At 47.3% G+C, this 71,577-nt stretch overlaps 1 protein-coding gene across 5 annotated transcripts; it reads left to right on the plus strand.

The window, feature by feature from the left end:
- Positions 1–18,355: 18,355 nt before the first annotated feature.
- On the plus strand, positions 18,356–46,808 carry KCNA2 (potassium voltage-gated channel subfamily A member 2). Of its 5 annotated transcripts, none has more exons than XM_082435082.1 (4): positions 18,356–18,441; positions 20,236–20,296; positions 20,727–22,249; positions 27,832–32,149. In XM_082435082.1, the coding sequence occupies exons 3-4, from the start codon at positions 20,890–20,892 to the stop codon at positions 28,002–28,004; spliced, it is 1,533 nt and encodes a 510-aa protein (XP_082291208.1). In that variant the 5' UTR covers positions 18,356–18,441; positions 20,236–20,296; positions 20,727–20,889; the 3' UTR covers positions 28,005–32,149. The 5 variants fall into 5 exon arrangements, 4 of the variants coding, with proteins under 4 accessions (XP_082291208.1, XP_082291207.1, XP_082291210.1 ...); XR_014256194.1 differs by lacking the exon at positions 18,356–18,441 and adding an exon at positions 41,761–46,808 and having other exon boundaries at positions 19,130–20,296; positions 27,832–32,388; XM_082435081.1 differs by lacking the exon at positions 18,356–18,441 and adding an exon at positions 19,130–19,453 and having other exon boundaries at positions 19,958–20,296.
- Positions 46,809–71,577: the final 24,769 nt, after the last annotated feature.

Here is a 71,577-nt window from a genome sequence, read left to right on the forward strand (position 1 = left end):
ACACTGTTCTAATTATTGAGGTTTTACACTGTGGCATGATAATTAGTGGGGCTTTTCTCCTTTCATTAAAACAATGTGTTTAGATTATTCCAAGTAGATTGAAGGGAAAACTGACTGAAGATAGGCAGCCCCATTAGAATGCTTCTGCAGTGGTCCAAGGGCTGAGTGGACCAGAATGGTCAAAGAAACAGAAGCACCACCACTCTAAAGGAAGAATTATCAGGGCTTGGAAATGAAGTCTTAACAATGAGAGAGGAATGAGAAGTCAAAACGACGCCAAGATTTCTGGATTGGTAGCCCCAGCCCTTTTGGCTGCCTTGCTTCTGGAAGGCTCTGGAGCCTAGAAAGAGCCTTCCTTACCAGATCTTTCTCCAATCTCAACACCCCCTTCCAAGACTTGCCACATTGTAGGGTTTTATAAATCAGTCCCAAATTCACTTTTGCTTAAACGTTTACATTTTCCATTATAAACGTAAAACGATTACTGAAAATGTAGGAAAGAAAGAAAAAATTCACTCATAGTAGAATCTCCCACACAACCTTTTTTGATATGTTGGTGTATTTTTCCAGTCTTTTTTCTGGGCCAATGTAGTAGTAGTTGTTCTTGTGTAGTTTTAACAGCTTTATTGAGATATAATTAACACACTATAAAATACACTCATTTTAAGGCTAAAATTCAATGATATTGTTGTAAATTTAGAGAGTTACACAACCAGCACAACAAAAAGTTCACTTCTGCCTTTTGGCAGTCAATCCCCACACCCACCCCAAGCCCCAGCAAACATTCATCTGTTTTATTTCTCTATAGAAATAACATTTTCTGGAAATTTAACATGAGGGGAGTCATACAATATGTGTTTTTTGTGTTTAGCTTCTTTCACTTAGCATGTTTTGAAGTTCATCCATCTAGAAGCATTCACCAGTACTTCAGTCATTTTTGACTGCTAAACAGCATTCTACTGTATGGATATACTACATTTTGTTTACTTATTCATCAGTTCGTGGACATTTGGATTGTTTCTACTTTGTGGCTATTATGAGTAGTGCCGCTACAAACATTCTCTTATAAGTCTTTGGATGGACATATGTTTTCATTTCTCTTGAATGGATACCTAGGATTGAATTTCTAGTATGATAATAGGTGTATGCTTAATTTTTAGAAGAAACTGCAAACTATTTACCAAAGTGGATTTACCATTTGTCACTCCCACCAACAATGTATGTGATTTCAGTTTCTCCACATCATCATCAAAAATTGGTATTGTCAGTCTTTTTTATTATAGTTATAGTGTGTAGTGGTTTCTCAATGTGATTTTAATTTGCATTTCCTGATGACTAATGATGTCAAGCATCTTTTCATGTGCTTATTAGCCCTTTGTATTTATTCTTTGGTGAAATGTTCCTTCAAATCTCTTGCCTATTTTTTGAGTTGTTTTTCTCCTCTTTATTGACTTGTAGAAATTCTTTATACATTCTGGATGGTGCCTTCAAAGAGCAAATGTTTTTAATTTTGGTGAAGAAAATTAGACTTTATCAAATTTTTCTTTTATAGGTCATGCTTTCTTAGTCACATCCAATAAATCTCCCAATAACACAAGGTCACAAAAATTTTCTATATGTCTTCTAGCAGTCATTTAGTTTTAGCTCTTTCACTTAGGTCTATGATCCATTTTGAAGTTGATTTCTGTTTATGGTATTGGGAAGGGCCTAAGTTCATGTGTTTGCATTCAGCTATTCAATTATTCCAGTCTCACTTGTTAAAAAGACTATCCTTTCCACATTGAATTGCCTTTGCAGCTTTATCAAAAATGTCCATATATGCGTATGTCAATTTCTGGGCTTTCTTTTCTGCTCAGTGAATCTAATTGTCCATCTTGACATCAATACCACACTATCTTTATTACTGTAGCTTTATAATAAATCTTGAAATCACATAGTGTTAGCCCTCTAATTTTGTTCTTTCTGAAAGTTATTTTGGTTAGTCTAAGGTCCTTTGCATCCCATTTGTCAATTTCTATTAAAAATTATGCTGGGATTTTAATTAGGATTGCATTGAACGTATTGATTATTTTGGGAAGAACTGACATCTTAATATTGCGTCTTCCAACTTTGGAATGTAATATATCCCTCTGTTTATTTAGGTCTTTCATTTATGTCAGCAATGTTTTGCAGTTTTCAGTGTAAAAGTTTTTCACATCTTTTATCAGATTTGTCCCTATGTATTTCATATTTTAATGCTATTGTAAATGATGTTTCTAACTTCAGTTTCTAATTGCTTGTTGCTAGTATTTAGAACTAATATGGTTGATTTTTGTACTTTGATCTTGTAACCTGACAAGTGGATAAACTCATCTATAAATTCTAGTAGCTTTTTAAAATAGATTCCATTGGATTTCTACATAGATAATCATGTCATCTGTGAATAAAGATAATTTTATTTCTTCCTTTCCAATCTGGATGTCTTTTTTTTTCTTTTTTATCTTATTGCACTGGCTACAATCTCCAGTAGACTCTTGAATAGAAATGGTTAGAGTGGACATACTTGTTTTCCTGATGTTAGGGGGAAAGCATTCTGTTGTTCACCATTAAGTATGATGCTAGGTAAAGGTTTTTTTATAGATGCATTTTACCAGGTTGAAAAAACTCCCTTCTATTCCTAGTTTGCTGAGATTCTATCAGGAGTGAATATTGGGTTTTGTCAAATGCGTCTGTTAAGATAATCATATGGTTTTTCTTTTTTATTTCTTTAATATGTTGAATTACGTTGATTTTTGAAAGTTAAACCAAACTTACATTCCTAGGATACACCCCACTTGGTCATGATGTATTATCCTTTTTTTATTATTTTGGATTTGATTTGATAAATTTTTGTTCAAGTTTTCCATTTATGTTCATGAAGCATATTGCTCTGTAGTTTTCTTTCCTTGTGATGTCTTTGTCTGGTTTTAGTATTAGGGTAATGATAGAATTATTTTCTTTGATTTTCTGAAAGTGTGTGTGTAGAATGATTTCTTCCTTAAATATTTGGTAGCATTCATCTGAGCCTGAAATTTTCTTTGGTGGCAGGTTTTCAACTATAAATTTATGTTTTTAATAAGCATTGGGGTATTTGGCTATCTATTCCTTTTGTGTGAGCTTTGGTAGTTTGTGTCTCTTAGGAAATTTTGCTAAGTTGTTGAATTTATTGGCATAAAGGTGTTCACTAGATTTTTTCCCTTATTATTCGTTTCATGTCTGCAGAATCAGTAGTAATATCACCTCTTTCATTTATGGTTTTATTTCTCTTTTCATCTAGTTAAATTGACTACATCAATTTTATTGATTTTCTCAAAAAATTGGTTTTGGCTTCATTGATTTCTATCCATTGTTTTCTGTTTTCTATTTTATTGATTTCCATCCTGATCTTCATTTCCTTCCTTATGCTTACTTTGGGTTTCATTTGCTCTCCTTTTTCTAGTTTCTTAAGGTAGAAACTGGAATTATTGATTTGAGATCTTCCTTTGTAATATTGGCATACAATGCTATAAATTTCTCCTAAGTACTGCTTTAATGGCATTCCAATAATTTTGATGCATTAGATTTTTCTTTTTTTAATTCGAGCAGCATGAAACTTCAAGCAAGCAGGGCGGTGGGCTTTCCCATTTGTTTTATACCAAGTTTGCTACTTTCACTGAAAACTGCTGAACATGGGACTTTCACCCTCTTCCCTGAATCAACAGCCTCCTCCAGCAGTGAAGCTGCTGGATTTCACATCCAGCCACACTCTGCCAGCTCTACTCTCCCGAGCTCAGAGGGAGGGGGGCAGCCTGGAGCAAGAACACCCCAGACTCCCGTTGTTCTTCACAGAAGTTCAACAGTTTTTTTATGAATACATATTTCTTAATGTGTCATTTGTATTTGGTCCACTTTCAGAGCCAGCCCTGAAATGATTATTTTTGACAATCTTGTCCAGTTTAACATTATTTTTGGATGTGAGGATTTGCCAATCTCTTCACTCTGCCATGGCTGGAAATCCTACCAGCTGTTGTTGCTTTTCATGGAGTTATAGCCATGCTGTGCATACCATTTTATGTTCCAGAGGTAGCTGTATTTTGTTGGGCTAAAGAGTTATGTTACCTGCAAGGGCTATGGTTAAAATTAGTCCACTAATCCATTTTTTTACGGAAACTTGTGAAAAATTAGCAGATGAACCTTTATTCACCCAACAGAAAACAGCAATCTAAGGAGTGGGACTTTGCAAGACAGAAGAAGTCAGATGCCAAAGCCAGTGTTGACACTCAGGAATCTCCAGAGACTGATGTCTGTGGGGGTAATACTGAGGCACTCTAGTTACTTTAGGATTTCAAAAAGCCCCAGGAAAAGTCACACCTTTACTTGTAACAAGGTTGCCCAGGCAAAAGAGAATGTCAAGTGGCTTTACTTTGGGCTGAATTCTCACACTTCAGCTAGGCGGTCCACAGCCTCTCATGTTGGCCAGAAGTTATGTTGGCCGTTGTAAATGTTCACATTGTTAACAGTGAATAGCCACACTCATCGTTACATAATGAAAGCAGTTTGTTTTGCAGGCAAAGTGATCCCACACGTGGGGCACCTGGGGGTGGGTGAGGAGGATATTTTAAAAGGAGCTTTCAGTGGGAATGGCCAAAAAGCAGGAGCCATGTGGAAGACAGGAGGACCTGGGAGTCCGACTACATCCACTTCAGATGCTGCCCTGCCCTGAATTCTTGAACTCACCTCCCTGCCACATACCCAGCTCAGGACATCTGTTGGCTAGAGCAGCAATTCACCGCCTCACTCCCTGCCCTGCCCAGTCCCACCTTCTGGCTCTCTGCTAAGTGAGGGCCCCATTCTGAACAGCACAGCATTCAGCCCCTGAGAAGGGGCGCAGGAAAGACAGGCGAGGCCATGGGCAGCCGTGCCTGGGAATCAGAGGGTGGGTACCATCGGGAAGACGCTCCACCAAGCCCAGTGGGCCAAACCACAACATGAGGACCTGGGATGGGGCGGAGGCGGGAATGAGCAGCGGGTTCTCAGCATGCTGGATGTGCCCTGGAAACCGTGAGGTGACCTCTAAGACGCTGTCCAGCACGGAGCCTGCAGGGCTGACCTGCCCACGCAGGATTCGCCCAGGGGGGAAGAGGGAGGGTCTGGAGAAGGGTGTGTGAGGACAGGGATTGAGTCTGGATGCTAGAGATTTCAGACTTAGTACGGGGGCTGAGAAATCGGAAAGGAGCCTCTTGGCCCTGGGTACTCCCTTTGTTGGTGCCTAATCTCTCTCTCTCTCCACACCCCCACCCTCATTAGACCAGATTCTGCTTTCAGGAGGCTCGCATAATCGCAGTTCACAGCAGCGTTTGCTATGGGAGATGTTACATGCAGCAGTGGCCTTCTAGAAGGGGATTAGACCCAAGTCATCCTGGACAGGTTGGGAACACTTTTCCTGGAGGGGGTGGATGATTAAAGGGGTTTGTCAGGTAGAGGGGTTTGTATTACCTAATTAAAGCTCCAGTTTCGGGGTTCTGTATTTGGGGAGGTGGGGAGGAAGAGCCTGTTGTCAGCAACCTGATCTCAGGTGACTTGGAGGTGCTGGGGTTTGGAGCTTGACAAACAGTGGCGGGAAAAACCCATTTTTAAGCCTCAAAATCTCACCTGCCCTTTTTTAGAAAGCCCTCAGGACCTGGGTTAGAGAATATGCAGGGAGCCAGAGGGAGTTTCAGAAACCCTGGCCTGTGGATATCCAGTTCCTATCTCTACATCTCTCCGGTGCTGGTGAGGGGAGGGTTGCTGTAGCCGCAGCCTGTGCCGCAGTGCGCAGATGCTGCCTTGTGTGGCGCCCTCTGGTGGCCACGAGCTGTGTGTGCATCTGGTTCTTTCCACAGAGGTGATTTCCACCTTCTCTGTGCAGGTCCAGAGGGACCCCTGGGAATGGGAGCATATTTCAAAACCAAGACAAGAGAGCTTAGGCCAGGCTGTTACTATGTACTTCCTATACCCACGCACAGGGTAAATACAGGTATTATCATTCATTCGTGTATTCATTCATTTATTCCCCCAATATGTGTTAGGCATCTCCTAGGAAGGCATGTGTAAGCAGATATGCCATAAAGAGAGCAAGTCATGAGTATGTTTGGGAGACAAGTCTTCCAAGCCCTGCTGCGGGGATGTACTTGCTGGGTTTGAGGATGAGCAAGGAGGCAGCTGGTCCAGCCAAATGAACGTAGGAGGGTGGTTGGAAATGAGGTCAGAAAGGTATCCAGGGCACAGATGGTTCAGAGCTTTTCAGGCCACAGAACGGCTGTGGGTTTAGTTCGAAGGGTGGTGAACACCATTGGATTTTGAACAAAGGCATGACACAACCTGATTTCTGTTTCTAAAACATCACTCTGGCTTCTGCATGAGGCAAGGTTAGGAGCGGGGAGAACTGTTGCGAGCCCAGGTGAGAGACGAGTGTCTGGCACCTGGATTGTTCTTGGAGGAGACAAGACAAAAGATTCAGAATACACTGAAGGCAGAGACAATAAATAGGAGTTGCTGATGGGTTAGTCAAAGGCTGTCTCCAGGGACTGGGGCCTGAGCAATTGGGTGAGGAGTGGCGCTACCTAAAGACATGGTGGAGGGTCAGGCTTGGGAGTTAGGTGACAAAAAGGAGAATTCCATTGGAAGTGCCAAGTTGGCGCTGCCTATTAGAAGTCTAAGTAACGATGTAAGGTACACCTGGGCATCCTTTTCCTTCTCTCCTTATGTTTCTTTCGTAACCCTCCTGGGTCTCTTTCTCATCAGAGGGCCATGCCTCCTCCCTCTTACCTCCCAAAAGGAAAGCCCTCCCAGGGCAATAATTCCAAACAGAAAGAATAGAGGGTGTCAGTGATCTTCCAGGGCAGAGCCTCAACTGAACGGCAAAGCCAGGGAGGAGGTTGGGATTCTGGGTTCCTCAGACTGTCCAAAGAAGGGTTAGAAGAGGAGAAAAAACCTTTCATCACAAGCTAACAGGTTGCTCTCCATGTGGCTGGACCCATCCTACTGTGGAGTGTGGGATCCTGTGATCCCAGCAGGGAGCGGCGGGACCCTGCCTCCCAGGGTGGAGTCCTGAGTCCTCCCTGTGCCTCCTTTCCTACAGCCACCCAGCGTGGGGAGCTGGGCTCCCATGGCATCTTCGCACCCATCACCCGCCTTCTGCAAGTCTGTGGCCCCCCTGTGGGCAGTAAGCACCAAGAGCGTGCGGCCATCACTTCTCCCCCCCCCACCCCGGTACTGCCTCCCCTATCCTCTGCCAGCCCAGGTCTTTCCTCCTTGAAAACCCTGCTCAGAACTCTCCCCATCGGGATACTGGTCCCATCGCTATATTACAATCCACACTTCCAAACAGATGAACGGGAAGAAAGATAAGGCTACTTTGAATAAAACTCTAGTCAGACTTTACCAGGTTTTTTTTTAAGTAACATTTTTAGCTCTACAGATGCCACTAATAAATTATTTCTTCCTGCCTGAAATAGAAGTCCTGACCCTGATGTGGTACAAATATTGACCCTGAACGGAGGCCTAGTGCTATCAGACTCTGCCATGTCCTGTGCTTGTGTGGCAAGGATGAGGCCACGGGACTCAGATGGGGTGTGAAGTCCTGTCAATGGAGGGCGTTATATGTGTGTTTGTGCGGCCCTGGCCCAGATGTAGCTGTGTGGGCCACGGCACTTGCACCCTCCTCCTGACCCTCCGACCACAGCTCTGCTGACTCCTTCCCCGCCTCTCCCTTCCTTTCCCCATAGTGTGGGTGCTCTAGAGACTTCTCTTTTCATTCCGTCTATGCTGCCATCCAGGAGGATCACATTCTTCCCTATGGCTTCAAATACCCCTCCACGATGATGACTCTCAACTCTGCATGCCCAGTCCCCGGCCCCTCTCCTGAGCATCAGGCCAGCATTGCCATCCGCCCAGCTGACAACGGACAGGCGTGTCACAGCAGCCCCACAAACGTCCACATCTGCCAGAACGGCCCACCCTGGGAGCTCCATCCCCCAGCACACAGGTGAGCTCCCACACACAGGCGCCACGCACACAGCACCCTCTGAGTCCCCTGCTCGGCCCAAGGCACCAGCACGCTTCCCCTCCCTCTCCCATCCCACTGACCACTGAATCCTATTGGCTCCCTGCGATGGCTCCCTGTCGGTGCTTCCTCTTTGCTGCCATCCTCACTGCTTCATCCCTTCATCCCTTGTCATCTCTCACCTGGAGAAGCAACCTTCTCCTTTCTGGTTTCCTGCCTCTGTTCTCAGATCATCCATTCCATGTTTTCACTACAAAGTACATTACATTCCTAAGTTATCTTCCTAAAACCGAGGTTGGCTCCTGTCACACACCGACACAAAACCCTCAGGGGTTCCCTTTTGCCTACAGGACAAAATAAATCAACTCCTCAGCATGACATTCTAGGCCTTTCCCAGTCTTTCTCAATGATCCATCCTATCTTGCCATGTCTCTCCATGCTGCCTGACCTGGAATTCCTGGGACAGGTGAGATTTCTTCTGTGCTCTGTCCCTCTTGTCCCCTGACCCTGGAATTCACTCATTCACGTAGGCACTTATTTCACAATTATGTATTGAGCACCCACAGTGTTCCAGGCACTGGGAATAAGGAAATACAGAAAAATCCTCAAAATCCCTCCTCATCGAATTTACGTTCTAGTAGTAGGGGAATAAGACAATGAACAAATAAGTACATAGCAAATTGACAGGTTGAGATAAACGCTATGAAGAGAAATACAGCGTGATTAGGTGCAAAGCGGTGGAGGTTGCTGCTTGAGATGGGCTGTCCTGGAGAGCTTTTCTGCAGCGAGTGGACGGATGTACGAAGTAGGGGGTGAGGTACACAGATTTCCCAGGCAGAAAGCCCCAACCCTTGCCTCAACACCTCTTTCAGGCTTTTGGGCATTCTCCTTAAAGACACCTCTCAAACCCCCCATCTTTTCTGAAGGCTTTCCTTTTCTTATGTCCTTTTGTACCTTATTCCTGAATTTAAGCTAGTTCATTCTGCCTTGGGTTACAGTCAATTGCTGACCACTCTGCTGCCCTCTCCAGCTCTAGAGAAGGATCTACTTATTCAACTAATATTTGTTGAGTGGCTCTTAAGTGCCAAGCTCCAGGTGCCCCCATGGTGCTTGGCTCGTGCCCAGTTTAGGGTTGGGCTGGTGAGTCAGACAGACCGCAGTTCAGCTCCTGACTCTTGCACCTGGTCACTGGCTACATGCTCATTGGCGAGTCACTCAACCTCACTAAGCTTCAGTCTCTGTATTTGTAGAACAGGAATGAAAATAGTACGCACCCCTGTTAGGTCTTATCTGTATCACAGAAGCCTGGAGAGAAGAGTTTCCATTGACCCCTCATTCCCAGGTTCTATTGTGTTTTTCTTAGGAACCATGCCACCTTCTTTATCATTTAACTCTGGGTTCCCACTTTTCTGAGAGGAAGAACTTCTGCTTAGTTCCCGGAAGTTCATGGACCTCAGACAGGGTGCAGCTGGAAGAGGAGGGAAGGGTATGCAGTCCATTGTGAAGTGACTTCCAGCCCCTCCACTGCTGTCCCAGAGACCCCACTGTGCTGACCTGGCAACAACCATGACCTTGGTTCTGACCAGAGGAATGCAGGGGGAGGGCCAGCTGGCAGCTGCCTCCACAGCCCCTCTTCACCCCAGAAAGGGAAGCCCGGGGGAGGGACTGCAGACACCCCTGCCTCTTCAAGTGCACGGCCAAGCTGGCTTGGGGATCTACGGCTTAATGCAGCAGATTCTAAGGGCCAGAGATCAGAGAAGAAAGCCAGTCCCTTGAGGTGTGCAGGACTCTTATAGGACATCTCTGCCTAGACCCAGAGACCCGTGGACAGCCCAGCACCACACCCTCAAGGCAGAAAGAAGCTCAGAGTTTTCTCTTTCTGAGTGGCTAGGTCCTCTCCCTCTTCCCCCATCTGGTTTTGGCTTCCCTGGGCACCTCTCCGCACCTCACCCATATCGCCACTGGGTGGCACTGTTGGATGATCCTGGAATTTCAGGAGCAAAGCAGGCAGGCCAAGATTGGGCTGCGAGTGTGGAGGGGTAGGAGTACAGGGTTCTGACGCCCTGTCCCCTCATCTAGTTATTCCTTGCGCCCCCTAGGCCCTTGTTCATTCATAGACTGCCTTCCGTTCACTTTCCCAGGTGCATCTTGTCTCTGCAACACCAGGAAAGTTGCCAAGATGGCTCAATCCTCTATCTTCCCTCTCTTTCCCCTTCTTCAAAGACAGGTCAGAAAGTATGAATCATCCAGAACCCCAGATGTGAGTTCCCTGGACAAGGCCCTGCTGCCTCTCCAGACCAGAACTCATTCCATTCAACAAACGCGGATTTGCTAGCCGATATTTTCCTATCCAATCTTTCACCCACCTAATTCTATTTCCTCAGCATTCCGGGGAAGGCCATCCCTAAGTGGTGTGTAGCAGGCAATCAGGCCCCTACCCTGTTCTTAAAGGTCTCCTTTGGGTCCCTTAGTCAGTCAAATATCCCACAGAGTCCATCATTTTCCCCCATATCTAACTGAACCCTCTCACTGCAGTTTTAACCCACTTTCTCTCCGTAGGTGCTCAGAATTGAAGACTCCCTGAGTTCCCCTTGTCATGACCCATCTTGGACTCAGAGAATATTATTAAGATGCTCTGAGCGTCAGGTTTACACTGTTTTGAATTACTTCAGGATTCGTTTCAAAGTGATTTGGCAGCTCCAAAATTCCTTCCACCCTTTTTAAACAGGCGGCGAGATCTGATGGGGGAACTGCTGACTTGGGGATCAATGAGGCCTGGGCCCGAATCCCAGCTCTGCCACTTACTAGAGCCATGTGACCTTGAGCAGGTCCACACAACCTCTCTGAGCCTCTATGTTCTCTCAGTAGAATAGCTATAATCAGCTCACTTAGAATACTAGTGGAGCATAAATGAGACATGTCTATTTGTCTGTATGGGGCTCCCATTCCTTAGCTGGGGCAAAGTCGAAGAACAAGTCATAGAACAAGAAGAGGCCATGTACCTCAGGTAGTCCAGCTTTCCCATTTTACAGAGGAAGCAGCTGAGGCCCAGCCAGCGAGGGGAAATGACTTCCTCAAGGTCACATGCCCCAAGGTGGCAGAGCTGGGGCTGGAACTGCCAAGCCCACTGTCTTTCCATGGTATCAAGTTGCTTCTGGTTTGTCTGCTTTATTCCCCTTCTCTATGGACTAAAGGCAGTAAAGAGGAGAGAAGAAGGATGTAGCGTTTATAGTAACAATCAGGCCCCGGGCTGTGGACACTAAGGAGACAGTGTGTGCTAGGCTGCCCTCGTGGGGCAAGAGCAGTGACGGTTCCCCCATCTCTGGGCTGTTTGGGCCACACCTGGGCCAAAGCTCTCTCCGGTGGGGACCTCTCATGAGGCATACTGAATGAGTAATTCTCAGAGAATGGCAGGGTGATGCAAAGCCTTAAGCCATGGCATTTTAGGAAGAGGTGAGGGCCCAGGGATGATGACTTCAAAGAACAGAGGCCTTGGGGCTCCTGGTCACTCTCTTCAACTTTGTGACGTGCAGATATGTGCTGGGGAGGGGGGTGCAGAACCGTACTTTATGGCCACGAGTGGAATGAAGACCCCTGAGTGAAGGCTTCAGGAAGGAAGATTCCAGGTCAGCGAAAGGCAATCAAAAAGTTAGCTCTGTCTAAAATTGGAATGGCCCACGGTGAGAGGGAGTAAGCACCGTCCCTGAAAGCGTGCGTGCAGAAGCGGGAGGAAAGTGAGTCGAAGAGTCCTCAGGAATCCTTGAAAAGTTTAAAGCGCAGAGTGACAGGTGGGAAAGATCAAGTCCAGCCCATAGGATGCCTGGATACTCGAGCTATGAAAACAGCACAGCAGAATAGTTAAGACCATGAATTCTGGAGCCTGAATTCAAATCCTGGCTCTTGCCTGGACCAGCAGTGTGACCTTGAGCAAGTTGCCTAACCTCTCTGTGAAATAAGGAGCCACATCCCTCCAGGCAATCATCCTCCCCACTCTGCCATCCTCTGGGCAATGATCTGCCCCCTGGCAGTGGCTGGTGTAAGGCCGGCCCTCCTTCTTGACCCCTCTAGGCCTAAGGCAAGAGTCAGGAACAGCCCCTGCCTGGTCCTGTGGTGACTCAGGGTTCTTCAGAAGCAGGGGCCTTCCAGAGATGCCAAGTCTGGGGGCTGAAAGGCAGGGCGAGAAGGTTAAGCTGTGGGGCGCCACGGAGTCCACGCACCTGCCGGTGTTCACTAGTTCACACACACGGCTGGGCCAGATGTTCTGTGCTCGGCCTGGACCAAACACAGGGATGCAGGCAGAAGACACGCGCCCCTGCCTTCAGGATGCCCCCTGCCCAGGGGAAGACAACATAGGGACAGAGACAGACCCAGGAACTCAACGTGATAACCTGTGTCCCAGACAGCATTCAGGCATTGCCTTAGAGGGTGGGGACCAGGGAAAAGGTCCAGAAAGGCTTGGTGGAGGATGTGACATGAGTTGAATGTTAGAAGAATAGTCATTGGGGTGATGTGGGGGCAGGGTGTTCTGTGTTGGGAGCCTGGAACCATCTGGAAGCTCATATTTCTTTAGCCCTTCCTGCAGGTGAGGTACTGAGATAAACACCCTGTGCACATTCTCTCATTTGATCCTTGGAGCGAAAATTAGGCATTATTATTCCCATTTTACAGACTGGAACTGAGAGAGGAAAAATACCCCACCTGAGGTCACATGAGTGGCAAACAGCAGAGCCAGGACTCAATCCCAGGCCTATCGGACTTTAGGTCTTTAGTTAATCTGTGTGTTTTAAGCCAATTTGAGCCTTCAAGATAATTTAATTTGATGCCAATATAGACTTCTGGGATGGGGGACAAAGGGAGGGCAGGGGAACATCAGATCATGAAGGGCTTTGCTTGCCTTTTAGGTCATGCAGTTTAGGGAGCCAAAGAGGAGTTAAGAAGTAAGTGACATGATTGGATTTGCGCTTTAGGAGGATAAGCATGACAACCGTGGGGGGCGAAGAGAAGCGGAAGGTAGTCTAAAGGCAGGGCACCAGGAAAGGCTGCAGTGGCCCAGACCATGCCTGCAGGTGGCTTAAACCAGGGTAGCAGGAGAGGGAGAGGGAGTCAGAGAAAAGTGAACAGATGCCAAGGCCAAGTGATTCATTGGCTGTGGGTGATGTCAGGGTGGGGGGAAGCAAACAGAGCTGATAAGGACCGCCAGGTTTCTAGTTTGGGCAACAGGGTGAAAGGTGTCCGCTCCCAGCAAGGAGAATGAGAGGGAGAAGCAGGTCTGTGAAGCGAGGTTGATGAGCCTGCAGCCGTGGAACAGGCCTGGGCTGAAGTCAGAGCACCGCGGGAGCCAGTCATGAGCAGCCCCAGGGAGCAACCTTGCTCCGGACCTTGATCTGACCCGGGCCAGCTGGCTCACGGGATTGAGCCGGTTTCCTCTGTGAGCCACTGGGACTCGGTACAGATGGCAGCCATATGCGGTGCCGGCTGGAGAATGTGAACTGTCCCTCTTACAGACGGGGTGTCAGGGCATTCAGAGTTGCCTCTCCCGACATCCAGGCCACGCTGGGCAACCTGAGTGAGCCACCTGGCCACAGAAAGAGTCCTGCATCAGAAGAGCCCAGAGACGCTGTGGTTGAGGCGGGGGACACTGCCAGCACGCCCAGAAGCCGAACTTCCTCCACGGGCAGCTAAAGTTATAGGTGGTCCAGGGGATGTGGCCTAGGACACAGAAGGCGTCTGCTCTCACAGTTCATCATAAACTTCTCCCACTTCCGTTCCTAATAGAGAAGACCATGGTGACCGTGCTGAGAGGATGGTCTGCTGGCGGCTAATGCTTAGTGTTTGCTAGGGCACAGACACTGTTCTAATTGCTTTACATTCCAATCACTCAAAAGAAATATGAGGTGAGGAACCAAGTCACAGAGCCAAAAGGTGCCAGGCCTGGGGTCAGGCCCTGGACCTGCCAGCACCGACAGCTGTGCTTCAACCACTATGCTATTCTGCCTTTGGGTGTTAACAGCAGGGGCCTGATTGTGAGACAACCAGCATAGTGCCTGACACAGGGGAGTGGCTCCAAAAGGTGAGGGAAGGCCCACCCCCTTCAACCATTCCTTAATGTACTCTTCTATTTGGCCAAGATTTGCAGGACGGTGGGATGAGTGCATAGCAGCTAATTCAGGACAGGAACCAAGGCCCAGGCCTCCATACAGGAGTTCCTTGGAGGCAGCAGGAGTTAATCTCAGAAGGCTTCCTGCAGGAGGCAGCCCTTGACCACCTTAGGAGACGTGTAGGAGGCAGTTCTCAGATAAGTAGGGGGCTGCAATGATGCTCACTGTGCTTCCGGGGGAAGTCCTCAGAGGTCAGGCATGACGCACACTGGCAGGGCACAGTCACGACAGCAGTGACGACAATCACAAGAACAGTGGACTCTTCCACGTGGATCAGGCTTTTGGCTTTTCCAAGTGTGTCCACACATATTCTTCTCTTTGATCCTAACAAATGAGATTGTAACACACACTAACAGTGAATGTTAGTTTCCTTCCTTCCTTCCTCCCTCTTTCTCTTTATCCTTCCTATTTTACAAGTAAACTGTGGCACAGAAAGGTCAAGTGAGTGGCCTTGGGTCACACAGCTCTGCATGCTAAGACTACAGCCCTGGTCCGATGCTCTGTGCTGTATAGCCCTTGGCCAAGGTGAGGGATGCTGAGCCCTGGGTCTTGCAGATGAGAGAAGAATCACTAGAGCTGCTCCAGCACAGGGCATAGGGCAGAGCCTTCAGGTCCTGAATCATATGCACCACAGCCCCGACTCCCTCGGTGTGAAGAGTTCATCACCATCAACACCAACCCGCCTCTAAAACAGACCTCCTGTTGGGTTGGGCAACCTCCACAGGACATGCTGATATGCCCTGAGGCTCTGCAAGTTCTGCTGGATTGAATCCACGTTCCTGAGACCAGGAAGTGAGCCCAGAGCCCTGCCACTCTGCTAACAGTGGAAGCAAGCAGCAGAATGGAATGGTGATTTGTGGAATCAGACAGTCCAGTTCCATCCTAGCCTCACCACTTACCGGCTAAATTACCCTGGACAGCGACTTGCCTTCTCCGAGCTTCAGTATCTGCATTTGTAAAATGGAGATAATGGCACCTTTCCCACTGGCTGGTGGCAAGGATTAAATCAAATGGTCCGTGGAGAGCTGTCAGCCCAGTGCCTGGGCTCACATTCCATGCTTCCCTGCCCTGCTTCTGGTGGGCTAGCGGGGGCTGTGCTGCCACGGTGGGTGGGTGGGTTCGTGGGCTAATCCTCCCAACAGCCTGTGAAGTATCCCAGTTTTACAGCAAGCATCAGCAGAGGTGGCAGTCATGCAAGGAGGGAGAGCTGGTCCTCTGGGAGTGACCCCTCTAGAGGCCCCTATGTTCATAAATTGTGGTGGAAAAAGCTAAGCCCCTCCCTCCTGTCCCTGTGGTGCTTGGGTGGGGATGGGGGTCGGTGTGGGCATTGACGCACCGTCAAAAACTCCTCCCTTCAATGGCTGTAGTCTTGGAGGGCAGGAACCGACACCTTCCCTGTGCTGGGCGGGGGCCGGTCACTCGCTGTGATGGTCGCCAGTCTTTCCCTCTGCTGAAAGCAGGACCTGGCTCCCAAGCAGAAAACTGGACTGAAGGGGCAGGGAGTGGTCTTTGGGGTTTGACCTGCCCCAGGGAGGGCATCAAGGGGCACTCCAGCTGATCTTTCGTGGCCAAAATGGGAAATGGTGACCTTAAACACCTAGGTTAAGCTAGCTGGCTGTCCACTCCATAATTCATTTAATCCTTACCCCCCACCCCCGCGAAGTCATTTTGCTGTCCTATAGACAGATCGGAAACTGAGGCTCAGAGTTGAAATAACTTGCTCAAGGTCACACAGCTAGCAAGTGTCAGGGGTAAGAATTGGGCCCCGTTCTTTTTCTTACACAGCATTACCAAACCAAGTGACACCTTTCAGAGCGGAAGCCACAGAGGTAGAGCCCTGAACAACTGTCATGCTTCTTTTTTTAATTTCCTTCTTTGGTTAATTTCTTTCCTTCTCTGGTTAATTTCTTTCCTTCTCTGGTTAATTTCTTTTTGGCTGTTGTTCACACTTAGATCAGACTTTAAAGGGGAGAGGTAGGATGCCATAACCCTGAGGCCAATCAGTTGGAAGGAGGGTCAGAGGAAAATCCCAGAGAAGGAAAGGAAATTTAAAGGCTGCTCATTCTACCTGAGCAGGGACTGTGAAGGTTACAGGTGTGTCAAGACCTCATTCAAGTCCCAGAGCCACCACTCGGTGGCCTTGGGCAGGTTGCTTCATCTCTCTGCCTCAGCTTCCTTTTCTCTGCGATGGCGCTGATGTAGAAATCACCTCCTCGAGCTGTGAGGATTACACGTCCCACTGGGCTAGAGGTGTTTGGCACAGTGACACATGTTAAGCATATGTCACCAATGAGCACATTAATTCTCCCTTGAGAACTTTTCTCTGTCCACGGCTTTCTTTTCAACAGAGGAGGGCCAAGAAAATATATGGACATGATGAAATGGATAAGACTGTTGTGCTTTAATTGACAGAAAGACCCTATGTGGCAAGAAGGAGGAAGAGAGTCCTGGGGGCTGGTCGGGGGAAGCCTCTAGAAGGAGTGTGAAGCAGAGTTCTGGAGGATAGTTTGGTGAAGGAGGGGTGGGCAGACTGAGAAGCAGAGAGAACCTGGTGACTGGGCACTTAGAGAAAGAGCCAAAAGCTAAGCAGGAAGCTGGGAGTTAGGAGGGGAGTTTCCTAGGGAAGCAGAGTGGAGAAACCATCATTTGTGGAGTGTCTGCTGGGGGCTAAACTCTTTGCATAAACAGTTTAACCCTCACAACATCCTGTGAAGTATCCTCATTTTGCAGATGAGGAAACTGAGGTCCAGAGACATGAATGAACTTGCCTAGGATCTGGCAGAGGTTTAAGTCCCAGCCTGGCTGGTTCCAAAATACCCAGGTCACACTCAGGTTGGGACACTGCCCGTCCAGCTTCTATGAGGCCCTAAACCAAACCAGTCCTGCCTGGTAGTCATCTGTCGTTCCCAGAGCTCACTGAGGTCACTGTCCCCCTGCAGCTCTGGTTAGGCCCCCAGTCTTAAACCATACCTTGAATACTACCTTGATGAAACACTTGAATCCCACAGACCCGGACCCTGTGGGCTCTCAGAGCTTCCATCAGGAGCTACAGGCCTAAAGAGGAGGGTTCTCTGAGCAAGGAGGGCCCAGCAGCAGCCTCCCTGGGGCTAGAGGTCCTCTGCGCGCAGGGCTCCGTGTCTGCTGCAGTTTGGGCTCAAGGAACCGCTGTTTGGAACAGCAATTCAGACAGGAGACCAGAACTGGCAGGGGCTTGGGGCTGTCACGGGGCTGCCAAGAGCACCCTGGGCCCTCTCAGATCCACCATCTGCGCAGAGGGCAGACGGGGCTTCCCACACATTCTTCCAAAAGCAAAGGGCATCTTCCATCACCCACCCCGGTGTGCTGTGAGCTGCATTCCCAATTCCAGAGCCCCGTGGGCCAGCTGGCTTTGTGAGGTCTGTGAGGGGCCCATTGTGTGAGGAGCTGGCGCTTCCCTGGGGCAGCTGCACGTCCCCCAGCCTTCCCTGCCCCGGCTCTGCGGGAGGGAGTCCAGAGAGCCAGCGCTGCAGTTCTGCCGGTTCCTGCGGCTCGTCCCGGTGGGGGCGAACACAGCAGCGAGTTTCTGCCACACTGCGGCCCGCACCTGCTGCATTCCCCTCTGCGAAGCCAAAGCTTTGGCTGGGTAAGAGGCGGGTGGGAGGCAGAGCTGGAGGAGGGGGCGAGGCGGCGCTAGAGGGCAAGGAGGGGGTCTGCAGATTCTGTCTGGCAGCATCATAAGAATAGCAACACATTTCCCACGGGGCTGGATCCCTTCTCGGGCCTGGGAGAGCTGCTACTGATTGTTTCCTCCTTGGCTACTTCTTACTGTTGGCAGGAGTCTCTCATGACCGCTCCTCAACTTCTGCCCCCGGTGCCCCGGCCCTGGCAGCACCCAGCTCAGCCCTCCACGAGGTTCTGGTTAGTAAGCTGAGCTCTGCCAAGGGATGGGGTGCTTTCCTCCCGGGGAGGGGGCCGAGGCCCGGGGCCCCCACTGAGAGGACAGCCCGGTGGCGGCGGCGGGCGGCGCGCCTCGCCGGCTCGGGCCCCCGCCGGCGCCTTTAATTCGAGTTCGCTGGCGGCCAGGTGCGGCGCTGCGTGGCGCGGTGCGGCTGCGGGCGGCGGCCGGGCTCTCCTTACGCGCCGCCGGCGGGACTGCAGAGCCGGCTCCCGGCTGGCCGCCCGCATCCCGCCGCCGCCGCCGCGGTTCCGCCGGCGCTTGCGGTCACCCAGACACATGGAGGCTCCGGGTGCCCATCGGGAAGGGTAAATGGGTGTCGGGGCGCTCGGCTGCGCGTGCTGCCTCCCCCTGCCTGGGCTGCGGCGCCCAGAGGGGCTGCGGGGCACCGGGCGGCGCAGCCTGCAGCGCGGCGGGCTCGGGCTGAGTCCGGGGCGGGCGAGTCTGTGCCGACCATGGCTGCCGGCCCGGGCCGGGGCGGGCGAGTGGGTCTGGTGTCCAGCGGAAGGAGAGAACACGGAACGGGCTCGGGGACCCTCCGGGCAATGCGGGGCGCGGGGCGGGGGGCGCAGAGAGGAGCTGGTGGGTGATGGGAAGTGCAGTGACAGCATAACCATGTCTGGTAAATAGAGCCGGTTGGTAGGACCCATATCACTTGCGACGGCCGGGCAGCGTTCCCCCCTCCGGCTCGGAATGAAAACGGCTTTTCGGCAGAGAAGGGCTTTTCCGCCTCCCTGGGGCCGTGGGCTGCCGGGGTGACCCCGCTCTTAGGAGGAAGCCAAGATCTGGGGCAGCAGCCTACTCCCCACCCCCAGAGTTTAGGTTCCAGTGTTTTCCGAAGGAGATCGAGCCTAGGAGCTCCCTCGGATCCTATAGGGGCAAAAGAGCTGGGCTGCGCTCGGGCCCGCCGCTCGAGCCCCCTCCGGATCGGGCAGGAGGGGGTTAAGGTGGCGCTGACTGCCGCTGCCAGCTGGTGGGTCTGATCCACTCGCGCGGAGCCGAGCGCGGAGCGCGCCTGGCGGAATCCCGGCCGGAGCCCGGGGCGATGGGGAGCGGCCCCGGACCCCTCCCCGCCCTGGGGCCGGTAGGATTGGGCCGGCAGGGGGCCAGCCCGGAAGCCGGCTTCCTCCAGGCTCCCCCTTCTCGCTGCTGCCAAGCCGCCTCGAAGCCAGGCTGACTGAGCCTTGGTTCTGCGCTCACTGCCGAGGAGAAGACGTGAGGGATTTTCTTTTGGGGAGAAATCGGTGGTCGAGCGCCTGCCCAGTTCAAATGCCACCGCGCCCGGAGGGAGGCCTGCAGTTTAGGGATCCTTGAGGGAGAGTAAGTCCTGGGACCAAGCCAGCCAGCTTTTGGAGATCGACCTTTCTGTGTGAGGAGTCTCCCTAAATGAGCTCTGAAGGAGTGTGTGTGTTGGGGGGCCAGAGTGGGGAGGAGCCCTATCTTCTCCCAGGACTGCAGAGGTCAGAGCTGGAAGTCAGGCTGCAGCGTAGGAAGCCCTCCCCTTGGGAGATGCTGTGTCCTGACCTGGGGGTGGGAGGCTTTGTGCAGAGTCCCTCCTGATGGCTGCAGAGGACCAATGGGGCATCTGGCTCAGCCCGGGGAGGCCCCTGGAGGAGACAGGCCCAGCCAAGTCTGAAGGCTTGTTCCCTGGGAGAACATGCTTCCAACTGATGTAAGCCTGCCCAGAGGAGGCTGGGAGGCTGAGGGATAGTTCTCAGGTGTGACACCAGAATGCAAGGTGGGCATGGAAGAGAAGCTGCCAGCGCCCTCCTAAATCTTGGCACCAGCTGCCCAAAAGCCCTGATTCCACCTTGTTTTTTCCAGGCAACGTCACGCCTCCTGAGGACAGCCAGGGGGACTCTGGCTTTTGCTGAGCATTGCATCTTGCCTCCTTCCTTTCAAAGGCTCCAGACCCAATCTCGGCTGTCCTCGAGTCCTGCGTGCCCTTGACCAGGCATCCCACTGCCCCTCCAGCCCAGCCCAGCCCTGGAGCTCACCTCCAGGACCTGGAGCTTACCCTCCTGCCCAGAATGACTCACCATTATTTCTAGCTCAAGTGAGAAGACGTGATGGGGAATCAGGCTGCCTGTTTGTGTATCTAGGATTCCTGCAGCATCGGATCAGTTCTGCAAGGAAGAGAGCTGCAGATTCCTGCCTTGCCAGGTAAATCAATCTATTGTTTAATAACAGCCATGTGTAGAGTCATTGGGGTGTGGGCAATGAGAGAGACCCAGGCCCAAGGTCCACCACTGCAAATACCTCCCAGGGTGCAGGTATCTGCAAGACATTAGTTCACTGCCTGGCAGAAGGTTCCCTTCCAGCCTCTGTGCTCCATGAAGCCTGTGCAGTGCAGAGGGACCTGTACCAGCCACCTACCCCCAGTGCAGGGCATTCCAGAGCTTTCTTGAGAGACCACCACCTGCTCCCCTCTCGTCCCCAGCCAGGCTACGAGGTGAACATAAATCTTACTTTTTTGTGGTGGTGGTCATATTTTTGAGCTTCTTGGCTGAGAGATGAGAGAGAAAAAGCAGCAACCCAGGTCGAGTTGCCAATGCTGAGTGGTCTTATGTCCTTAACCGCCTCTGTCTTTCAGCCAAGCGGGGCTATCTCTCTGGCTCTGAGAGAGACCTGGGGGCTCCCCTGCAGGAGCGCAGGCCAATGCTGCTGTGTTTCCTGGGGCCGTAAGCAGCACCCTGAGCTCCCTGCCGCCAGGCAGCTAGAAGGCGTAGCGAGAGGCGCTTCTCTTGGTTCCAATTATGACAGTAGCCACCGGAGACCCAGTGGATGAGGCCGCTGCCCTCCCTGGGCACCCGCAGGACACCTATGACCCAGAAGCAGACCACGAATGCTGTGAGAGGGTGGTGATCAACATCTCAGGGCTGCGGTTTGAGACCCAGCTAAAGACCTTAGCCCAGTTTCCAGAGACCCTCTTAGGGGACCCAAAGAAGCGGATGAGATACTTTGACCCTCTCCGGAATGAGTACTTTTTCGATCGGAACCGCCCAAGCTTTGATGCCATTTTGTACTACTACCAGTCTGGGGGCCGGTTGAGACGACCCGTGAATGTGCCCTTAGATATATTCTCTGAAGAAATTCGGTTTTATGAGCTGGGAGAAGAAGCAATGGAGATGTTTCGGGAAGATGAAGGCTACATCAAAGAGGAAGAGCGTCCTCTACCCGAAAATGAATTTCAGAGACAGGTGTGGCTTCTCTTTGAATACCCAGAGAGCTCAGGCCCTGCCAGGATTATAGCTATTGTATCTGTCATGGTGATCTTGATCTCCATCGTCAGCTTCTGCCTGGAGACGTTGCCCATATTCCGGGATGAGAATGAAGACATGCATGGCAGTGGAGTGACCTTCCATACCTATTCCAATAGCACCATCGGGTACCAGCAGTCCACTTCCTTCACCGACCCTTTCTTCATTGTAGAGACCCTCTGCATCATCTGGTTCTCCTTTGAGTTCTTGGTGAGGTTCTTTGCCTGTCCCAGCAAAGCCGGCTTCTTCACCAACATCATGAACATCATTGATATTGTAGCCATCATCCCCTACTTCATCACCCTGGGAACAGAGCTGGCTGAGAAGCCAGAAGATGCTCAGCAGGGCCAGCAGGCCATGTCACTGGCCATCCTTCGAGTCATCCGGTTGGTAAGAGTCTTTAGGATTTTCAAGTTGTCCAGACACTCCAAAGGTCTTCAGATTCTAGGTCAGACCCTCAAAGCCAGCATGAGAGAATTGGGCCTCCTGATATTCTTCCTCTTCATCGGGGTCATCCTTTTCTCTAGTGCTGTCTATTTCGCAGAGGCCGATGAGCGAGAGTCCCAATTCCCGAGCATCCCGGATGCCTTCTGGTGGGCAGTCGTCTCCATGACAACTGTAGGCTATGGAGACATGGTTCCAACTACTATTGGGGGAAAGATCGTGGGTTCTCTATGTGCAATTGCAGGTGTGTTAACCATTGCCTTACCTGTCCCCGTCATAGTGTCCAATTTCAACTACTTCTACCACCGGGAGACAGAGGGAGAGGAACAGGCCCAGTACTTGCAAGTGACGAGCTGTCCAAAGATCCCATCCTCCCCTGACCTAAAGAAAAGTAGAAGTGCCTCTACCATTAGTAAGTCTGACTACATGGAGATCCAGGAGGGGGTAAACAACAGTAACGAGGACTTTAGAGAGGAAAACTTGAAAACAGCCAACTGCACTTTGGCTAATACAAACTATGTGAATATTACCAAAATGTTAACTGATGTCTGATTGAACCCTATTAACATACTCACAGCTCAATGGAACTAATGCAGATATTGCATAATAGCCTGCATTGTAGTCAGTGTGTTCTACAGTGTGTATCTGGTTCTGCATGGAAAGCAATAGTCGTGCAAGTGACTTTTGATCTTTTGATTTTTGATTTAGAACACAGAATATGTATCCATGGCTTTCATGCAAATCTTCATCACCGGCTTAGGGGTTTCCAAAGATGGGAGTCACCTATGGAAGCCAGGATTTCAGAAGGACACATTGAGGCCGCCTCATAGCAAATACAGAACCCACCACATCAGTGTCACCTTTTCTTCCTAATGAAATGCACACGGCATCTCGGAGATGCAATTCCCCCCACCACCCCACTTGAGCCTACCTCCCCCTTCACAGAGGAAAACCACGGTAGCTTAGCTTTAAAGTTCTGCTAATTATTCGAAAGGTCTTTCCCATTTTTGCATTGAAAAGAACACACAGTGCTGTGTGTTGGAATTACTTTCTGTGTCACAGGCTGGGGGTTTGTGAATTGCAGTTGCCAAGCAGACGCTCCGGAGGCTTGTGTTTCATAACGGAAAATACTGCATTTGGTTTTTTCTCTGCAGTGTCGATGTGAGGGAAGCCCAGGGGAGGGACAGTTAGGATGACCGAATGTGAGTTGTCAAGTTTCACATTTGCTCCCTTAGCCCTACGGGGAGAAGCTAACAAACCAAGGGACCTCTCAGCTTCAGATTTCACCATTTTTGCAGGCTTCAGGGTCATAACAACATGTCTGATTTCTTCGTTACACTGGAGGTTGCAGGCATCTGCTTTCCTAGTGCTGGGGCCCAGCTACACTGACACTGCAGTGAAATTTACCAGTGATGCGATAGAGCTGCATGGGTGTTTGTTGCATGAATCTCAATATTTAAAACACAGGAGATAACCTATTTTCTTAGTAGCCTACACAGTATTCATATTTAGAGTATTAATAGCCTAGGAATGGCATTGAACGAGGGTTGTTTTTTTTTTTTCCCATCAGAAGACAAAAGCCCTCAATCAGGAGAAAAAAAATAGACTGTTTGGGGTGGGGAACCAAAACTTCTGGCCCTCCAGCCCACGCCATCCCTGTTCTTCCAAATGGGGGCCCACAGCTCTGCAAAGCCGGGAAAGTGAGCAGGGAAAGCAGTGTCTAAACACCTCACGTGACTGCACCTTAGGAATTAACCTAGTCATGGGCATGACTGTATAGCTGACTGGGGCATCTCGTCCTGAGGAAAGGCGGATCTGTGGATCCAGTGTATATAAATATGTATCGAGTATCTCTTTCACGAATTCCTCTACCTAGCTAGCTATAGAAAAAATTGCATTTGAACCTTGTATAAGCTTATGCAATATTTTTGACACAGGGCAATATATGCATGTGTTTGACTATGTGCACTAGAGTGTATATATATATATACACACATATATATATATTTATATATACATATATATACATACATACGTGTGTATATGTATATATGCACACATACATATATAGTCATTCTCTGGAGTTCAGGTTCAGGAGCAAATCCACTGCTTGGTGGGTTGGTTGTCTCAGAGGCCTAACGGGTTAATTTGTCTCATTGGTCATCCCACTGGGCCTAGGTTTGCTGCCATTGCCTCAGACACTCCAGTCTTCATGGATTCTTAGATGTTCGAATTGTCTTTCTGCCCTCCATGTGCTGCAGCTTCAGTTTCTCATGGCTGAAGCTTGTCTTACTGAGTGCACAAGGGCCCTAGGGCCCTCACAGCTCCAGCTGTCCTGGGCCAGACCCAACCCAGGCCTCCTCTCTACAGCCCATCATCTTCATCATCTCCGTTCTCGTCTTTCCCCACCCTGTCCGGTTTTTATTTAAGACGTAGAATGTATTTACCAATATAGAACATACACAAGAGACCTACATATACCGTGAACGAAGACACAACCTGCAACTCTGATGCAAAATACACAAAAACAACATGGTCATTTGCCTCTGCATCAGTCACTTTCATGAATCTTTCCCCAAAGAGCCAGAATGGATCACCTGCTTTGAAACCAAGGACACTAAGGAGGAGGGCTCCTGGGGACCCAATTCCACAGGTCTGGGCTGAAAGGAAACCTCCTCTATGTGGAAATTTCTGAAGTTCAGGACCAAGGGATGGAATCCCTAGTTGATCCACAGGCATCATGTTCTCTCAAGCTCTCTCCGCATTAAACTGGCAACCAGGGCTGCTTAAGAAACCAAAGGCTGGGTAAAGAATCATTCCCCACCCCCAGAATAGGCTGAGAGTGAAGGAGCACTGTATAGCCTAAAGGTAGAGTTCAGCTGGCCCTGGAATAGATGGAGGTGGGGAAGCTTTTGCCTCACAAACTGGGCTTCTTTGCCTTCAACATAATGGCTTAAATTTCCCAAACACAGCGAGTTGTGTGGTCAGGCTGCCCAGCCATGACTCCAGCCCCGGCCTCACTGTTGGCTCTTCAGCACCTACAGTTACCCTGGGGGGGTGGGGCACCAGCCCAGGGTGCTCACTAGTTCCTGGTCACCCACATCCCCAGGGGTCTGCAGGGCATCCCAGGCCCAGCGCAAAGCCTCTGTGCTTCTCTTCCTCTCCTATGTGGGAGGTGGTGCTGCATTTCCAAGACATAGGGTGGAGGGACGCAGACCTTGGGAAAATAGATGGTAGAACAACCCATACCTAAGGCCTAGGTTGTGGGGTAGATATTTTATCCCAGTGTCCTTGACCTGGGACTATAAAATGTTCACCCACACCAGCACACAGACATGCACACCCATCACAAAAGAGATCGACATTGTTGCCATACACAAATACAAAACATGCACCACACGTGCAAAATACACAGAGACCAAATTAATGAAAAGGACACTCAAAAGATATACGGTTATACCTATATCCAAAACACGCACACTCAGCACAGACATGGAATGCAGTTACCAATACAGAACATATACAAATACCTACATACACCACGTACAAACCTGCAACTCAGATGCAAAAATACACAAAAAATACATGGACACATGGGTATACATACAGAATACACAAAAGATACTTTACTATTATTTCTGCACACAAAATACAAACTCGGTTTATACACACAATACATTTATTCATATTAGGCACACAAAATACAGCACACACACCCAAGAACACACACCCACACCACACATGAAATGTGTACATATACTCAGATCCATTGTTCTGCCCCCATAGCTATAAATTAATAGGCATAAACAAAAGATCAGATTTAATCATCTTTCCCTAGCCTGCGTCTCTCCCCCTCAATATCCTTCGGGAAATCTCTTCCTCTAGTCTTTTCCCCCGCCTCACTCCTAGATTTCAGAAAAATAACCCCAAGGTTTAAAGCAAAATATGGGCCACCATTGTCAAGCAGATCTCTGATTAAGACTGGGAATCTCATAGGGTTTCTACCTGTTCACCTTCCTCCCACCAGAAACCCTGGTGCCAAGTATGGAAGGACCTGGGACAGCTGACCGTCCATTAATATACAACCTCCAGGCCCTGTCCTTTCTTTCAAAGCAAGTCCACACAGACAACCCAATAGCCCAGTCTCCCCTGCTCCCAACCCCTGGGATCTCTGGATTCAACCCCGTCCTCTTGAAAGCAGTGGTGGCTCAAGAAAACTGCAGGGTCGTAGGCCCAGAACCAGAGTAAGGATGCTCCCAACATTCCCTCAGCCCACAGACCTTATCGCCCCTCCATCCCCTGTGGCTTTGTCGGGGGCTCAGTCACAAAGTCGAGGCCATATATAGACTTGTCTCTTAAAATGAGTCACCTTTACTTGCTTGTGGCATCTCACTTGCTCTTGGGCATAAGCCCGATGGAGTCAACTCCTGAGTCCCCTCTATGGGTGTGCAATGCCAGGCAGGCTTCTTCCCCTGCCCCAGCTCCACCTGGATGCCTTGCCTCCCATCCAATGGCTGTACCTTGAGGAAACACACACCAATTCAGCTTAAGTAAAACCTGATTAAGGACTTAAACCTAATGTTACACAAGCAAACAGCATGTTTTTTTCAGAAGGCCTGATTTGTATCCTATATTCTAAGGCCAGATTGAAATGCTTTGTAAGATTACACGCTGTTTTGGGTTACGCACAGAGCTGGCTCTTCCCACGAGTAGGACTAGCTGAGAGCTGGGTGCGTTTTGGTAAAGGCTTCACCTCAGATGGAAGTTGGGGGGTTGAAGTCAGGCATCAGATCAGGTCTCTACTCCTGCGGCCATCCAGGATGTGCCCCACGCTTCCCTCCTAAAGATGGTCAAGCTCCCAGTCTCCATGGAGGAAGCAACAGACACAGGGAATGGGCGTGTGGGTCCAAATCTGCACATTCAGTGCAACATGCTGGGCCTTTCAAGTGTTTTCAAGTCAGGATACCAATTTTCCCTTTCGCTTCAGCAGGTGCCTCCATGGGCTCAAACTTTCAAGGAAGTTGGAGTTCTCAGGAGTCTACAGAGAAAGAAGTCCAGGAGAGGTGGAGAGGTTGTCAGGAAGAAAGAGTACCTGAGCTAGTCATATTTCAGAATTAACTTTTCAGGAGCTGAAATGTACCTAAGGTCATAATGAAGGCACTGTGCTTCCCGAAGCTTCTGTGGTGTTTGACACACTCTTCCTTCCTCTCTGCTTCCCTCTGTTCCTCTCAACTGGGCCTCCAAGGATGGAGTAGGCATGAAACCAGGAGGTTATCCCTGAAAGGGGGCCCCAAGGGAGTGTGCCTCCAGACTCCATTGGTCTGGTGTGGAAAGGGCTCCCAGGAAAGCTTTGTTGGCCTGAGCCCCCAGCCTGGGGGCTCATGTGGCCACCCCGTGTGGAGAGGGCTGCAGGATTAGCTTGTCCTGTCTGCTCTCCCTGGACCTCTCACTCCACTGTAGTGAGGTCTTTGGCCAACTTCCTTAATCATGGTCAACCATAAAATATCAGTGCCACGCCATGTTGAGAGAGAGCAGGCTGGGGGTTCAGTGCTGCCAACAGTAGCAGAGAAGAGAGGTGGAGGCTGACTTTCCCCAAAGGAAACTATGGAACAGTTTGCAAATGGCATATGAGGGTAGCACCAGACCCCCCCATGGCAGGTGGGAGGGGTACACTGCTTTGAATTGTTTACCCAGGGGTGGGGATGGTGAACCCTGCTCCAGCTCTGGCTCTCCTGGGGCCCATTGTCATAGCAGCCTCCATCTGGGTGATGGCTGCCTGGTCTGAGAGGGCTGCTCTATACACAGGGTGTAATTTCCAGGGTTCTCCTTGGTTACACAATGGAGGCTTGCCCAGCCTTGGCGAAGTGTCCATTGCCAGGTTTGAACCCATGACCTCAACCTCATTAACATCATTAGCCACCTGAGCCAACTAGCAGAGCACTGGATGTTGGGAGGTGTCCAAATGGCTAATGTGACCATCGTCTTGATCCTCAGACTTGGCCCTTGTTGAGACCAGCCCTGTTCTCTCATCAAAGCAGCAAGCAGGGACAGGTGGAGGTAAGGGATCCCTGACAAGCTGGGATGGGTCTCTTCCTCAAACAAACCTAGTTCACTTTTCCCTTCTTTCTGCTTCCTTTCCCACCAAAGTTCAGCTCCATCTCTCATAGTTGATTTTTTAAAGAGGAAAAGTGCAATAAACTAAATAGTGACTGTTTTCTTTAGCAATAGTTATTTCAAAATCTTGTTCTCAGGACTGAAAAGTGATAGTACCTGGATTCTCAGATAATGCCCTTGGCCTCTGGGCATTAGTTCACCGTCTCTGTAGTTCCCTCTTCTTCCCACATGGTCACATGACTCCTGCCCTCTGAGGCTCTGACCTTCCTTTGGAATGTAATCATACACCGGTTCAACATCTGCACAGGGAAGGTCCGGGAGAAGGCTTTCTTTGTCACTCTGACTCTTCGCCGTGTGCACCTCTCTCTGTCTCCGTGTGCATCTCCGTCCCTGTCTCCCTGCCACCTGCCCCTTCTGCCTGCTCTCACATGGCATTCTCACAACCTCTAGGCACTGAAACCTTGAGTTTGAGTGACTTCACACCAGCCCATCTCTTGGACTTACGGTCAGACTGGCAGGGTGTAAAGGAAGCCTGCAGGAAAGCGCTTACCAATAGATAAGAATAAAGCATCCTGAGCCATTACAGAAGATCATTTCCATGCACTAAAAGCCATTACTTGATCCATTTGTTTTCCTCCCTCCCCTCCCCTGGGAGATGGATGCTGGAGGAATGTGGCCTGGAGGTTTGCACCTGGGATGGGTAGCCTGGGCAGATTTGGGGAATTGCCCTCTGGCTGTCCTTCAAAACAAGCTGACTTGCTTAACCAAAGGGATGCCATGAGAGCTGTGGAGGGAAGCAAGCATTTGTGGGCAGAGGTCTACAGGGAGAGCGTTTGTCGGTGGTTAGGGCATGACAGTAGTGAAGCAAAGACCCCACCACCCAAGATAGTGTACTGTTGCACAAATATTTGCACACGTAACTGGGGACTTTAGAAGAGTCTCCTTTCCTGAAAAAAATCTGTGCGGTTGTATTTTCAGACTGGACAATCAGGGAAGGCTGGCAACGCCAGGGTCCCATCCCATTCCTTTTCAATCTACCTTGCTCTATACGTGCGTATACGGCAAAACCTCAGTTAACTGATGGGGAAATGCTCAGGGAAGGGAGCCGTCTGGATGGCTTTACAATTATGGTTTTTTGGTGGGAATGGGAAAACGTGTTTTGGTTCAACCTTTGTTATGAAAAAAAACCTTTCCTAAGTAGGTTAGTATAAACTTTCCTGCCTTAGTAAGTAAAATGTTTGAAGATGACAGAAGACCTTGCATTGCTCAGGGTCAACATTCTCAACCTCAGTGCTCGTTGTACAGAGTGTGGATGGAGAAGACCAAAGAAATAGGCTGAATGTCTGCTGGCTGCAAGACATCCCTGGAAGTTGGCTATTTGGGCTCATCAGATAATGCCCTTGCTATCATTTGCCTCTTTCTACTGAAATTATAGTAAGAAAACATAATTCTCATTAGTCGAGGTTTTGGTTAATTGGTCCTGAGCTATCACAGGTTTTCCATATATACATATATCTGTGTATATATATATGTATAGTATATGTATATATGTATACCGTTGTTTCAAAAGTTATACACTGACCGATCCCCTTAGCGTCACTAATGTGGAATACATTTGGCAACCCAAGAAATAAACTGCATTTATTTGAATTTTTTAAATGACCTTCCTTTGCATTCTCACCATATCTCCAGTTCAGCTCTTTTTCTCCTGCTTGGGGACCTCTCTAGAAGGTAGTTCTTTCATAACAAAAGATCAGGCTCCAGCATCTTTCCCTTCCCTCCCATGTGGCTGCCTGACTCAGGGATAAAAGGGAAGTCTGATCTAAAGGCCAGGTGCTTTATTCTTTGTTCTGTCTGCCCTGATTGGCTGTAACCTCATCACTGAGGACCAGAAAAGTTATTCCAAACTTTGTAGCTCTGGGGGAGGGGAAAGCTCGAAGACCTGGCAAAGGACGGATCTGTTTCCCTCTCTCTTTGTCATTGGTGGTAACCTAGGCTTGAATTTCATGAGATCTGAAAGTAACATTTTTAATGAGGAGCTAAAGGACATCGCTGCCCCGTGGAAGGCGAGATGTGTAGCAACCAGTGGAACTAACAAACCCATCCTCTTGTTGATTCTGGCCAAATCTAGGTTGCGGTGTAGGCAGTAGAGCACCCATAATTCAGCTGCCTCTTTGGAGGAACAGCTGGGGCTGAGCTGAACCGTGCTGTCATTCTCCATCTCCCTGGCAGTGTGTTAGACCCATGGGAGATACTTCCAGCCTCACCTCCTGCATTTGACTGTGTGCGCTCTACCTAGACAGCGGTGAGAGGGGCTCCTGGTATCTGACGCAAGTGAGGTGGTGCAGGGGGGCTTGCCCTTTCCCAACATTCCCAGCAGCCCTCCGGTCTGGCCAAGTTGGCAGCAATCAGATAATAGAAGCCCATAAACCAGACTTAGCATGGCCAGCTGGTAAACTGGAGCAACTGAGGCAGCCTGTCCTGATAGCCCCTTCTTACACCTCCTGAACCTCAGCAAGGAAACGAATATAACTTTCTGTGCTCCCCTGCACTCCTAAAATAGTCAGATATGTTCCAGATGAGTTTGCAGTTGAGAACTGCCTGCATCATTCCAGGGACAGATGCACAGGGCAGGTGTAATTACATAATAATGTGGACAGCTGCTGCAACATCTAGGTAATTGAGGGCGGTGTAAATGCAGCAGTGCGCTAGGACCTTTGGTAGCTACTCAGAGGACTCAGTCCTGGGTCTCTTCTCTGTCTTCATGAGAGGGCTGTAAGCCCTGTTTCTCCTTGAAAATGATTCCTCAGACACTCACTTTGTTTGTATGAGCACATAAACACTCTGGGCTGCTAGAGAGAGCAAGAGAAGGAGCTGGGAGGAAGAGGATATTCAGGGGCTCACTTTGCTACCAATTTCCATGTCAGCTGCTGACACGCCTGCCTTTTCAGCTTGTGAAGTACAGGGCGAGGACTGTGACCTGCCAGGTAGGGCTGGAACGGAGCAAGCTGCCACAGGCTAAGAAGTGAGAGAGAAAAGCACGGAGAGTAGCCTGGCTGGCTTTGGAGAGGGTGAGTGTCAACTCCGGAGGGTCTGAACATGCTCCGTGCTTGCCCCAGTTCTGCCTTCACGTGGGATCCAGCGACCCAGTTTCCCTTTGTTGTCGTGCTTGGATGATTCCTTCATTTGAAGGGCCCCAGGAAGCTGGAAAGTCCCATGATCGAGCTCCAGACTGCTGAGCAAGCAGTGCCCGGGCCAAATTGGCCTCTGACTGGGTTTCTGCATCCCTGCATCCCTTGCTCCACTAAGGGTAATCTTGGAACAGTCAGGATTAATGGTGCCAGCAATCAAGGAGAATTCTCTAGTTTTCATCAGGGACACAGCTGTAAAGCTCATGAGTGCACGATGCTTTTTCCTTTTCTAGACCTGTGTGCTTATGTGCTTATATAGGCCGTCTCTGGAGATTTATATATTACGTGCACATGTATATAAAATGTGGAAATGGCCGCTCACTTAGCCTCACACAGCACAGATTCTAATTAGGGTTTGCACTGGCTTCCTTGCTGCTCAGGCATGGCTCCACAGCTGCCCTCCGTGTCCTAGCTCTAATAATTTCTGAAAACTCAAAAAGGAGAGGCAGATAAATAAGCCTCCCTGGGATCAATAGGAGAAGGAACTCCAAGGCTGATGGTAAAGCTCTGTAAGGATGATGCCAAAAGGGAACCGGGGTCTCCATGGTGATAAGAGGCCAGGGACCAATGGGAGCTGGAGGCGGAGCAGGACTTGTGGGGAAGACTCATGGGAGTTGGGAGTCATTTAACTATTTGTTTGCTTCATGAAAATTTAGACACCAGCTATAACCACATTGCACAGGATGTATAGGTATTATCATTCTTGCTGACATGTTCTGGAAGCTTTCAGCCCCACCAACACTGCCCCGCCCAGGACTTCTGCAGCTGAGAGTTCCTGTGTCAGTAGGGTCTGATATTTGTACATAGGTTATACATATATGTGTACATACGTGCCTCAATGAACATTGCCTGTCCACCTGATCATAGGTGTACATAGACTTCATGGAGCTCCACAGTCTTTTGTAAATATCAACACAAGTAAATAAGTATATAAATATATATTACTGAGGATTTATTTTAACATCATTCTGTGTGAAATGAAAAAGCAAATAAAATTTTTGACAGACCCTGATCGTTTCCACCTTCTTTCTTGCCCGACTAGATTACCGTCTCTCCAACATGCGCGTGCACTTGCCTCACTCTCAGTCCAGTCTCTGCAGCCATGAGGGCCCATCCGGAGAGCGGAGCAGGACAGGAGAGGGCTCTCCTGGATGCATCAGGGACCACCCACACCGTGTGCCCACCTGCTCATCCTGAGAGCTCAGCGCACATGAAGCAGAGGATGTGGATGGGAGGGTAGGGGCAGGTTTGAGATTCCTCCCCCATTGTACGTGTGCTTCTTGTGTCTTTTGTGGAGCTGGGGATGTGTGGGGCAGGGGGACCCGGTTTGAAAACCAAAAGCGGTCAGACCCCTGGGAGTCCCTGAACTCCAGCCACACCCACACCCTTTGCAGGCCTTTTCCTCAAACCCAACCCGATTTCTGCCGAGCCAGTGCCTCCCAAGGAGGAGGGGACTGGCTCTCCAGCCATACAGTGGCGCCTCCTTGGAGAAGATTCTGATATTCACACACCCACACATTGCTGAGGCATTTCCTCTGAGGGCTATCCTGGTGCATAGCTGGACTCCCCAGCATTCAGATGGCTCAAAAGTGGCCACGGTGTGGGTGGGACAAGTCCTTGCCCTCAGCAGCCGCCAGCAAGCACACTGCACCCCCCACCAAGCCTCTCATACCCCTTCCAGTCTGCCACACTCTGCCCCTGGGAAGCTGGCCAGCTGAAGCAGCTGGTTCTCCCGCTCCCTCCCAATCTCAGCTTCAGAAAGCTTTGTTCAGGGTAGCAGGTACTGAGGTGACAAGGGAGGTGGTGATAGAGGAAGGAGAACCATTTGGGACAATGGCTGCTGCTGGCACCCTTGCCCAGGGGGCATTTCGTCCAGCATGAAGTGGGAGTGTGAAGTGCCCAGAAGAGCTCTAGATGTCTGCAGCACAGCCCCAAGCAGACTAGAGGTGGGGACGGGGCTCCTCGCCCCAAGGAAACGGGACGCTGAATCAGGCTCCCAAGGTCAGTCCCTCCTGCCGGACAAGGAACTCCCACCTCCAAGGAGCTGAGAGCTGGCAGCTGGGGAGGGTTTTGTCCATCCCCGAGTGTTTAGATTTTGTTAGGTAAATACATAAAGGGGAAAGTGAAGGGGAGTGGGGATGTGTGGAAGCTACAACATCAAGGTTCCCATTCTTCTCTCTGCCTTGGGACGGGGGCTCATTTAGTGCAAGTGTAGACCACCCCTGCCACTGAGCACACTGCGCCCTTCCCTGCCAGGCCTGCAGCACCTGCCCTGTGTACTGCCCACCACAAAGCCTGGGACCCCGGGCTTTGCCCAGCTGGTTCCTCCCAATGAAGAGAGGTTCTCGGGGGGGTGTGTGTGAGGGGGACAGCCCGCGTAGTCCTGGGGCTAGTGTGGTGGGCTGGAGGAGAAAAGCAGCATTAGAACAACTGAGAAGTTAAATTAAGCCCAGAGAGAAAGGCTCTAGAGCCAAAGGCTTGGGTTTGAATCCCAGCTCCATCGCTCACCAGCTCTGAGACCCAGGCATACTACGTCACTTCCTGAGCCTCAGTTCCTCACCTCTATAAAGGAATCCTGATGCCTACCTTATCTTCTGAAGATTAAACGAGTGTGCCTGGCACTTATTGGAAGCCCAATAACAATAGCAGGGGCTTCCCTGGTGGCGCAGTGGTTGAGAATCCGCCTGCCAATGCAGGGGACACGGGTTCAAGCCCTGGTCTGGGAAGATCCCATATGCCGCGGAGCAACTGAACCCGTGAGCCACAACTACTGAGCCTGCACGTCTGGAGCCTGTGCTCCACAACAAGAGAGGCCGCGATGGTGAGAGGCCCGTGCACCGCGATGAAGAGTGGACCCTGCTTGCCGCAACTAGAGAAAGCCCTCGCACAGAAACAAAGACCCAACACAGCCAGAAATTAATTAATTAATTAATTAATTTTTTAAAAAACACAAAAAAACAATAGCAAATGCCTCCTCTCTCTTGGATTCCCCCTCTGGAAAGCTCCAAATGGGCCGGGATTCTAAGAAAACTGAGATGTAAAAGTTAAAGGAGTTTCAACCTCTTCGGGTCCAGGGGTTCCTCATCTGGGCTAAGAGGTACAAGAATTGACGTCAAAGGCTCTAGAAAACTCCTGAAACTGCATACAACACACTGTGGTATGGTCATCTTTCCATGGAGAGTTCCGCAGCTGTCCAAGGCCCCCAAACTTAGAACGATTAGTCAAACTTAGACCCCTCACCTTCTCCCCAATGTCCAGGAAGGAAAAGTGATTTTCCCAGAGTCATTTTCACTTATTCAAAAAATTCATTTATTTAAAAAATATATTTGCACTTGGTGCTTAGGATCCTCTGCCCTTGTGGGTCTTCTAGGGCAAGACAGAAATTCACCTGCAGTGAGTTAGTGGCCGACTCAGAGCCAGACCGGCTCCTGGGACATCTCTTTCCATTACTCTGTCCCCTTTGCAGCAACTGTGCCTGGGCCTCAGGCCTCGGGATCCAGACCTGAAGTTTCCCCAGGCGGGTTTAGCACAGCAGTAAGGAAAGGACCACATATTTTGATGTGAAATTAGTGCTTTTGAAATGATATGTAAACAGGGCAAGTCTGTATCTCTTTGATCCAAGGACTGGGGCATTTTTGAATCTGACTTCTCAGCTCTGATTATCCTCTCCCTTCTTTTCACTTAGACCCACCCCTCACTCAGGGCAGTAAATACAACCACAAATCATTGGCTTACCCAGAGAAATGAAGGCTCTTTGGCCTTGTATCTCTTCCAACCTGAATATCTCTTCCAGGGCTCCACGCTTAATGGTTTATCGTGAAGTTAGGAGGAAAATCTCCCATCTGCAGGGATTCCTGTACCCAGGAAAATCTGCCCTTCCTGAGGTCTGTTCTGATGGAAGAGTTACACTCTTTTCACTATCATCTGGGGAGCCACCAACAACCATGTGTGAAGTAAAACCACAGCCACTCTGTTTCAGTGACGTGTGGTGCCTTCTCTCTCCCAGCCTACAGCAGGCATCTTTTTTTTTTTTTAACATCTTTGTTGGAGTACAATTGCTTTACAATGGTGTGTTAGTTTCTGCTTTATAACAAAGTGAATCAGCTATACATATACATATATCCCCATATCTCCTCCCTCTTGCGTCTCCCTCCCACCCTCCCTATCCCACCCTTCTAGCTGGTCACAAAACACTGAGCTGATCTCCCTGTGCTATGTGGCTGCTTCCCACCAGCTATCTATTTTACGTTTGGTAGCGTATATATAAGTCCTTGCCACTCTCTCACTTCATCCCAGCTTACCCTTCCCCCTCCCCGTGTCCTCAAGTCCATTCTCTACGTCTAAAGCAGGCATCTTCAAGTATCTTGCAATCTCTGAATCCCCAGCATCTGACATAGTGCCAGGCACAATGAATATTCACTGAAGGAACGAATATCTATATCACATAGTCACCATGGTGGCCGAGATATCCGGACCACTGGGACAGTAAAGATATGGCTATACCCTAGGACCCCCTTTCTCCTGTATCTCTCTGGGCTTATAAGAGACCTCTAATCCTACTTCTGGGTCAGACTGGCCTTTAGGTGGTCTGAGTCACCTGACTCAAATGGTCCACAGTGAAGGTGCCACACATCTCCTAATGCCCTGTCCCCAGCATACACTCCCACAGGTCCCAGAGAGGATGCCCTCCAAGCAAAGCCTGTCCAATCCCATACCAGCCCCAGGGCAAAACCCTTCCCATATCCCGAGGGACTAGTGTCTAAAGGGTTCCTATAGGCTTCCCAAATTCTGAGGCTGAGAAGATCTTGGTGTTTTGGGAAATGCTGGGCCTTGGAGTCAGGGTTGGGCTCCATTCATGGCTCTAGTGCATAGTAGACTATATTACCTATGTGACCTTGACAAGGGAGGTTACATTTCTAAACTTTTTTTTCTGTCTCAAGTTGAGGTTAAAATGCGTACCTCACAGGGTTGTCATGAATTTTTTTTCAAAAAAGTTTATGTGTGTGTGTGTGTGTGTGTGTATATATATATATATATATATATATATATATATATATATATATATATATATATATAAATTATGCTGTATGTGTCAAGGGCTTACTTTGTGCCAGATACTCTGCTAAACGCTTCACAAGCATCATGTCACTTAGTTCTCACGACAGTCCTGTGAGGTGAGTAATTATCTATATTTTACTGATTAGGAAACCAAACCTCAGAGAGGTTATATAACTAGCCCAAGGTCACACAGCTGATAAGCGGCAGAGCCTTTGTGGGTGCAAAGCCCATACTCGTAAGGAGTATGACTAACGATAGATGTTAGTCCTTCCGCCACCACCACCTTCTTCCCTCATGTGGTTGAGGGCACGTAGATAAGTCTTACAAGAAGACAAACGAAAAACCTCATCTGCCTTAAGGAGCCTTGATACAATCAAAACAGCCCATCCAGCCTGGGTGAGCCAGGATGGGAATGGCCTCAATCTTCTCTCTAAGCCCTGTCAAACTGAGCCCTGGGACATGGCATCAGGGGTCTGTGGGATGGGGAAAGGTACCAACCCCAGGAAGAACTGTCTCACTCCCCATTTCAGCCCCAGATTATCTAAGTAGCCAAGGCAGCAGGCAACAGACGCCATCCATCCAGGCCTTGGCACGCCCAGCATCCTTACTCGAGCTGGGGCCAGACCCCTTAGCCACACTGTGCCATCCCCACCCCGCCCCTTCTCTATCTGTTCCTAGCGCTCCTTCCTAGCCAAGATGCTTGAGATGGTGGCTGTGCCTGAATGGAGAAACTCTCAAAGGGTGACATGGGGACAGAACCAGCTGGGGGAAAATAGACATGTGAGGATACACATGCACTTACACACGCATAGTCAGGCAAATCATCACAAAGTCCGGGGACCTGCTTTATCGTTCTTAGCCTAAACTCCTTCAGGCCTTAACCTTTGTAGGCTATATTATCTAAAGCTATGGAATCAAAAAAAAGAAGGGCTCCTCGTGCAAGGTGGGTAATTAGGCTGACTGAATAAATGATTCAAATCAACCAAGATGTGAGAACCAGCACCCACATGCAGGCATTGCGCTGGGCAGTTTGCCTGTCTTAACTCGTTTAGTCCTGGCATCAACTCTGTGAGATCATTGTCACTATCTCAATTTTCAAACGAGACTCAGAGAGGCACAGTAACTGCCCAAACCCACACAGCTAATGAGAGGCAACTCTAGGACTCAGATCCAAGACAGCTGGAAGCATCAAAGCCAAGTCTAGTGCCCTTGATAAGATAGCACAGGCACCCAGGTGAGGTCAACTTCAGCTGGGTCTCACAATGACATTGCAGCAAAAATCACCAAGGACCCCCAACTCTGTCCTTGAACCCTCTTGATCTCTGAGAGCCTCCAGGAAAATATAGGGATGAGGCATCTTGGGGAAAAGTCAGGAAGTCTGGGGATTACGAGGTGCAATGGAATTGGATCACCCTCCTTGGGTATTTTTGTCAATGGGATTCACATGGCTGCACGGTGTGAATGAGCAATCGCTATATTAAAATTTCCTGAAAAAGCTTTCTTCCTTTGGGCTCCAGCTCCTGAGACAGAGAAAGGGAGGAAGGCTGGGGGAGTTCTGCACTCTCTCTGCAGCTTCAATCTTCAATTTGCATCCTCAGTATCCAAGAAGTGGGTGAAGAGATTACCTTCACCACTAGTCTCCCTCTCTCTGGTGGCCTGACCTAGTCTCCTCATTTATAAAGCCGGGTGGGGTCAGGGGTAAATGCTCTTCATGGGGCAGCCAGAAGGATGAAATGTGTATTGGAATTTGCCTGGCATTTCCGTTCTGGGGCAGGAAGTGCCCCATGAGGCCAGGAGCCCCAGCTCTGGGCCAGCAGGTCTGCATTGGAATTCCAGCTCTGGTTTTTGAGCTCGCTGAATCCCAACTTCCTCATCTATAAAGTGGGGTGAAACTGCCCACCTTGTGGAGTTGTTGTGGGGATAAGGGCCTTATATAAAAAGCACCTTTCAGGGGCCCTGACAGGTAATCAGCATTTAACGAATGCTGCCGAGTGCTGGGCTTTCCTGCAGCACATTAATTCACTCAGTGATCATTTGTGGAACACCTGTGTGAGCCTGGCACTGTGCTACGTTCTGGGGACCAGAGGTAAATAAGATGCCATCCTCATGTCAAAAATCTCATGTGATAAGACCGCTCCTCCCTTCAGAAGGAAAAGATGGAGGAAAATGTCGGGGAAGGGGAGGACATGAACCCTGAACCACTGATAGCACATTAATAGGCTCTTGATAACTGATCACAGAATGAATGAATGATTCCATGAGTGAATAATAAAAGCAAATGCTTATATGGCACTGCTCTGTGCCAGGCTCTGTTCTAAGCACTTTACATATACTCACTAATTTAATCCTTACGACTACTGTATGTGGTAGACACTAATTATCCCGTTTTACACACAAAGGAACTGAGGCATAGGGAGGATTACATAACTTGCAGCGCCAGGATTGGAACACAAACCATCTGGCTCCAAAATCCACGCTGCTAAGTCTTCCTCTTATTTATGACCCAGACTCCAAAGCAATTTCTCATCCTTTAAGCCTCACAGTACATCTGTGTGCTGGCCAGCTGGGCAGGCATGATTATCCCCAGTTTACAGAGGAGGAAACCAAGGCACTCAAAGGTTGGTAATTTGCTCACCTGGAAACAAAAAAGAGCTTACATCATCTGTCACAACTACCTCCCAAGAGTGAGGTGAGGGGTGGGAGGCTGAGAGCAATAGAATCCTGGATTGTCAGATTTGGAAAGGGTCTCAGGGGTCAACTAGACCAATTGCTTCATTTTTTTTTTTTTTTTTTTTAAAGAGCTCCTGACTTATTTATTTATTTATTTATTTATTTTTGCTGTGTTGGGTCTTCGTTTCTATGTGAGGGCTTTCTCTAGTTGTGGCAAGTGGGGGCCACTCTTCATCGTGGTCCGCGGGCCTTTCACTGTCGCGGCCTCTCTTGTTGTGGGGCACAGGCTCCAGACGCGCAGGCTCAGTAGTTGTGGCTCACGGGCCTAGTTGCTCCGCGGCATGTGGGAATCTTCCCAGACCAGGGCTCGAACCCGTGTCCCCTGCATTGGCAGGCAGATTCTCAACCACTGCGCCACCAGGGAAGCCCCCAACTGCTTCATTTTATCAATGAGAAGATTGAGGCCCAGAGAGAGACAGCATCTTGCTAAAGGATACACAGCAAATTGGTAACTGGAATGCCAACTGCCAGTCAAGCCAACTGCACCACATTCTTCTTTGAAAGAAGTCAAGAGCCATAGCATTAGGTAAGTGAGAAGCACACAAATTCAGGCAGCATGAATTAAGCCTCTATCCTGTTCCAACACCTCACTTGATTTTATGAGGAATGCAAAGATTGTACCCCCTTCCTTGCTAGTCAGGGAATGTACATCAGTAAGCAAAACAGTCAGAGCTCCTGCCCTCATGGGGGTTGAGGAGATAAAGAGTGACAGTAGGGGGGCTCTTTTATTCAGAGTGGGCAGGGAGGATCTCTTGGATAAGGTGGGATCTAAGTAAAGACCTTGAGGAAGCCAGAGAGGTAGCCATGCGGATTGATGTAGGAAAAGCATTCCAGGCTCAGGGAGCAGCAAGGCCACGGTGCTACCAACAGGAGAGGGTGTGCCTTTGAGGCCAGAGTTGTGGGAGCAGAATGGGCAAGGGGGAAGGCAGTAGCAAATGAAGGCAGGAAGGTTGGGAATGGGGAGGAGTGAGGGGCTTGCGGATCATGTAAGACCTTGCAGGGATGGAAAGGACGCTGGATTCTACCCTGGGTAAGGTGAGAAGCCATGGGAGGCTTTCAGTGGAGGAGAGAATTGACTGGACATTTTTTCTGGAATCACACCAGCTGCTGTGTTTAGAATAGACTGTAGCAGGCCAGGATGGAGACAGGGGGACCAGTTAGAAGGCTATTGCAATAATGCAGGCAAGAGAGCGTGGCAGCATGGATGGCGGTGGCAGCAGAGGAGTTGGTAAGAAGTAGTTGGATTCGGGAGCCCAGTTAGGTATCCAGCCTACATATCCTCTGTATGAGGATGGAGCCAATAGGATTTGCTGCTGGACGGAACGTGCAGTGTAAGGAAACAAAGGTGTCTAGGATGACTCCAGGCTTTTGGCCTGAGCATCTGGTATAATGGACCTGCCATTTCTGGTGATGAAGAAATCTGTACGAGCTGATCAAAAGTTCACTTACCCAAGGTGTTCATCTAAGGATTCTCACCTTCAAGCCTCCCCACAGTCCTAACTGTTGGCCAGTGAGCACTGTTGAGGGGACCTTCCTTAGCCACAGACAGAATCAAGATAACCCTTCTCATGAGAGCCCACACTGTCCCACCCTCACCCCAACCATAAACCTTCTGCCTTCTCAGAGGCAAACCCTGGCCCGTCCTGGGAGCCAAGGGCCAGAGCCCAAGTGGGGTCAGAGCCCAGATGGTCAGCCAAGCTTGGCCCTGATTTAATTATGAGATCAATCCAACCAGCCTTGCCAGCAGGAGTGCCCCTGGGCTTCAGCTTGGCTGGCCCCTGGGGGACAGCTCCTGGGCTTGTCAGAGGGCATTAGCCTCATACATCATGTCCTGGGTGCCATCCAGCAGGATTGGCTGGCCCTGCCACTGGCCACCTGAAATCTGAGAAGAGTCTGGTCAAGGCCAGCCCTAGGCCATGGGATTTAGGGCACAGATACTGCTAGAACTTGAACAGCTAGGGCTCCTGGAAAAGGAGAAGGACCATGAATAGTGGAGCGGACGCCTTGGGAGCTGACCCAGCTGCAGGGTGGGAGCCCTGAGTGCTGACCTAGAAACTCAAGCAGGTGCCCCTTACCTGGGAAACACTGTGGGTAGAAGGCTGCATTCCTGGGCGCTCAGGCTCAGCCCCAGGATACCTGGAACTCACTGCTCAGGAGCACGAGTAGGGTCACAACTGCCCAGCTCTTCCTGCAAGAATCTGGAAGGGACCGACAGCTCCAGTCTGTATGACGAGGTACCTGCCTTCAGTTTCTCCCTGAGATCCTCCTCGCTGTTCTCCAGATGGGCTTATGGGGACACAGGTGTATTTCCACGTCTCTAAAATAAGGCCACACACAGTCCATAGGGCTCTCCCAGGGATGGATATACGTTGAGAATTTCCAGCCAAAGCCTTCACATCAGGCCCACAACTGCCTCCCTCCGGGATCCCCCCCATCCCAAGAATAACGCATCTCTTGTTTCTGCCCAGTTGTAAAACTACTCTTGGGGATTAGGTGTGCTGGCTCAGCTATGAAGAAATAGAACATCAGGGGCAGGGAAGAGCCTTAGAGGTCATCTCATTCATTATTCAGATGGAAAGCTAAGGCCCAGAAATGAGACAGGACTCATAATAAGTGGTTGATGAAACCAAGAGCCCAGGGCGCCTGACTCCAGTCCAGTGCTGGCTCCACGATCCATCATTCACCAACAGAGCCATGTGACCTTCCTCCCCCCAACCTAGGCCTCTCCCCAGATCCAAGACCTCATGGAGCTGAGGAGCTTCCCAGAGTGAAGTGCTTCTCCTCCAGCAATTCCCTCCAACATTCCTTTCTTCTCCTCTCCTGCCCCCAGGGTCTCCACTCAGCTTGATGATGGAACGAGTGGGGCAGTGGTGAGCCAATCTCACCAGACAGTGGTCATGGTGCTCCTGTCTCCAGGACACCCTTAAGATGCAGTTATAGGGGGCTTCCCTAGTGTCTCAGTGGTTAAGAATCCGCCTGCCAATGCAGGGGACACAGGTTCAAGCCCTGGGCCGGGAAGATCCCACATGCCGCAGAGCAACTGAGTCCGTGTGCCACAACTGAGCCCATGCACCACAACTACTGAGGCCCTCGCACCTAGAGCCTGTGCTCCACGACGAGAGAAGCCACCGCAATGAGAAGCCCGCGCACCGCAATGAAGACCCAATACAGCCAAAAATAAAAACAAATAAATAAATAAATTTATTAAAAAAAAAAAGATGCAGTTATAATGTGCCCTTGTGTCCTTTACCTCTTTACACTACTCTTTCAAATGCAGCATTTCATTTGAAACTGAAGTTCAATACTGATAAGGTAGGTATTTTTGTCCTCTTTTAACAGTTGGAGAAACTGAGGGTCAAAGAGGCTCACCAGCTAGAGAATGCTGTGTGGACCCTCGGACCCAGATCTGTCTGATTCTGTGAGCGGTGTTTTCTCCACTTGTGTGGCAGGGGTTTCAGGTGTGAAAGCCAGCTGGTTCCACCTGATAAGCCTCAGTTCCTTCTCCAGGAAAATGAAGGGCTTAGACGAGGTGATTTCCTACAGGTCCAGGGCGTTGATGCTTAGGGATTTCTATAAGAAACAGTAGAGTCGTGATGTTTTCAGTGGAGAGTATACAGAGAAGCTTCAAGGGCCCTCACTTGCGTGCCTTTCTTTTCTTTTCATTCTAGACAAATATTCACTTTCTTACCAAATGTTATGTTTTAGAAAATGTTTATTTTCAAGAGTCTCTCCTCTACCACCAACCCCCAAAATTGAATAAGCGTCAGGCTCCATAAAACAGGATCTGCCTTTGGGAATCAGACAGAACTAGGTTCAAGTTCATTTATAAGCTGTGTGATTCTGGGCAAGTTACTTAACCTTTCTGAAACAGAGCCATCTTCTCTGTGACATGTGGTGTGAGGGTTCCCTGGTGCACAGCAGGGGCCCTGAGATGGCTAGTTGGCCTCTGTTCCTTCCAGTTGTACAGAGCCAGGCACACACCCAAGTCCAGTTTTCCTTTGGGGTGGACGACACAGGACGCTGACCTCAACTGATCACTTGCCCCATCTCACACACCACTGGAGAACTAGCTCGTGGGACTCAGTCCCTGCCTCACCTCAAGAACAGCCCCAGTTTTAGCCCATGGCATGTCTTCTCTCAAGAGTTTCTAGTCCATCTTTCCCCTGCGGCTGGAGGGACGTGGGCTCGAATGAGACCCCGGTCTTGCATGGCAACCTTCTGTTCCCAACCCTCTGCATGGGGCTTGGAGAGCTCTCACATTCTACATCTCTCTGTGCCTCATGCTGGCGGCCAGGTGGGTATTGCTATTCCCCTTTGGCAGATGAGAAAACTGGGGCCCAGAGACAAAGAAACTTGCCGAGGTCATGCAGCTGTTTGGATGGAGAGCTGGACTGAAGCAGAGCTACTCAAAGCACTTTTACACCTGCTGTGTCACAGCCATCCTGAAGGCAGGAAGGGGGCTCACCAAGACCTCATGTGCTCCCTGACCTGCCAAGGCCGCCGAGAGTCGCATCATAGAGCCAGGACTGGAACCAGAACCCTGATCCGAGTGCCTGCATCTGCCTACCAGGCTTGGTGGTCTTCGGGGTTAGAGAGATTCAGTCAAGCAGCCTCGCTGCCAAGAGTAATACAGGTCCCCAGCCTGATCAGAAAGTAAAGTGGGGTGTCTTTTACATGCCAGGCATTGCACTGTCTGCTTTACATACACTGTTTACAATCCTCACAGCCACCTTCTCGAGGGAGATATCATTACTTCCTTGTCACAGATGAGGAGACTGAAGCTCAGAGAGAGTAAGTGACTTGCTCAGAGCGACACAGCTAACAAGCGTTGAGACTGGGACCGGAGCTGCCGGCTCAACCTTCATCACTGGCATCCTTTGGTTCTCAGCTTAGATGGTGTCGTCACAGGCAGGTCTTTTCTAAACAGCCCCCATCTAAGCCATGCTCCTTGTATACTTGGTGTCTGCACTCTGTTTCTTTTCTTCTGAGCATTTTTCACAATTGGCAATTCGTTTCATTTATTTATCCCCCTACTTACTTTCTGACTCTCCCACTAGAATGTAAGCTCCAGGAGGTCCAAGATGATGTCTGACTTGTTTACTGCAGAGTACCTGGAACGGAGCCTGGCCCACAACAGATGCTCACACATGCTGGTTGAATGAATGAATGAATGAAGACTCTCAGCACTGGCCCAAGTGCAGTGAGTCTGGCTGAATTGGGCGTGTGTAGAGGAGGCTCCGCTGGCCCAGTGTGGTAGGGAGAGCGTGGATTCTGGTGTCAGCCAGACCTGGGATCTAACCTCAGTGTTTACTTGCTGTGTGACCTTGGGTAAGCTATAGTCCTTGGTTTTCTCATTGGTTAAATGGGCACAGTCATACTTGCTTTCAAGGACTGCTGTCAGGACTAAATAAGATCAGAGAGAATGAGAATCCAGAACAGATCCTGGCACATCCCAACTCCAGCACAGAGCAGCTCCCTTCCCCCTCCCTGCTAACAACAGGCCCTGGGACTCCAGGCTGGGAACTGTCCAGAGCCCACTTGCATTTAGAGGTGGCTGCTGCCGGACCACCTCCGAGCCTGTTACTCCTCCCTCCACACCCCCTTCCCTACCCCGCCTTGCATGCAGCGGCCAATTTCAAACTATGTAAATACGCCAGGCTTCCTCCTCAGCAAGGGAACAACTATACTTAGTGCAATTTGCATGTATTTTAAGCTGACTTTTTCCAGGCAAAGAAGCCGATTCATGAATTTAATAACATTCATAGACTCCCAGGATGTCAGCACTGGGAGAGACATCAGAGATCATCTGGCCCAGCCCCTCATTTGGCAGAGAGGAGGATGCCCAGGGCAGCGGTGCGTCCAAGGTCACACCTTGGCTTTGAGTCCATGTCCAGGGTTCTCTCCAGGGCCATCTGTATTTCACTCCACCCGCCTCCTGGCACCCATCTAAGTATGAATATGCAGCCTGCAGACCCTCATGCCTCCTGGACCACCTCCACTCCAGGGGAGCAGTCCGTCCTCCGAGGCTGCCTTGAAGGCAGGGGTGAGGGTGTGGGTGTGGTCTGGGGCAAGCTGGGGATCAGCTGTGTGCCAAGGACAAAATAGCCCAGTGGGTATCGAGCCATGAATCCTTCCCTGCCAGGGCACCAAGGGACCCATGAAACGAAATCTTGTAAGCATTCCCACTCTCCTTAACAGCCCATTAAAATGGTGCATTAGGTCATCCAGGGATTTACCTAGAGCAGATTTTTAACTCTAATCGACAGTGATTGCATCTGCCTGCCCAGTGAGCTTTCTCCCTTCTTCTGGTAACTGCACACTTCTTTGCTTTATGGGAACGGTCCCCCCACCTCCATGGATTCCAGTGGGGACTGTCAATCAGAGGACCCTCAGGCCTTGCCACAGAGCTGGGCATGTGACCCAAACCCAATCTGGTCAGTGGTCCATGGGTGGTCATGTGACCCAAACAGTCCTTTTGAGGAATGTGATACTTGCTCAGGAAGAGACATTATTGCTCTTTTCTCTGAAGCAAGCTGTGGGATGATGACAGTGGCTAGCTTTGCCACCAGGAGGAGCAAGCTTGCCTGAGAAAAAAGTCACACAATGGGAAAGAGGGCCCGAGATGGAGAGACAGTATACTGATGCCATTGTTGAAATGCCTGGATCTATACATGCCTGAAGTCCAGCTCAACCCCCTAGGCTTCCCTGTTTTCTTAAGCTGTTTGGGTTGGATTTCCTCACTTGCATCTGAAATACTCCTGTCTCAGTTACTAATCTGCATCATCACCTAAGGTAATAAATCCCATGAGGTGACTCCTGCCACAGAAAATTGTACTTCTTTGAGGGGAGGATCCAAAACTGACCTTCTTAAGCTTTATGAGGGTGTCTCCATTCCAATTAAATGTTTTGGAGCCTACCTTGTGCCAGATGCTCTAATATTAAGTTGTTTAGTTACCCCAACAATTTTCTGAAAAGTATTATTATTATTATTATTATTACTATTATTATTATTATTATCCCTATTTTAGAGATTAGGAAACAGGCTCGTCCTGGTCTGGTAACTTCATCAAGGTCGCGTAATAACCAAATGTTGGAGGTAGTATCAAATTTAACTACTGTGACTCCAAATGCACTAATAAGAGTATCTGATAATGATATGATGGTGATAATGGTGACGGTGATGATGATGATGATGATGATGATGACGATGATAATGATGAAGAAGAGGATGACGCAGCAATGCTAAAAGTCCCAGCATATGAGAGATCTGGTCTTTAGCTACGGACTGCTGCATCCTCAAAATGAACTAGACAAATATTCAAGGGGAAAATGTCAGCCAACACTTACCACTTGGTGCCCTATGTGCTTTCTTTACACATAACACATTTAATTCATTCAGCACTATGAGGTGGGTCATTGGTCCTCCCCATTTACAGATGTGAAAACTGAGTCACACAGATGTTCCAGGGCTTGCCCAAGGTCACACAGCTAGTAATGATTTGGACCCAGTGAGTCAGTCCTTAAGACTGGTGTTGACCACGAGGCAAGTTGTTAACCACTACGCTCTACAGCCTCTAGTATAGTTTGCCATCCTGACACCTCTAGATAGACAGCCATCCTGTTGCGTGTCCTGCACCGCCCAAAATCCCATTCCTAGGCCCAAGGAATGAGTTCCTTAGGCACATTCAGACACACTTGGATCTGATTTCATGCTGCAAATGGTATCTGGGGTTTTAATATATTTTATGCTCTATACCTGCTTTTTACTGTTTCCTCTGTTGGCAAGTTTCTGCCCATGAGTAGTAATGAATACAAAAAAGGGTTTATTCAAAAAATAAAAATCAGAAAGGTGAAGCAAATTCATGTCCAAAATAAAAATTGTAATTACTAGCAAAAAAAAAAAGGAAAAAAGAAAAAAAAAAGAAGAGGATGATGATGATGATTGCTCCTAATTGATGAGCACTTCTTACCATGTGCCAGACGCTATGCTAAGCACTTCACCTATGTCAATTACACCTCCCAAAAAACTTGACCCTTTACAGCTGAGGAAACTGAGGCTCAGAGCACTGGTGTAACCTGCCTGACCAGTAAGGGTGAGCTGGGATTGGCCCTCACCTCAGCACGGCTGCTTCTCATCCCGGTATTCTAGATTAGGAGGGGGAAATCGTGTTCACGCTACTCAGACTCTTCCGGAATGTATTGCCTCAACTCTCATCCTCTCTTGGCTTTTGTCTTTATGGGCTAAAGAGAGACCCACTCTCTTCGAGATGGCTCCAATTCCTCTTGGGCTGTCCACCTGCCCCTCCTGTCAGGCCTGGGCTGGCCAAGCTCACACAGATACTGCTCACCCAGATCCTCACGTCCAGGTTCAAGAGCCAAAGACCAGGTCTCAAGGCTGCATCTGGAGTTGCCTTGACCATTGCCATCAGTGAGGGGCTAACAAGGGACTAAAGAAGGGTGGTGGAACCTCCATCTGGGGCCACCAAGAGTTGGCCATGGGTGGACTCCAGGTCTCTGCCTCTCTGGCCCTCACCTCTCTGGGGACCCGGCTTGGGAGCACACTGGGTTGCTGGTCCCTGGGGGCGCTGGGCAGTGGCTCCACTGTGTTTGTTTACAGAGTGAGAACAGGGCCCGCCTGGAACACTGGCATGCTGCCCACCTTCCAGGAATAGCTCAGTGACCTAGGCCAAAGAGTCCCCATGTTTGGCAGAGGGAAGAAAACCTTTACACAGAACAACAGAATGGTCCAGAATTGCTGTCCTTTTCCAGGACCACCTCTCCCAGACCCTAGGCCCCACTCTTCCAGGGTGGACACCTCCTGATCCCTGCCAGGCCCCCTAGGTATCCCTCACAGTGACAGCCAATGATGGGTCACGGTCTCTACTGGCTGTGCCCCACCTAGGATGCCAAGGGGAGGCATAGGTACCTATTTGGCAGGCAGGAACTTGTTTTTTTGTCACCTGGTCATCCAGACGCTTCCCAGGCTGGGACTGGCCTAAAAATGCCAAGCCAACCTTGGAGGAAGCATCCAGGACAGCAGGCACAGACGCCATCAGGGCCATGTCAATGAGTCTCCTCAGTGACCGCCAGGGTCATTTTGTCTAGTCCTCAACCTCCACTTCCTCCACGGGTGAGAAGTTATAAACTCTGTTTCAGAAAAACATCATAGGGAGAACAACTTCATGGATTCTTTCAGCCACAGTCCAAGAGTCAGTTGTTCTTTGGCTTCACGGGAATCTACCTTTGACCAGCCTTCAGCCTTCCTCCCTCCTTGCCCTTCAGCTACCTCTCTCCAGTGTGCCCTAAGCCCTGAGTCACACAGGAGATAGCTTTTTGGAGTAGATAGAGCAACAGCTTCAGTGTCCAGTGTGGACTTGAAATCTAGTCCTCTCACTCAGTAGCTGTGTGGCCCTGATCAGATAACTTAACTTCTCTGAACTTTCGTTCCCTCATCTGTATTATGAGAATAACTCCCTCCTTGCCAGGTGGCTGTAAAAATTAGAAAGTATGTATATAAATTTCCTGGCACGTAGTAACTATTCAATACACAATAGACACTACAATTTGGGGGATTGTTTTTAAAATGTTATCCCTCTAAAAGCCCAGGTCTTCCTCCCCATCAGATCCCTTACCCACAGCAGCTTTCCCAGATGAACACCTCCTGGAGTCCTCTTCTCCTGCCCATTTTAAGCACTCTCTTCCCCTAGGCTTTCTGGGGACAATGTCCCAGTCCAAAATATCATATCCAAAAGTGAGAGGTTTATGGTCACTCTCACTCCTCAGAATGCTTGGCATGGAAACCTGGTTTCTTCTTTCTGTCTATCCTCAGACCCCCAGAAAAAGCCCCATCTCCCTGGGAAGGGCCTGCTATCCCAGTCCCAGGCAAACGACCACAGAACACTCACGCACACTCACACCATATGCAAAAATAATTCAACATGTATCATAGCCCTGAAGGTAAAACATAAAATTATAAAACTTCTAGGAAAAAGCTGGGAAGAAAAATCTTTATGATCTTGGGTGAGGCAAAAAGTTCTCAGAGATTGTACCAAAACCATAATCTATTTTTTAACTGACAAATTAAACTTTATCAAAAGAGACTTTTGCTCTGTGAGGGAGACTATTAACAGAATGAAAAAACAAACCACACAGTGAAGAAAGTATTTGCTGGGCAGAAGACCTAAATAGACATTTCTCCAAAGAAGACATACAGATGGCCGAGAGGCACATGAATAGATGCTCAACATCACTAATTATTAGAGATATGCAAATCAAAACTACAATGAGGTATCACCTCACACCGGTCAGAATGACCATCATCAAAAAATCTACAAACAATAACTGCTGGAGAGGGTGTGGAGAAAAGGGAACCCTCTTGCACTGTTGGTGGGAATGTAAATTGATACAGCCACTATGGAGAACAATATGGAGGTTCCTTAAAAAACTAAAAATAGAATTACCATATGACCCAGCAATCCCACTACTGGACATATACCTAGAGAAAACCATAATTCAAAAAGACACATGCACCCCAATGTTCATTGCAGCACTATTTACAATAGCCAGGTCATGGAAGCAACCTAAATGCCCATCGACAGACAAATGGATAAAGAAGATGTGGTACATATATAAAATGGAATATCACTCAGCCATAAAAAGGAACGAAATTGGGTCATTTGTAGAGACATGGATGGACCTAGAGACTGTAGTACACAGTGAAGTAAGTCAGAAAGAGAAAAACAAATATCGTATATTAACACATATATGTGGATTCTAGAAAAATGGTACAGATGAACTTATTTGCAAAGCAGAAATAGAGACACAGACGTAGAGAACAAACGTATGAACACCAAGGGGGGAAAGCGGGGGTGGGATGAACTGAGAGATTGGTATTGACATATATACATTAGTATGTATAAAATAGATAACCAATGAGAACCTGCTGTATAGCACAGAGAACTCCACTTTGCTATACAGTAGATATTACCACAACATTGTAAAACAACTATACCCCAATAAAAAAAAGTATTTGCAAATTACATATTTGACTTTGTTCTTTAACTTGCATCCAGTATATATAAAGAACTCTTAAAACTCAACAGTAAGGAAATGTAATCCCCTCCCAAAATGCACAAAAGATTTGAATAGATATTTCACCAAAAAAGGTGTGTGGATGGAAAATAAGCACATGAAAAGATGCTCAACATCACTAGTCATTAAAGAAATGCAAATTAAAACCACAATATGCATGGTTTTACCACATGTGTAGATACCACTACCTACCTTTTAGAATGGCTAAAATAAAACATCCTGACAATAGCAAGTACTCGCAAAAATGTGGAATAACTGGACTCTCATACATGACTGGCTGAAAATTGCTACAACCTCTTTGGAAATCAGTTTAGTAGTTTCTAATAGAGCCAAACATATACTTAATATATAACCTACTAACCCTACTCCTAGATATGTACCTACGAGAAATGAAAACTTATGTTCACATAAGAACTACTATGTGAATGTTTCTAGTAGCTTTATTCATAATTATTGGGACAACTCAAATGTCCTTCAGCCAGTTACTAAATAAACAAACCAGTACATCCAAACAATAGAGTACTATTCAGTAATAAAACGTAATGCACTATACACACACAATGATGTGGATGGACCTCAAAAGCATTTTGCTCAATGAAAGAAGCCAGACCCAAAGGCTATAAAGGATAAGCTTTTATTTACATGATTTTTCTGGAAAAGACAAAACTATGAGGTTGGAGAATAGATCAGTGGTTTCCAAGGGGGGAGGAGTTGACTACAAAAGGACAACACAAGGGAATTATGTGGGGTGATGGAACTATTCTGTATCTTGATTATGGTGGTGGATGTACTACTCTATGCATTTGCCAAAATCCATAGAACTATACACCACAAAGAATGAATTTTACTGTATGTAATATTTTAAAACTAAACCTAATAAAATGTTTTTTTAAAACAAAGAAGAGATTATGAGTAATAAAAGGAAAAAGTAAGTTGGCAGAGTTCAGGAAAGAAATGAAAGAGAAAAATCAAAATATCACAGGTATAAAAGCCACATTAGAAGAATCAAAACTAGAAGACACATAACTAAAATGCTGTCAACAACATGGCAGACAGGATAGAAGAAATTACAAAAAAATGAGAAAAAGAATAAAGATATAAAATTATTGAACAAAACATTAAAATACAAATGACAAGGAAGACCCAATGTGAACAACATTGCTGTTTGTGGAGAAGGGAACAGATCTAGTTGAATAGGTGAAGGATTCAAAGATACAGTAAAAGAAAACTTTTTTGAGAAGGCTGCATTTCAAAAAGGGTACACAGTGTTCCAAGAAGTAAAAATCTATAAGGAACAATCTATACCAAAACATTCTGCTAAAATTATTGAAATTCAAAGATAAAGAGAAAATCACAGCAACATTAGGAAGAAAAAAAGTTACTTGTTATAATGGGAACAATACTGATTTGTTAATTCATTAATTTAATCAACATGTATTGAGCACCTACAATGTGCCAGGCACTGTTACAGATGCTAGAGATGAAGTGATAACTAAAACAGAGTCCCTGATCTCATGGAGCTTACATTCTAGCAAGAGGAGACAATAAAAACAATGTCAGTCAATAAAAACATATAATGTCAGTTAGTGATATGCGTTATGAAGAATAATAAGGCAGGATGTGGGGGAAAAAAGAATGGTAAAGGATTTTATTTTATATAGGTGATCAGGAGAATTATTTCTAATAAGGATACTTTTGAACAGAGATCTAAGGGAAATGAAGAAGAAGCCATAAGGATAGCTGAGGGTAAAGCGTTACAGAAAGGAAAAATAGCAAGTGCAAAGATCCCAAGGTGGGAATACACATGATGATTCAAGGAATAGCAAGAAGCTTGTGGCTGGAACACAGTGAATGAATGAGTAACAGGTAAAAATGACATCAGAGAGGCCATCTGGGCAGGATCTTGTAAGGTCTTATAGGATATATTCTAAACATGTTGGGAGATCATTAGAGGGCTGAGAATGGGGGGGGGGAGGGGTGACATGATTTAATTTTAAAAGGATAACTGGGTACTGTGCGAATTATCTGTAGGATAGGATAATGTGAGATAGGGTAGGACAGGATAAGATGGGACCGGACAAGACAGAACAGGATGGGATGGGATTGGATAGGACAAGGTAGGATAGATGCAAGAAGTCAGTTAGGAGGTAATTGCAATAGAGCAAGGGAGACTTGTGGTGACTTATAGCAGGATGGAATCAGTGGAAGAAATAAGTGGTCAGAATATGGATATATTTTGAAGGTAGAGTCACCTTTTTTGCCGAAGGACTGAAAATGAAGTACAAGAGAAAGGATGACTCCAAGGGCTTGGTCTGGACAACTGGGTGATGCTGAACAGTGGTTCTATTGATCATACTGGGAAACCCTGGTGGAGGAATAGTTCGGGGGAGTTCAGCTTTGGTCATGTTAACTTTGTACAGCCTATTAGCTCTCCAAGAGGAACTGTCCCAGAATTTTCCTGAGCCAAGCTCAACCTTAAAGACAGGGAAATAACATTTCCTGTTATTATTTCCAGGGAAATAATATTCCAGGGAATAACTCTCCCATAGCATTCTGAGAAAACAAATGCATAACTTCAAGTATAAAACCAATAGGCAACTGGCAGGACATTTTGAGAATCCAAAACGTAATTTCCTTGGAATCTGTAACATCTACTTAACATTTCAGGCTTGTATTTCATACAATAAATAGGTGTTCATCATTGGGTCAAAAAAACCCAACAACAACCAGTAGACACACATCATGCATGTAATATAAGGGGCTCTCTTCAGAAAAACCATTTGACAATAAGTTTAGCCAACCAAATAGTGAATCAAAATAATTCAGAGAGAAAAATCTGTGGATAAAAACCCAACAACTAGCAGCAAGCATTCCATGGTAGCCCACAGTTCATAGGTTAAGATTAAGTAAAAATTACAGTTATAGAACAGAAAGTAAATGTTATTACTTTGGACAATACGAAAGCAATGCTTTTAACCCATGACATGTTGTGGGAGAGGAGAGAGGAGAAAAGTAATGTGCTAGTTTCTTCATCTTTCATAACAGAGTCACCAGATAGTGTCTCAAATTGAAGTTTTGCTTAAAACTTATTCTTCTCTCTTAACATTTATGATATTTTCTCTTCATTTTGAAGGCTATTTTAAAAACTAATACTTCTTGTGGTGAAAAAAACATTTATCTGATATTCAGAAATTCTGTGTCAATTCCTTGAGTTTCTTATTGTCCTATTAAAAATTCCAGTTAAATTTAATACATTTTTTAGTAAAAATGCCATGAACAGTATGGTTCCACCTTGGTAAAATTATTTCCCCTATTTATCTAAGTGCCTTTTCATCTACTCCTCTAGATGTACACATACAAAGAGACATGACCAAAATGGTTACCAGAGATTGTCCATATGACTCTTTTGGGGTAATATGAACTGGGTAATTGTTTTCCTCACTCAAATATTTTCTTTTACCACCAATTATTTACATGTAACTACAAAAGATGATTTATTTTTAAACCTGAGTAGCAAGCACAAACTAAGCTGGGTAGTAAAGGTTCTAGGTATTTGAAAGTTCTAGGAGAAGGTGAATTGAACAGTTCCATGGTCATTGTCTGGTTCCAGCTTCCCTGGGCATTTGCACCAGCCCCCTGTGGGAAAATCAGTGGTCAAGGACCTGACTGAATCCTGGGAAACACTGGGCTCCCCAGCCTAGGGGACAGGCCTCTGGTAGTGCTGAAGCTGGGGCCGGGGATTAGATGCCCAGCAAGCATGTGCGTGGAGGATGGGGGAAGAAAGGAAAGGAGCTCTGTGTTTTTCTGTTTCTAAGCTCACTATGGACAATCTCCGGTTCTCAGGAGTAGGTCATAGCAGAAACTTCTGGGTGTTGGGGAATGAGTGTCTTCAGCTAGTCTGTCTGTGAGCTTTTAGAATAGCAAGCAGAACGGACTAGAAACCAAGTGGGATTTCTAAAAACAACACGACCCAACTCTCAAGATTCCTTTGTGATGGGCCAGAAAATCACTATGTCCTGGGGTCAGGTAGACATTCAGCAGAGCCTCTCACAAAGCCCTATGGACGCCTTACAGAAGGCTCCAGTGGAGGGCGGGCGTGGAGGCTGCTCGGGGCCCAGGTGCCGGCTCTGTCCTGATCAGCATTCCCACTGACCACTGGGATAAGGAAATGGATAGCAGGTCGATCCGGCCTGAGACGGCACCAAGGCAGGAGAGCTGTCAGAGTCCATCTTGAAGGATTCTGTAGACTTGCAACAATGAGTCGCAAAGTAACACGCTCGGTTCAAGAAACACAGAATGGGAAATAGCTAGCTTGGCAGCATTTCTTCAGGCCAAGACTTGGGGGCTTTTGTTAACTTGTCTTCATATTAACGAATCATGTGCTATTGCTCCCCAAAGCTGTTGCTTGCTGTTCCCAAACACACCGTCCTCACCTGGGTTTTGTAGAGCATGCTGTTTGCTAGGTACCGTGTTACCCTTCCTCCTCTTCATCAAGGCACTCCCTCCTCCAGACTCAGGTGTCAGTCTGCTCCTCCAGAAGAGCCCCAGGCCTGCCCTGCCCCTCTGTGCTGTCTAAACCATTAGTCCAAACCTATCATAGTTTTAACCAAAGTGTCCTATCCTCAGATATTTCCTTTGTCTTCGTGAGAAGACCTAAGCTTCTGTGTCTTTGCTCTCTGTGTCTCTATCACTCAGCACCACACCCAGGACACAATGGCTGGGGAATAAGTGCTTGATAAAGGAGTGGGTGGGTGAGTGAATGAAACACAAGAAAGCAGCAAGGAAGACCTAGGGACCAATGCAGTGCAGTCACACAGGACCCTGTGTGTTTTAAGGCTCTGTTGTCACCATTTTGAAATTCTTAATTTTTGAACAAGCACCCACATTTTCATTTAGCAATGAGCCCTGCAAATTATGTAGTTGGTCCTATTCATCTATGAGTATAAAAGAACCCATTTTATTTTTACTGTAAGCTTCAACCATTTGATGAATATTAAAATCTATGCCAACTTGCATCTAATCTTTGTCAGTTCATGGAACAAATATTGGCCTATGTTTTGCATAGTTGCCATAAAAAAATACATACTACTTATCCTTTTTCCACTTATCATTATTTTGTATGTACATACTTGTCCAGGCCTTGACATAGTTCCCATATTTGTCAGTTTAAACAGCTCTATCATATTCTAGAATGTAAATATACCATGGGTTTTAAGCCAACCCCAATAGCTAGGCATTTGGATTGCTTCCAATTTTTATAAATAGCATTTCTAAGAGCAAGTAAGTACAAATTACTTTCTTTTTTCCCTTTGAGGCTATTTCCTTGGAGTACATTCTCAGAAGCGGAATTATCAGGTCAAAGGGTAGAAAGAATTTTATAGCTCTTAAATATTACTGGATTGTTCTCTTAAAAAACTGGACCAATTTAAGGAGCCATCAGCATTATACATGAAACTGCTTCTCAAGTTCTGAAATAATTATTTCCTACTAGGTTAATAGGTGTATCACGATATCTTAAAATTGAAAATAACCTTAATGTTCAACAATAAGGATGTGCATTTTAAAAACATGGTAAGTCAATATACCTTCTCTATATGATCAGTAAGAATCAGTTTTTAAGGGCACCCAAGTCCACTGGCCGGGCACACAGTCAGTCCCCATCCCAGCCTCAGCTTCTTTGTGTTCCACAGGGTGATCTCAAGCCTGGATCCCCCAGAGGACAGAAGGCCTCGGCCCCAGATCTGTGTCTCAGGGGCAGACAGGGCAAGCTGAGTCCCGGCACTGCCATTCCTAGCTGTGCAGCCCTGTGAGCCTCTGCTTTTACCCGTGAGCTTGGGGTGATCACAACCAAGTGCCTTCCAGGGTTGAGAGAGGATTCAACAAAATAGTGTAGGAAGCAGGCTTTTTGAAAAGATACAAGATATTGGTGGCACTATTTTCTGGAAAGAGCGTTGGCTGTGCGGAGCCCCTGATCAATCCTGATGCTCCCGGGTGACGCGACGACACTCCCCGGAATCTCAGCTGTGCTCAGACAGGAAGAAACAACCTTGAACGTGGGCTGCGTATGTGCCACGAGCTGTGCACCTTGCCAGAGGGAGGAGGCCGAGCTGGTACGCGCTCCTGTCTTACCTCAAACTTCACAGTAATATGTATTTACTTAAACATTTAGAAAGCTCTTACTGTTCCATGTGTTTCACCAAATTCACCCACTTAATCATCCTAACAATGTAGTGAGGTGCAGTGAGGTAGGGACAGCCCCCGTTGCATAGGTGGGGAAAGAGAGGCAGAAGAGGTTGAGTGACTTGCTCCAAACAAGTCAGCAGATAGACAGCTGATGACGGAGCAGGATTCAAGCCCAGGTGGTCTAGCACTGGCTCCAGAATCCACATGCTTGTCCTATAAGCGAGACTATCTCCAAATGAATCAAGGGACACCAGAGCCAACATAGGCCCTGAACATCATCTACCCAACCCCCTCATCTTTAAAAAAATTTTATTTATTTATTTATTTATTTATTTATTTTTTTTTTTATCTTTTGTTAGCACTTTTATGAGTTCATCAGTTTTTCATTAGAGTTCTGAAAATGCTTATTCATTCAGTTCAGCAGTACAGTCAGTTACCAGAAACCTGTATTTGTCAGAGTCTTTTCCATGAATTTCTTGAAGATGAAACCCTTTTATAGGAATATATTTGCAAAAGCATCAGAGTACACCCAGAACTGTCTGTAAATGACAAAAGACTTAAAAATGACCACGGTTAAAGATTTGATGAAAGTTCATAATAATGCAGTTGACAAGAAAATTAGTTATTTCTGAGATATACATTTTAAAGTAATAACTAGGATTATTACTTATAACATTATACCAGAACATATAAGATTTTTAGAAATTTCATGTAATGTCTGAAACATTTATATTAACATATTTCCATACATATTTCCATACAAATACAAATATAAGATTTTTAGAAATTTCACGTAATGTCTGAAACATTTATATTAACATATTTCCATACATATTTCCATACAAATACAAATATAAGATTTTTAGAAATTTCATGTAATGTCTGAAACATTTATATTAACATATTTCCATACAAATAACCCAATGAAAGTTTAGTATTAGTTGTTTTGTTTGTTTTTTTATACTGCAGGTTCTTATTAGGCATCGATTTTATACACATCAGTGTATACATGTCAATCCCAATCGCCCAATTCAGCACAACACCATCCCCACCTCACCGCAGTTTTCCCCCCTTGGTGTCCATATGTCCATTCTCTACATCTGTGTCTCAACTTCTGCCCTGCAAACTGGCTCATCTGTACCATTTTTCTAGGTTCCACATACATGCATTAATATACGATATTTGTTTTTCTCTTTCTGACTTACTTCACTCTGTATGACAGTCTCTAGATCCATCCACGTCTCAACAAATGACTCAATTTCGTTCCTTTTTATGACTGAGTAATATTCCATTGTATATATGTACCACAACTTCTTTATCCATTCGTCTGTTGATGGGCATTTAGGTTGCTTCCATGACCTGGCTATTGTAAATAGTGCTGCAATGAACATTCGGGTGCATGTGTCTTTTTGAATTACGGTTTTCTCTGGGTATATGCCCAGTAGTGGGATTGCTGGGTCATATGGTAATTCTATTTTTAGTTTTTTAAGGAACCTCCATATTGTTCTCCATAGTGGCTGTATCAATTTACATTCCCACCAACAGTGCAAGAGGGTTCCCTTTTCTCCACACCCTCTCCAGCATTTGTTGTTTGTAGATTTTCTGATGATGCCCATTCTAACAGGAGTGAGGTGATACCTCATTGTAGTTTTGATTTGCATTTCTCTAATAATTAGTGATGTTGAGCATCTTTTCATGTGTTTCGTGGCCGTCTGTATGTCTTCTTTGGAGAAATGTCTATTTAGGTCTTCTGCCCATTTTTGGATTGGGGTGTTTGTTTCTTTGATATTGAGCTGAATGAGCTGTTTATATATTTTGGAGATTAATCCTTTGTCCGTTGATTCATTTGCAAATATTTTCTCCCATTCTGAGGGTTGTCTTTTCGTCTTGTTTATGGTTTCCTTTGCTGTGCAAAAGCTTTGAAGTTTCATTAGGTCCCACTTGTTTATTTTTGTTTTTATTTCCATTACTCTAGGAGGTGGATCAAAAAAGATCTTGCTGTGATTTATGTCAAAGAGTGTTCTTCCTATGTTTTCCTCTAAGAGTTTTATAGTGTCCAGTCTTATATTTAGGTCTCTAATCCATTTTGAGTTTATTTTTGTGTATGGTGTTAGGGAGTATTCTAATTTCATTCTTTTACATGTAGCTGTCCAGTTTTCCCAGCACCACTTATTGAAGAGACTGTCTTTTCTCCATTGTATATCTTTGCCTTCTTTGTCATAGATTAGTTGACCATAGGTGCGTGGGTTAATCTCTGGGCTTTCTATCTTGTTCCATTGATCTATGTTTCTGTTTTTGTGCCAGTACCATATTGTCTTGATTACTGTAGCTTTGTAGTATAGTCTGAAGTCAGGGAGTCTGATTCCTCCAGCTCCATTTTTTTGCCTCAAGACTGCTTTGGCTATTCGGGGTCTTTTGTGTCTCCATACAAATTTTAAGATGATTTGTTCTAGCTCCGTAAAAAATGCCATTGGTAATTTGATAGGGATTGCATTGAATCTGTAGATTGCTTTGGGTAGTATACTCATTTTCACAATGTTGATTCTTCCAATCCAAGAACATGGTATATCTCTCCATCTGTTGGTATCATCTTTAATTTCCTTCATCAGTGTCTTATAGTTTTCTGCATACAGGTCTTTTGTCTCCCTAGGTAGGTTTATTCCTAGGTATTTTATTCTTTTTGTTGCAATGGTAAATGGGAGTGTTTCCATAATTTCTCTTTCAGATTTTTCATCATTAGTGTATAGGAATGCAAGAGATTTCTGTGCATTAATTTTGTATCCTGCAACTTTACCATATTCATTAATTAGCTCTAGCAGTTTTCTGGTGGCAGTTTTAGGATTCTCTATGTATAGTATCATGTCATCCGCAAACAGTGACAGTTTTACTTCCTCTTTTCCAATTTGTATTCCTTTTATTTCTTTTTCTTCTCTGATTGCCGTGGCTAGGACTTCCAGAACTATGTTGAATAATAGTGGTGAGAGTGGACATCCTTGTCTCGTTCCTGATCTTAGAGGAAATGCTTTCAGTTTTTCACCATTGAGAATGATGTTTGCTGTGGGTTTGTCATATATGGCCTTTATTATGTTGAGGTAGGTTCCCTCTATGCCCACTTTCTGGAGAGTTTTTATCAGAAATGGGTGTTGAATTTTGTCAAAAGCTTTTTCTGCATCTATTGAGATGATCATATGGTTTTTATTCTTCAATTTGTTAATATGGTGTATCACATTGATTGATTTGCGTATATTGAAGAATCCTTGCATCCCTGGGATAAATCCCACTTGATCGTGGTGTATGATCCTTTTAATGTGTTGTTGGATTCTGTTTGCTAGTATTTTGTTGAGGATTTTTGCATCTATATTCATCAGTGATATTGGTCTGTAATTTTCTTTTTTTGTAGTGTCTTTGTCTGGTTTTGGTATCAGGGTGATGGTGGCCTCATAGAATGAGTTTGGGAGTGTTCCTTCCTCTGCAATTTTTTGGAAGAGTTTGAGAAGGATGGGTGTTAGCTCTTCTCTAAATGTTTGATAGAATTCACCTGTGAAGCCATCTGGTCCTGGACTTTTGTTTGTTGGAAGATTTTTAATCACAGTTTCAATTTCATTACTTGTGATTGGTCTGTTCATATTTTCTGTTTCTTCCTGATTCAGTCTTGGAAGGTTATACCTTTCTAAGAATTTGTCCATTTCTTCCAGGTTGTCCATTTTATTGGCATAAAGTTGCTTGTAGTAGTCTCTTAGGATGCTTTGTATTTCTGCGGTGTCTGTTGTAACTTCTCCTTTTTCATTTCTGATTTTATTGATTTGAGTCCTCTCCCTCTTTTTCTTGATGAGTCTGGCTAATGGCTTATCAATTTTGTTTATCTTCTCAAAGAACCAACTTTTAGTTTTATTGATCTTTGCTATTGTTTTCTTTGTTTCTATTTCCTTTATTTCTGCTCTGATCTTTATGATTTCTTTCCTTCTGCTAACTTTGGGTTTTGTTTGCTCTTCTTTCTCTAGTTTCTTTAGGTGTAAGGTTAGATTGTTTACTTGAGATTTTTCATGTTTCTTTAGGTAGGCTTGTATAGCTATAAACTTCCCTCTTAGAACCGCTTTTGCTGCATCCCATAGGTTTTGGGTCGTCGTGTTTTCATTGTCATTTGTCTCTAGGTATTTTTTTATTTCCTCTTTGATTTCTTCAGTGATCTCTTGGTTATTTAGTAATGTATTGTTTAGCCTCCATGTGTTTGTCTTTTTTACGTTTTTTTCCCTGTAATTCATTTCTAATCTCATAGCGTTGTGGTCAGAAAAGATGCTTGATATGATTTCAATTTTCTTAAATTTACTGAGGCTTGATTTGTGACCCAAGATGTGATCTATCCTGGAGAATGTTCCGTGCGCACTTGAGAAGAACGTGTAATCTGCTGTTTTTGGATGGAATGTCCTATATATATCAATTAAATGTATCTGGTCTATTGTGTCATTTAAAGCTTCTGTTTCCTTATTTATTTTCATTTTGGATGATCTGTCCATTGGTGTAAGTGAAGTGTTAAAGTCCCCCACTATTATTGTGTTACTGTCGATTTCCTCTTTTATAGCTGTTAGCAGTTGCCTTATGTATTGAGGTGCTCCCATGTTGGGTGCATATATATTTATAATTGTTATATCTTCTTCTTGGATTGATCCCTGGATCATTATGTAGTGTCCTTCCTTGTCTCTTGTAACATTCTTTATTTTAAAGTCTATTTTATCTGATATAAGTATAGCTACTCCAGCTTTCTTTTGATTTCCATTTGCGTGGAATATCTTTTTCCATCCCCTCACTTTCAGTCTGTATGTGTCCCTAGGTCTAAAGTGGGTCTCTTGTAGACAGCATGTATATGGGTCTTGTTTTTGTATCCATTCAGCCAGTCTATGTCTTTCGGTTGGGGCATTTAATCCATTCACGTTTAAGGTAATTATCGATATGTATGTTCCTATGACCATTTTCTTAATTGTTTTGGGTTTGTTTTTGTAGGTCCTTTTCTTCTCTTGTGTTTCCCACTTAGAGAAGTTCCTTTAGCATTTGTTGTAGAGCTGGTTTGGTGGTGCTGAATTCTCTTAGCTTTTGCTTGTCTGTAAAGCTTTTGATTTCTCCATCAAATCTAAATGAGATCCTTGCCGGGTAGAGTAATCTTGGTTGTAGGTTCTTCCCTTTCATCACTTTAAGTATATCATGCCACTCCCTTCTGGCTTGCAGAGTTTCCGCTGAGAAATCAGCTGTTAACCTTATGGGAGTTCCCTTGTATGTTATTTGTTGTTTTTCCCTTGCTGCTTTCAATAATTTTTCTTTGTCTTTAATTTTTGCCACTTTGATTACTATGTGTCTCGGCGTGTTTCTCCTTGGGTTTATTCTGTATGGGACTCTCTGTGCTTCCTGGACTTGCGTGGCTATTTCCTTTCCCATGTTAGGGAAGTTTTCGACCATAATCTCTTCAAATATTTTCTCTGGTCCTTTCTCTCTCTCTTCTCCTTCTGGGACCCCTATAATGCGAATGTTGTTGCGTTTAATGTTGTCCCAGAGGTCTCTTAGGCTGTCTTCATTTCTTTTCATTCTTTTTTCTTACGTCTGTTCCGCAGCAGTGAATTCCACCATTCTGTCTTCCAGGTCACTTATCCGTTCTTCTGCCTCAGTTATTCTGCTATTGATTCCTTCTAGTGTAGTTTTCATTTCAGTTATTGTATTGGTCATCTCTGTTTGTTTGTTCTTTAATTCTTCTAGGTCTTTGTTAATCATTTCTTGCATCTTCTCAATCTTTGCCTCCATTCTTATTCCGAGGTCCTGGATCATCTTCACTATCATTATTCTGAATTCTTTTTCTGGAAGGTTGCCTATCTCCACTTCATTTAGTTGTTTTTCTGGGGTTTTTTTCTTGTTCCTTCATCTGGTACATAGCCCTCTGCCTTTTCATCTTCTCTATCTTTCTGTAACTATGGTTTTTGTTCCACAGGCTGCAGGATTGTAGTTTTTCTTGCTTCTGTTGTCTGCCCCTTATTTATTTATTTTTGGCTGCATTGGGTCTTCACTGCTGCACGTGGGCTTTCTCTAGTTGCGGCGAGCGGGGGCTACTCTTTGTTGCGGTGCGCGGGCGTCTCATTGCAGTGGCCTCTCCTGTTGCGGATCACGGGCTCTAGGTGCGTGGGCTTCAGTAGTTTTGGTGCACGGGCTCAGTAGTTGTGGCTCGCGGGCTCTAGAGCTTGGGCTCATTAGTTGTGGCGCACAGGCTTAGTTGCTCCGCGGCACGTGGGATCCTCCCAGACCAGGGCTCGAACCCGTGTCCCCTGCATTGGCAGGTGGATTCTTAAGCACTGTGCCACCAGGGAAGCCCAACACCCTCATTTCTGACATAAAGAAACTGAAGGCTTGTCAAAGCGCACCCAAAAGCGCTCAGTGTGCAGGGCCTGAGCTGGATGGAAACCCAGGCCTCCTGACTTCCAGGGCAGCACTCCCCCTCCCACATCTCCCTGTGGCCCATCTGCTGCCCTGGAATCAGTGACTGGGCTGGGAGGGGGCAACCTCTCAGAGCCTCCATCCCTGAGGGCCCAGGCCCAGGAACTGAGCAGTCTCAATGCTGCTGGAAAATCAGACTGACAGGTCAGCTCTGGAAAAATCAAGCTGAGACCAGTGCTTTCAGGAGAAACACCAAAACCACCATTTTCTCTGGCCAACAGAGCAGTTTCTTTCAGGTTATTTCTGTCCAGAGGAGTCAAGGGCGTGGAAAGAAAGAGGCAGCTAAAGCACATTTCTTTGAAAGAACGTAATGCAGAAGGACAGAGGAAGAGCGCTCCCCAAGGCTCATCCCATTGGCCCAGGAGAGGCACTTTCCACCAGGACCGGTGGCAGGCTGGGCCCTCCAGTGGCCCTCCCACCAGTTCTGTCCATCCAACCGCTCCCCTCCCAACCTCTCCGTGCCTAGCCCTCCCTGCATCTGGACACCTCTCAGCTCCTTCAGAGATGGGTTCATCAGAGATGAGTTCTGATGCTTCCTCCCCCTCCTCTACCTCTGCTGCCGTGCACCGTCTTTGAGCCTCTACAATTATAAGTCAATGATGTCTGGATTGGTTAGAGGATTGGCTTTCCCTCCAGCAACAGCCCTGACCTCTCATTTCTGAAACCTTGCTGCCAAATCTCCTGTTGCATTGGGCCTTTAGCGGAAAGAGTCCTCACCTGGGAATGCAAGAGCACTAGTCAGGAAAAGCGGGTCCAGGCCTGGTTCTGCCACTGAAGCTCTGTGTCCTTGGGCAAGTCATTCAATTCTCTGAGCCTCAGTTTGCTCATTAGTAAAGGGGCTAGCAATTCCTGCCCACTGTCCTTACAGAATTGTTGGAGGAAGTGAATAAATGTGAAAACACAGTGAACTGTGATGCCCAGCGCCGATGTCAGTTACGGAGTTGCTCCACCTTGCAGCTGGCCAGCTCTGTGCCCTGGGCAAGTCCTAGTCGCTGCTTTGAGCTTCACTCTCTTTCTCCACAATAGATATAATCACACCTTCTCTTCTCCAGTGTTGTTTTGGGGGACAAAAATGACATATACATGTGAAGACATTTTTAACCAATAAAATGTCCCACCCCACTGATATGTAGTGATTATAAATGATGCTTTTGGAGAGTGTTTAATGAAACAAATAAATAATTGTGCTATAAGTGAAGAATTCGGGATACAAAATTGTGTATACAGTATATAGAAAAACACATAGAAGGGACTAGAAGGAATGGTGACAAAATGCTAACAGTAGATGTCTCGGATTATGAGGATGCTTTACCTGCTTTATGAACTACTTTTTTTTCTACAGTGAGCATATATCAATAATTAACAGGGTGTGGGGGGGGGCGGTTAGAATGGTTTTTATTAAGGTTTTATAAAAGTTGTTGAGAAGTCTTGTTCTCAGGTTGCTCAGACAGACGCAGCACTAACAGCCAGATCGATGCCTAACACGAAATCTGCTGGACACCATGCGTTAGGGAGGGAGAGAGAGAAGGAGAGGGGTGTGGCTCTGCAGGGAGCGGGGAGGGGAGGTAGCCAGACAAACCCAGCCCAGGAGCCACAGGAGCACCTACTTGTCACTTCCATGGGCCGTCACAGGACAGCAAAGTTGGCAGGAAGCTCAGAAACCCCTAGTCACTCACTATCCCCCATCCCACTTTCCAGGGAAAAGTGACTTGTCTAAGACACCAGGTCTCCCATGTCCTGCTTCTCCAGCCCTTCTGTGTCATCTCTGGGGTCTGTGAACTGTTTGTTCCCACCCGCCGACTGGTGCCTTTCTGATCTTTAGCTGCTACTCACCTTCCCAGTTCTCAGGTCAGCATATCTGCTAGGGAATCAGAATCACTAATGTGAACTTGGGCACAGAATATTCAGGATGTGAATCTGCCTATCCTTGACCAGAAAATAAGGCCACTGCAAATACAGCAGCTGAATAATAGAAACCATAGAATTTAGAGATCCTAGAGCCTGGCACATCTTCATCTTGCAGATGAGAAGACTGATGCCCAGAGGCCTTGAGTGACTTATACAAAGTTACCAGGTTAGTCTGTGGACGTGCAAAGTCACAAACTTAGCTCTTTTTACCCCTGGTCCTGTGCTCTTTCCCACTATAGTGTTCAGCCCCTCAAAAATGAATGATTGAATAAGTTAATAAATGGAACAAAAATTGATAATAAGTGTTGTGATTTAATAGCTAATTATCACAGAATGGAATTTCCAAAGTATTGGGAACATATATAATAATCAAAGAGTTCATGTCTTAATATTCAAAAATTGCCTACAAACCAATAAGAAAAAGGTAACCCAACAGAAGGAAAGAATGGATAAAGGATACAAAGAGGTAACTCATAGAAGAAGAAATTTAAATAGCCGACAAATATATGTCCTACTTTTGTAAGATACGCTTGTTATAAAAAATTCAATTCACTCAAAGGAGGATTGGATGGGGAAGCTTGAGGGACCCCACATTTTACATTATGTATTGCTGCATTGCTTAAATTTATTATAACAAACGTTCTGAAATTTAAAAAAAACTGGTCCTCTAAAATATAAACATATATAATCACACAATTTCAAAGCTAAACATTTCTTTGCTGTTTGGAATTATCTTGGCCAGCATTTGCCTTTGTCCATCTACATCCTTAACATGCTCCAACAACAAATAAATGGTGGACTCACATCGCTGACCAAAATTAATTCCAGGTATGTCAAAATGCCAAAAGTGAAACACAACTTTAAAATATCACACGATAATACAAAAGAATTTAATCTTGGGCTGAGAAAGGCCTTCCTAAACAAAACATAATACTGGAAAGCCATAGAGAACATAGTTGACAGATTTGACTACTTACAAATTTGTGCAACAAGACTTATAAACCGAGAAAACAAATGAGAGGATGGGAGAAAATATTTGCAATATATATAACACACAAAAGATTAATGTCTAGACTTTAGGTTAATAACCTAAAATTAATTATAAAAGACCAAACATCCAATATAAGTAAAAATGGGCAGAAATTATGAATAGGCAATTCAGCAAAAAAAAAATTTAAATGGTTAATTAACAATTTTTATGATGTTCCACTTCATATATAATTAGAATACCCACCAAATATTCATGAAAAGTGGTTTAAAATTATAATCCATATTATGGAATACTTTGGAGGCATTATTTTTTTAGTTAAGGCCAATCTATATGTACAAATGTGGAAAGATCTTCAAACATATTTCATAGAAAAATATGTTACAGAACAATGCAAATATTATACTTAAAAGCTTTATATCTGTTTTCATTTATGTACATATACATGCAAATGCATGGGCAAGATTCTGAAAGAATACACAACAAACTGTGAACACTGGTGTCCCACTGGAAGGAAATAGGAATGAGGGAGGTAGCTTGGGAAACAAGGGTATGTTCACTACTTATTTTCTTTACTAATGTGTGTATTGTTTGAATCTTTTGCAAAACTATATTCCTCTATGATCTGTGTATTTTAGAAAGCAATTAAATAGAACAATGGCGAGGTCATCATGGCTGTGTTTTCTACTGAACCAGACTATCAGGAATTGCCTCAATTTTAAGAATAATCTCCAAAGATAGAAATAAGACAACCAACTTTAAAAGCATCAGGAAGTTTCTTCTAAGTCCACCCTCAGCCTTCATGGTGCATGAACCCAGGCCTGTTTCCACTTGTTCAATCCTCAGAGTGCACGTGGAAACCACACAGAAGAGGGATCGTTTCAGACTCTTATTCAGAAGTGTCCCACCTCCACCTCCTCCCACCTTTCTTCCCTCCCCTTCCCCCAAGGCAGGTTCCCATCTCTACCTCTAACCAGGTCTCCCTGCCCCCGGAGTCCTCCTGCAGGAAGGACAGCTCCAGATCCTTTGCCGGCAAAGCCCAGGCTACAGACATTTCAAGAGAAGAAACTTTACAAAGTGAACTCAGGCCACCCCAAAGAGAAGGTCTCCCAGAATCCCTGGTCACTTCCATTACCTTCACCCGAGGGATGAGAATTTCTCCTCCGCGCCGTTAGAAGATGCCAGACTCAGAAAGCTGTCCATTCATCACAGGGTGTGAGCACCTATTTATGTGCCAGATATCATGCAGGACCTTTTGTTTCATTCAGTGCTGATTTCATTCAGGCCACACCATGGTCCCAAGGTGGGCACTACTATTTGTCTATATTTTACCAATGAGAAAACCAAGATCTGAAAGGTGACATCACCAAAGATGTTTGGGACCCACAGGGGTAAAAAATGGGGTCCCAACCCATGAGGAGTTCATAGGCTAAAGGTAGAGACTCTCAACAATGAAGAAATCTTGGGGCACAGATCATACTCTGTAGAGAGGCAGTGTCAGGCAAAGAGACTCACTGGAGACTAGCTTGACAGTTTGACTCAAAAATATGTAATTGTACCACATTGTGCTGTGTGGAGTTCAGAGATGGAGAGAAGAAAGCTCTGGGAGCCGTGGACATACATGCACCCTAGGCGGGGGTTCAATGAAGGCTTCCCAAAGTGGCAAGCCAGGATTTGGACCCCAGTCTGTGGGTCCCTAGGCTTCATGCCCTCTCCACTTGCCACACTGCAAAATCGACCTCTCTACACTGAGGATACCTCAGGGTAGAGATTATACTCAACAAGAGAGGTCAGTGTCAGGCAAACAGATCACGATGAAAACCAGCTTGACAGAGTTTCACCCAAAATTATGCCCCAAAAAGAGCTCTGACTCTGGGAAACACCATCAAGGAGACCAGCTTTCTCCTTTAGCCTTGGCCTTGGGAAGTGTAGCCCTTCCTCACTGTACCCCAGACGCAGTTTTAGGGCTGACGCTGCTCTCTGCATGGCCTCTGGAGCCCCAAATTCCGTGGTGCCATCTCCCCTTTCCAGACCCACAGGCATCCGCCTACACTCCGTCCTTTCTGCTTTCAACTTTTGAGCTGGTCCTCGGGGCCACTTCTTGCAACCTCAATCCCTTTATCAAGTAGTCTGATCTAATTTCTCCACCCTGCATCCTTGCCTCTGGGACTGCTCCCAGAATCCACACAACAAGCAGCGCTGCCCCACATCCTGGCCTCCGCCGCTCTCTTTGGCTGCACCTGTGACATAATTCTCACTCAGTGCTCACATTATCCCAGCCAGGGGGCCTCAGCAGGGGCCAGTATCCTTGAGTTACCTCCTCACTAGTTACCTTCACTACCACATTTCTGGTTTCCCCTGCCTCAGAGCAGGCAGACCTCTGGAGAAGCCCACTGCCCACATAGTGGGCCCTCTTCCTACCGGAGAGGGAGGAAGTGTTTCTCCAATCACGGACCCATCCACAGTGGGTCTTGACTATTCTGGAGACTTGAACAGGATACTTTTCTGTCTTCCCTCTTCCTCTGCACACCTCTCAACACACACACGAAGCACAAGTCAGCCACACAGGCACAGCTGTTTAGACAGAGGCATTGTGCTTTAGCACAATGGAAACCAGAACTTCCACGGAGCCTCCCCCTCCCCCAAATGCAGACACCAGAGATGCGGCCCTTGGCTACCTGCCCAGGAAGCTCCCCATCCTCTCCAGCCCCTGCTCCTGGGTCCTCCTGACAATTTGACTGTAGCCACAGGCCACCCCACATCCCCCTTCCCAGCCTAGAGGATCCTATCCAAAGAAGACAGGGCTTTTTAACAGACAAACAGCTTGAATTTTTCATTAGCTGCAGCTTCCTTTGAAGTTCCTGCCTCTACCCCTTTCACATCGCCAAGCTATATATAGCAGGGGAGGCCCAAGCCATCACAGAGGAGAGCCCGGTGCATATGTGGGTTAAGGTTTCCATGAACCCACCTCTGAAGTGGACCCTTAATGAAGCTGATTATCAATTCAATCCATTTCCTCCATGCAGCCCATGTGTGGCCTACTTCAGACAGGCGTTTCTGAGTACACGAGCAAAACCCATCCTGCAGCTGCTGCAAGAAACTTTACTCTTCCCTGCTGATGAGGATGACCATGATTAGGATAATGAAGGCAATAAAAGTGATAAGAGAGGTAGATGCCTTCCATCTGTACATTTCATGGTTTGCAATGCTCTTACACATTCAGACTCTCAACTTAGCCCCCTAACAACCCTGTGAGGTCATTGTGATCATTACTATTGGCATCGGGTTTACAGAAGAGGACACTGGGCTTCGGGGCTAAGTGACTTCATCCAGGGACGAAATCAAGGGAATGGCTGAAACAGGACTGAGGGTGTTTTCCGATGACAATTTCAGGCTGGAAATTTCAGAATGAGGAGACCAATTAGTCCCCCTTTCCTCTCTGGGGTCGCAGGCCTGGGAAACCTAGTCTAGATGTGTGGATGGATGGATTTTCAAGTATTGCTACTCACACCAGTTTTTTGGAGATGTTTGAGAGAAAAGGAGCGAAGAGAAAATAACCTTTTTTAGTTCTAAATACATATGCAGACAGTGAGGGAGGAGCCCACATACATCCATTCTAGGAAGTCCACACACCGGCCTCTAATTCTTGCCTCCACCCCCATTCCCAAAGATGCCTACCTGATGTCAGGAAGACAGAGGTCTCCCGGGGGAGCACCTGTCCCTTTAAGGCCAGCAGGAAGGCAGAGTGTTCTAGGAGGAGGAAGAAAGAGGGAAGACCTCTGCTCCCCACAACCCGAAAAGAGGTCCACCCACCTGCCACCCACCTGTCTGATCTACCTTATGCCCTAATTTGGCTCCAAGTTACCTCTAGGCCCAGGGTAGGAGCAGAAGATTGAGCTGGTTGCTTTATGCCACCTAGTGGATGGCCAATAAATGATCATTGGTGAATGAATGGAATGGAGTAGAATGGAATGGAATGGAATGGAATGGATGGAAGAAAGGCAGAGAACAGGACACAGCACAGCCCCCAACCTCGACCTCATGTCCACTTCCTCAACCTTCCTCCCACGGTAAGCACCCCGGTCTCCCGCTGCCCTCTCCTCTGTCTCCATGGCCTTGGACTTCCCTTCAGTGCTCTCCACAAGCCTTTCCCTTTCTGCCCCAGGGTTTCCGTGCCACTGCGGACACTGGTGCGACCTTGCTCAGCACACATGCCTGTGTAGTCCGCAAGCTCAGGAAACCAATGCCCTCGGAGGCAACACTCAAGCAGCGGGATGGAGGAGCCAGTGGATAAACACACACTCTCAGGCGGACGGTCGTGAGAGGATGCCTGTGTTCTCCCCGGACGGCCTCGGTGAGACCCAGTCCCATTTCCCTGCAGCCATGTCCTCCATAACGACCTTTCTCTTGGATTTTCCTCCTTCCCTCGCTTTCCTCGGGGGCTCCCAGATATACTACCTACCATGAGACCCCTCGGAGAGCTCTCAGGACTCCCGGCCCTCTGCTGTTTTCTCGGCTCCTGTCCACAGAATAGGTAGCCTATTTCTACCTCCCTGAGGGAAATCCTGCCACAGTCCCCAGAGGGCAGATTAACAATGCAGCTGGCCCGGCTAGAGCGCCCTGCTCCGTGCATAGACTCGGCTGTGCTCTTCATCAACCTTATTTCCAAGCCTCACAACTACTCTCTGAGGCAGGCGTTACTATTCCCATTTTATAGACACACATATCAAGGTTCAGAATATGACACAAGTCACAACAAGACACAAGTAATTGGCGGAGCTGGAAATTGGCCCCAGGGCCAGCTGGGGTCCCACCCCAGTGTTTCACAGGATGGTAGGCCTGGCCCCAAAACAGCAGAGTGACCCCCAGGACCAGCCTGGAGACACGCAGAGCCCTGAGATTAGGTCCCCATCGCCCCTGACAGAGGGAAAATAGAGCAAGGCTAGAAGGTGGGAGAGAGCATGGGGCTGGGAAGAGTGAGACCAGACTGTACTAGAGCACGGGGGAGCAGGCTGAGGGGCTGGGAAAGGGGGCTGTAAGGCCTGGAGGGCCGTGCATGTTGGAATAAGGAAGGTGGATTCCTCCCTGAGGGCAATCTGGAGCCTGGGAAGGCCCTGAAACAAGGCAGTGGCAGGGTCGGGTTTCTGTTTTAGAGAGACTCCTCAGGCTGGGCGTGGTCACAGAGCGGCTGGACCCACTGTCCAGGAAGGAGAAGATGAAGGCCTGAAGCAGGACAAGTGACATAAACAGCGCAGGGCGAGGAGGGGCTAAACGCAAAAGATGTGGACGGCGAGGAAGAAGGTCGAGCTGAAGACAGCCTCCAGCGCTGGATCCAGAGCCGCTACATGCCCTGCCACTTGTCCTCAGGACCTGTCTGGAGCGGGGGTGTGGGTCCACGGGGGGCGTGCCCCAGCACCACTTCCGCACCAGCCACAGCACGGCCAGCCTGGGCAGTACCTCTGGGCAGCCCCTCCGTCCCCCCAAGCCTGGGGCTGGGCTCCTCTCCTGCCTGGGGCGTGGTCGGGAGCCTCTGGGAAAGGGTGAGGCTTCCTCAAGCCCCAGCCCGGGAGTCTCTGCTGGGCAATCTCTGCCCTCTGAAACCCGTGAAATATTTACAGGCAGCCAAGCACGGGAAGTGAGGGGGAGCTAGGACATGAATTATTGACAGCTCACTTTCATCCTGGCCCGGGCTGCTGGGCCGAGCAGAGACCCAGGGGACCCCCAAGGCAATCTATGGGCATTAAGCAGAGCTCTTGAGGAAGCCAGGGGTAGAGACTCCTGACTGTCAGGGGAACCAGAGGTGGCCTGAGCAGTGTAGCTCCTGTCCTGGCCCCTTGGGGTGCCCAGTGTCGGGGAGGGGGTAGTGAGCAGGTGCTTGGTAAGGAGCCCAGCGGCCCAGACCCTCAAGCCCGGCCAAGCCACCCCCTCCCTCGCTGGCTGCCTCTCGACACCAGGGATGTGGCCTGCCAGGGCTCCACCAAGTCTCCTGCAAGCTGCCTGTCACTA

Source organism: Balaenoptera physalus (assembly GCF_965194825.1).
Source record: "Balaenoptera physalus genome assembly, chromosome: 1".
NCBI lineage: Eukaryota > Metazoa > Chordata > Mammalia > Artiodactyla > Balaenopteridae > Balaenoptera > Balaenoptera physalus.

Coding starts and splice junctions, on each gene's coding strand:
- KCNA2 (XM_082435082.1), top strand. CDS start 20,890: ATGACAGTAGCCACCGGAGACCCAGTGGATGAGGCCGCTGCCCTCCCT. Junction 22,250..27,831: donor TAGAAGTGCCTCTACCATTA/GTAAGTCTGACT, acceptor CTTGATCCTCAG/ACTTGGCCCTTGTTGAGACC.